Source organism: Lygodium microphyllum, chromosome 2, assembly GCF_053477565.2.
Source record: "Lygodium microphyllum isolate KBCC chromosome 2, Lygodium_microphyllum_v1.1.10, whole genome shotgun sequence".
Classification (NCBI taxonomy): domain Eukaryota; kingdom Viridiplantae; phylum Streptophyta; class Polypodiopsida; order Schizaeales; family Lygodiaceae; genus Lygodium; species Lygodium microphyllum.
In genome coordinates this window covers 172,496,201-172,568,289 of record NC_141136.1, presented here as the reverse complement: position 1 = coordinate 172,568,289, position 72,089 = coordinate 172,496,201, and the positions used below count along the sequence as shown (strand labels likewise).

General features: G+C 40.0%; 2 protein-coding genes and 1 pseudogene across 3 annotated transcripts; 2 read left to right on the top strand and 1 right to left on the bottom strand.

Annotated features, from left to right (window-relative positions):
• Positions 1-33,209: 33,209 nt before the first annotated feature.
• LOC148040621 (transcription factor ILR3-like) lies at positions 33,210-62,888 on the top strand. 2 transcript variants are annotated; one of them, XM_087701354.1, is made up of 5 exons: positions 33,211-33,708; positions 34,246-34,308; positions 60,699-60,776; positions 61,394-61,556; positions 61,640-62,885. In XM_087701354.1, exons 1-5 carry the CDS (start codon positions 33,590-33,592, stop codon positions 61,910-61,912), a joined length of 696 nt encoding a protein of 231 aa, XP_087557480.1. In that variant the 5' UTR covers positions 33,211-33,589; the 3' UTR covers positions 61,913-62,885. The 2 variants fall into 2 exon arrangements, with proteins under 2 accessions (XP_087557484.1, XP_087557480.1); XM_087701358.1 differs by lacking the exon at positions 34,246-34,308 and having other exon boundaries at positions 33,210-33,708; positions 61,640-62,888.
• Positions 44,035-45,793, bottom strand: LOC148040623 (uncharacterized; annotated as a pseudogene).
• Positions 47,755-48,494, top strand: LOC148040622 (uncharacterized). The gene is made up of 2 exons (XM_087701366.1): positions 47,755-47,865; positions 48,303-48,494. Exons 1-2 carry the CDS (start codon positions 47,755-47,757, stop codon positions 48,492-48,494), a joined length of 303 nt encoding a protein of 100 aa, XP_087557492.1.
• Positions 62,889-72,089: the final 9,201 nt, after the last annotated feature.

The window sequence follows — 72,089 nt, the reverse complement described above, 5'->3', positions numbered from 1 at the left end:
ATTTTATTGTTATATTCCATTCACGGTAGATGTACATATTCATAGGCAAAAGAAAAGTAAAAAATCATTACATAATTGCAGCCCAAAATGGAGTTGCAATTTTGCAACCAAGAACTTGCTAGTTTTTTTTATATAATAGAAAATGAAACATCAATTTGCACATCTAACATGAAATTTTGATGCACACATAGATAAGGGTCGCTAGACAGTTTAATTGGTATTAATGTTGATTATGATGATGATGAAGGTGATGATGTTGATGTAGGTGATGATGATGTAGACATGAGGGTGCAGGTCCTAGGGAGGGGTAAAAAATCACCTATCCATAGTGGTCCTAGGGGTGAGACAACAATGACTTTTTACCTTGCCCCTCAAGATATCCACCATTCCTTATTGCATCACCTTAATATTGATATATCACCCCAAACCCTTCCCCCACACAAGGGACTTCCACCCTCCCTCACTTGTATTTTCTTACTATATATCCCCCCCCCCCCCCAAGCTCAATGTATCATGAGAAATGTCATGCTCAACTGCGTCATGAGAAGAGCCAATGCTTAGTACTTCTAATGCTGACACAAGTATCTAAGATGGTTCCATCACATATTGCAAAATTCTTCAATTTATCTCTTTCTATAACTTAAAATACCTTGAATATAGATTGATGAATGGTTAGTGCTACATTGGTCAAAGCTTCAAGACTTTTGTAGTTTAAATATCACAAACTTCCCTTACACCTCAACATTTTCTTTGCATCTTCTCCAACATTATTGCATGTAGGATGCCTCATCTCCCTTGAAACCAACCATCTTTTCCACATCATGGAGATGCACAAATTCTGTAAGATCAACAAACATTTCAATGAGGTTGGAGACTCTATAGTCTACATCCACACTCTTATCCATCTTCTCATGTGAGTAGTAGACTAGATTGTTGGCACAATCTGAAGGAAGGAACCCTAGAATCTCCCTTGCCAAAATTGGTGGTTGTTAGATGAGCCCTTGGAGGTGGCGAGGGGTGGGGTTTGTCAATAACCATGGCTTACTCTCTTTAGCTGCCTCTTATTATTGTGCTATGTTGTGCTTTTGTGACTTAAGGTCTAGGACATCCTTAGGGATTCCAATAACTTGTCCTAAGGTGTCAAAAGAGGTTAGAGAGAGGCAAGAAGTGTAAGTGTGACATGTCATAATAAGAAACACGTGGACTTATATAAAGAGGGTTTGAGATAAGAGTATATTCATAGAAAACCTTTAAAATCATTATTAGGAAAAAATGTAAAAACTATAAAAACCACAAAATAATCAAAGACTAGTGTGTTAGAAAACAAGATGTATTATTCCTTGATTTCAATTGTATCATCAAATTGTGCATGAATCTCAACTGCATGCAAAGCCGCACTTACCATAAGGGTCTTCTCTATTCTTCTTCCCTTTGCGGAAATTTTTTTAAGCAAGCATAAAAATATAGTAGATCATAGAAAGATACAAACAAACACACATTTGTTGTCTCCAACTTGAAAGCTAAAGTGATCAATACCTACACTTCCCATTAAAGTTAGATGTTTGTACATATTTAATAAGCTCCACTACGTGTTCATTGCGACTTTCTCTACAAAGCCATTTAGAATACAAATCTCAAAATCAAAAGTTGGAACCCCGTCTTAATTGGACCCTAAAGGGGTCTAATTGCCTCTTTTCTTCATCTAGAAGAGCATATACCTTGAAGAACGTGCAATGAAGTAACAAAATGTAATGCTTGTGCTAGGCATCTGCTACATGAGTATCACCTTTATGCACAATGTCCACCTTATCACAATCTTATCCAAAAGTAAATGTGAATAATTCTTCACTTATACCTTTATAAATAAACATAAAAGGACCGATGTAATTTAATGGCTTTGAAAATACACATGAAAATATGAATAGGCACAAATTAGCATATCAAAATGGATGATTAAAAAATCAGCCATTTCCTTAAAGCCTTGCAAGCTTAGTACAAGAGTTCCAAAGAACTATAAGGGTAGAGCATGAGAAAGACTAGAAAATGAGGTAATTGCAAAATCCATAACTATTGTTACGATTGCCCAAAATTTTGTACAAATAATCTTAGAATTGACTCAATAGCAACATGAGGCTAAGTCTAGGCAAAATAAGGAAATGGAAAAAGTAAGAAAAGTGATTGGATTATTATGAGTTCCAACAACTCCAAAGCACACCCTACAAGATTGTTTACTTCAAGAACAAACTCCATGTTAGTGATAAAAAGGCATAAGCTTTCGAGTTTTTTTTTAAGGAAAAGGGTTGAACATGGTTATAAACTTAAGCATAGCAAAAGAGAATGACTTTGGTAAGCTCAAACATATGTACATTATTCTCTAAAGCTAGCTATGTAGTTTACATTGATAGCCAAACTAATGAATGTGAGACAAAATGAAAAGTGAGCCATTAGAGACTATGCAGTTACATTGATAGCCAAACTAATGAATGTGAGACAAAATGAAAAGTGGGCCATTAGAGACTATGTGACTAGTGTCCAAGGTCTTTGTGAGAGAATCCCGACCCATGAAAGACCTAATCTCAAGATTGCAACAATGGCCATTATGAATAAAATCGAAGACAAAAAGCTTCATAAAGCTCTCTAAGAGCTCAAACCTTGACTGAAAGGATATGAATAGAGGGTTCTAAGAAGCCATCAAAGTTAATGACCTCTAGAGAGGGATAAATAAAGGAAAACCCCAAACCACACACAACACCACTTTAAGAAATGATGAGAGAAAGGAAATGGAGTCGATCATAACTCAAGAAGTAGCAAACCTCCATTAGAAGATAATAAGAATCACACTAAGCCTTAAACCCAAATGAAATGTGAATAACAACTATTATATCCATTGTGTCGGCAATCACTTTCCATTAGAATATTAAGAACTTGGGGAAAGAGTTTGCTAAATCATGGGTGGTATGAGTATGATGAAACCATGTGAGAAGCCCCACAAAGGCTTTCATTTTCCAACCCATGTACGTGAAGGGAGTGAGCCTTGAAGTGGAAGCACGTGAGAGGAAGCAAGAGCTATGGTTGAAGAGCAAGAGCAAGAGAGAGAGAGCAATAGGATGTGAGAACTCCAACAGTCACACTGTGTGACCAAACTTTCCATATTCAAATGTCATTGAAAGAATAAAGAATGAAGTGTGTAGTGTATAGGTGTGCTAGTACTATTAGTGTAACTAGACAGCTAGGCACAAGTGCCTTTACTCCTAATAACCTCCCAATTAAAGGCAAATGTACCCCTAGTGAGGAGAGAACAAGAAAAAAGTGACAAAGTACAAATGTATATGAGTACAACACGATAAGGAAAGACCTCATCTCATCTACCATCAACTTCCTAAGAAAGGCAAAACACTATGCTAAGAGACTTTTGGTGAGTAGATCTACAGGATTTTGATTAGTTGAGATCTTGACAAGGTCAGAAGACCTATCCTCAACGACCTATCTGATGAAGTGGTAATGCATCTCAATCTGTTTCATCTTTGCATGGAAGACCAGCTAACTGGATAGCACTCATAGAATTTGAATGTAATGTAGGGACCATATTTGTTGCAAGCCTTAGTGGTGGCAGCAACATACTCAACCTCAGTTGTAGAGAGGGCCATGCATTTCTATACACTAGACATCCAAGGAACAACACCTCTAGCAAAGATGAAGGCATAGCTAGAGGTGGACTTCCTACTATCTACATGCCCTGCATAATTAGAGTTAGTGTACCCCGCAACTCTTGTATCTAAGCCGCCATAACATATGCATATAGTTATTGTGCCCTTCAGTGCCTCATGATACCCTTCACAGCATCCTAATGTCATCTACTAGATGTAGCCATATAGCGAGCCATAATTTCCACTGCAAATGCAATGTCAAGAGGAGTGGCTATCATGGCATACGTGAAATTGCCCACATTGTGGATGCATAAGGGATCTTGGCCATCTTGGTCCTCTGCTCATTAGACACTATAGTAAATTGGCTTGACTAACCTTCACATGAGAAGGTAGAGGATGACCAATAGGCATACCATCTAACATATGAAGTCGCTCAAAGACTTTCTGGATATACTCCTTTGACACATAAAGGAGCCCCTTAGAGCGATTGCACATTATGCACATCTTAAGAATATGTGAGGCATATCCCATGTCCTTCATCTAAAAGCTCTTTTTGAGTTGAGTTTTCAAGGCATCTAGCTCATCATGAGCTCTCCTAGCATTAAGCATATAATCCACATAGAGTACCAAAATCATAAAGCTACCATCACAAGCCTTCTTTTGTATAAACACAGATCCATAGCACTACGGCTATATCCTTGTGAATGCATAAAAGCATCAAACTTGCGGTACCATTCCCTAGGTGCCTGCTTAAGGACATAAATGCTCTTTCTCAGCTTGCATACTAGGTGTTTCATGTCTTTTTCCTCAAAGCACTTAGGCTAGGGTTAGGCTACTACATATAAATCTCATCATGCAAGTCCCCATATAGAAAATCTATCCTTACATCCATCTAATAAAGTTCTAGATCTAGCTAAGAAACCAATGCTAGTATCAAGCATAGGGTCATCCTTTTGACCACATGAGAAAATACTTCATCGAAGTCAACACCGTGTTCATGCTTGAAAACCATAGCCATGCACCATAACCTTAGTTGATCATAAGAGAGAGCCTCACCTGCATCTATCACCATAACATAATCCATGGAGAGCATAAAGTGCTTAGGTTGATGTTTAGCTCTAGTAGAGCATCTCAAAATAGGTTGATCATGCAGCATAACATGTAGATTTTGGGCCACTAGAGCATCAACTTCTACATGCTGTCTAGCTAGTTATACGAGAGTAGGAGGCTCCTACCCTGAAAGATCACGATGTGTACCTCAACTACTTGCTCATGCTACTTATGTATATTTTCCTCATGGAAAACTACATCATGGCTAAAGATAAACATGTGAGCCTACAAACCCCATAGGCAATAGCCCATCTCACATGTATCCCCATAACCAAGTAAGATGCATTTCATAGACTTAGAATCCAGCTTATTGTGCTTGTCCCTGGAAACATGGCAGAATGCCTCAAAACCAAAGAAGTACAAATGAGCATATGATGGAGGTTTCCCAGTCCATACCACCTCTATCACCTGGCAATCCATAGCAATGCAAGGGGACCTGTCAATTAAGTGTACGGTAGTAATGACTACCTCAGTCCAAAAGTGCTATGGTAAGCCTGATTGGCTAAGCATACTACAGACTCTCTCTTGAATTATCATGTTCATGCATTCAGTAATACCATTCTAGGGAGGGGTGTAAGGGGTGGTCAATTGACACTTAATACCTCAATCATCACAATGGAAGTGGCTAGCATGACTTCATGATGAACTTAGTATTGTGCACAGAGTAAGAGCTCTAGATCATCACATCAATGATTTACCTCAAATCCCATAGAAATTACTAAACATCCTAGCTATGTTAAGCCCAGAACCATTTTTCAACCTTGCAAATTCAATGCACTTTTAGATGGTATGTTTAGGGTGTGCAATTCTCCTATTTGTTCATCTTTTCTTGAAAAATCTTACTTTGATTAGTAGTCCATTTAGATCAAGAATGATAAGTTTCTTAATGTTGCCAAATTTCGAATTTTTATAAAACTAAGGCTTAAATCCTTAATTACTCCCTTCCTACTTAAGCAACTTCAGCCTCTTTACTCCAAGTCACCCACAAATTACTTGGATCAGCCCAAGTCACCGCCGACTTCCAGCCTCTAAGAGGTGATTCTTGTGTGGCCACTTTGGGGCTATGGAACCTCATCAAAATATCATAAAACATTTCCATCTTTCTTGCTTAGTTTGTCTTATTATTTTGCCAAGAAGCCACTCTTTATTTTGGTGCTTACGTAGCAAAGTTTTATTATTATGGGTGAAGCATCTCTTCAAGGTGTCTTTATTATTTGGATCTTTTTATTCCAATCATGAGTGTTGCCCATAGAACAATGGCTTGCAATATGACCAAAATGATTACATTTATAACAAATTACATTCTTGAAATTGGTATTTGAGACACTTGGATTAGCATTTTTAGGTTCAGATGGCTTAAACAAAGTAATATAAATATGAGAAATTTTAGGATTAGAATTTGAAGTAGGTTGGTTGATATTATTATAAAAATTTCTCATCCAACGTCGACAATTAGGATGATTCTTGCCAAATTGAAAGTTGAAAGCACGAAAAGAATTAAAATGAGAATTGTTGTTGCCCATATTATTTCTTGTGGAAGTTAGAAGCTATCACCTTTTTTCTTTTTAGTGTCATGCGCTAAAAAGAGATAGCCTTGTCCAATGTCTTGGGTTTAAACATGTTGACTTCAACTTGGAAAAATGGAAGAAGATCGGACATATACTTCCTTTTAAAAGTTGATTCAGCTACTACAAGCTTGACCATTTGAAGTTGCAACAAAGTATTCCAAAATCTTTCGGTGTACTAAACTAGATTTTTTTAAAAAAAAACTAAAGTTGAAATGTGTACCTTGATTACAAAAATAACACCAACACAATAATAAATAGATGTATATCAATAATGAACACTTGACAAAATAGGACGACATTGTCCCGTTATAATTGAAGTTGCAAATCAAAAAAGAAGTTAGAATAGAGCCATAGGCTATGGAGCAAGCAAAGTTAAGAGATTCAAAGGGGGATATATGCTACTGGAGTCTCTTCTGAGACTTTGGTTTGGGGGTTTTATTATTAAGAGCTTTGAAGGTGGTGCTTTTCTAAAAGGAGGTAAATGATTGATTGATACTTTGACCTTGGGAGTTAGGCATTGCAATCCTTGATCTTTTTCTTTAGAGTGGCATGATGCACAATGCCTTTTCTCTTCCTCTTCCTCAAAATTTCAATGCAAACTTCTAGAGTTGTTTCCACCTTATCATTAGACAGCTCCACTGTTTCTCCTCTAGTTGGCTTTTCTCACTTAGTTTGTCCTCATCTGGCATTGTCTTCTCAAGCTCCTAGAAAATAGTGCCCTCTCTACCTCCCACTAGATATGTTGATCTTGTTGCCCCTTTCTCTACCATGTATTGGGGGCTTCTCACCATCCTCTATGGTACAAGGCACTTTTTTTTGGGATTTATCTATTCCTCCACTCCATATACTATCAATGTCAATGGGCTTTCTTGAGGACCTATCCTGGGAGTGTATTGTGTAAATGATGAAGAGATAGTATTTAGCATTAAAGCTCTCCAAACACTTCAATAAAAGAACATATAATGGAATTTCAAATTATGACCAATGCCATCAAATGACAATCTAAATGTAACTTCAACTGGTCCCTTCTCCACTTTACCTACATGGAAAAAACAAGAATGTTTAAAGAGTGAAACAACAATGAGCAATCTATTATAATATGTATAAACATGTATTACCTACATTGTGGTCATTTGCATGTATATCACCAAGTTCTTTTTGATGACGATCATCACCTCAAGCTTTAAGATTTTGACCTCGTTTGGCACCCTAGCCTAGATTTGTGCATTTGAAGGGTCTACACGTCTTTTTTTAGTTGCTTGATTATCTTCACCACTCCGTGCATCAAGCCAACATGCTCATCTTTACAAGTTTTAGATGCTTCCAAAGTATTTTTTACTGCATCGAGACTAGTGCTTTGTGTTGAGCTTTGCAGTTGATGTAGCCCTTAGTAGTTGATGTAGAATGAGTGGTCAATGAGCTGTTTGAGAAATAACCAAAAGCTTGTTGGTTCAAAAACTCCTCAGCATGCCCTCTAAACATGTGTGCATCGATTTGTATAGGTTGCTCAAAGATTGTATCATCTGCATCATCATAAAGAGATGGATTTTCAACAAATGGTATATACTTTGATGCCTAGTTTGGGTCATTTGTCAACCTCCACCTCTTTGGTTTCCTATCCAGTTTGTTCTACTACCATTTCATCTTGGTTATGCCTTCTAAAAAAAATGGCTCATGCCACAAGACTAGGGCTATGATCTATCCCTTTGCATCTCTGCCATGTGAATCCATATGTGAAATGGAGGCTCACCTCATTGTTTAGAGGTGCTCCTTGATATATCATATGGTATAAAAGGATGCCCTCCTCTGAGATTTTTGACCTTAAGGTCCTCAAGTGGACCTACTCCCTATGATATTGTTTATGCAAGCAAACTTTCAACCATTCTAAGTTTGTAAAATCACTGTCACAAGTAAATTTTGGATCTTGCCCAATGTGGCTTAGCCCATATTTCGATTTGAAGTCTTTCTTTGTAAAACAAAATTTAGTTTAAATTGGTAATGCTACCCATGGTGTTGAACATCTCTTTGCAAAAAAGTACATACAAATCAAGTAAGTATGCAATTGGATACAATAAATTGAAAATCTTGGAAAATAGTGAAAACTTTCTTTTGTGTATGCAACACTTTGGTGTTCCAATTGTGAACCATTCCAAAGTGGCGTCCAACCACTTTTTAGCTTCTATGATACTTAAAAGTGATGTGCAACTTCTAAATGTGGAGTGATGGAGGAATACTTTTGAAGTGTGGTGAAGCACTTTAATGGACTTTGAAGTGCCTCACCACATTTTAAGAGTTATCGGAAATCACTTTGAAATAGTTCTTCGCTACTTTTAAGTGGTGGAGCAAAGCTACAAAGCATTCAATTGGTGTAGCACCAACACAAAGTGGTATTGCACCACTAGTAAGTGGTGCTAGAAGTATAAACTAGAATGGCACCACTTCATTACAATATTGCAAGGCCTATAGATCACTTTTAAATGGATTTACTCTAATTTTTAATAGTATATTATCATTAAAAAGTAGAATCCACCACTAGAAAGTGGTAGTGAACAACTTAAGCTTAGTAAAGCACCACTTAATCTCAAAATGTTAGTGGTTATACCCCACTTCCAAGTTGTGAATGTCCACTTTTTGTTGGTGTTTTATAAAAAATTTTGAAAATTCACCCATAATACTACGTGCCTACATTTTAGTGGTCCAATCATCATGCATTGTCACCACATAAAAGGTATGTACAATGCACAATGATACTTTATATGGTAAAATGGCCAAATTTATATTTGTATTTTACCTATTCTATAGTCTTGATACCTTAGTCAAGTCATCGTGCATTGTCACCACTTAAAAGGTATGTACAATGCATAATGATATTTAATGTTGTACCATGGCAAAATTTATATTTGTACATAGCTATTCTATAGTCTTGACACCTTCCTATATTTACCTCTTCTATAGTCTGGACACCTTATTATAGTTATTGTGCATTGTCACCACTTAAAAGGTATGTACCATGCATAATCATACTTTATGTGATAATAGGCCAAAATTTATATTTGTGACACCTTACTATATTTTTTGGGGCTTCCTATCTTGCCAAAAATATTTTAGAGCCAAAATGGCCATGATGGCCCTGTTATGTAACATTAAAACATAGAATGGTTCTAACATGTCTTCATGCATGACTCTTGCCAAATTTAAATAGACTAATTATACATGCTTCTTTTGCAAGGCAAGGATATGAATTCAAGAAATTTGCATGCATGCAACAAACCTATCTTGCTAGGCAACCCTTGTGTAGTACTCTTTCCCTTTTGAGGTATACCCTTGCTTGAGTCTAGGGAAGACCCTTTTATAGCCTAGCTCTTCATCTTGAAAACAATCACAAAATACAATATACATCTCGGCTCTTCATCCTAAAAACAATCTCAAAATAAAGTATCTACATGATGAATGATGATTCCTATAAATGATCACAAAAATATAATACCATGAGAACAACCCTTTTACAACTTGAATGATGATTCTTGTAGACATGCATGCAATCCATAAGATCTACATGATACAAAACCTTCAAACCTATATGTATCCATACATGTATTAATTGCATGCTATGCACAACCACGGGCCAAAACATTTGAGAAATAGAGCAAAGGAGACTACCTCCTACTTTAAAAACAAGTTGATTTGGCTAGTAGAGATCTCTTGATGGAGAGAGAGAGAGAGAGAGAGAGAGAGAGAGAGAGAGAGATGGAATAATTAGCAATTTTCCATTAGAGAAAACAAATAATTTTTGCTAGCGTGCTTGTGCCAAAAACATGCACATGCATGTGCGCACGCGTGTGTGTGTGTGTGTAGAGAGAGAGATGCTGAAATATCGGTTGAGAGATTAGGGAGAGAAGAGAGAGAGGGAGAGAGAGCTTGACGGGGGGGGGGGGTGTGTGTGTGTGTGTGTGCAACTAGTGAATGTGTGTGTGTGTGTGTGTGTGTGTGTGTGTGTGTGTGTGTGTGTGTGTGTGTGTGTGTGTGTGTGTGTGTGTGTGTGTGTGTGTGTGTGTGTGTGTGTGTGTGTGTGTGTGTGTGTGTGTGTGTGTGTGTGTGTGTGTGTGTGTGTGTGTGTGTGTGTGTGTGTGTGTGTGTGTGTGTGTGTGTGTGTGCAACTAGTGAATATATGCACTCATTACAACACTTGTAATTGAGGTGTACTATATATAGTGGCGTTTCTTTTCACACAACTTGACATATAAGCCTTTCACCATTCCTAGAGCTTTGTGTTCATATTGCCTAAGGAAGAACCACAACAAGGATATCTACTTCTTAAAGGAGATGCATGAAAGAAGGAAGAAAGATAAGAAAGCAAGATTCAATTTGCTAGAATCCAAAATGATAACCCAAGACATCGAACCAAAGCTTAGAGAGTTTCGACCTAAATTTGGTCCAAGGATATTTCCCTCTCAAAGCTATAGAGGAAGATAGTTAGGAGGTGGTCAGAGGTTAGAAGTAGAGTGCACTACAGATGGGGAATTAAAGGCTTAAGAATCTACATCCGATTTGGTGGAATTGGATGTTGCCACAATTATGTGTGTTAAGAAAAGAGAACCATCAATTCTTAAAGAGAACAATTCACCTACAAAGGATTGTAAAATTTTAGCTCCCAACAGAGCCACAAAGTTATACAGTATACATGACAGTGTAGTGCAAAGCATCCCAATACCATAAAAGGATACAAAGATTGTCTAGGAAGTAGGACCAAAGGTCTAGGAGATAGAAGAGGTGGATGTATCTCGAATGGTAGAGGAAGTAGGAATTCTTGATTCAAGCAACACCAATTCAATTGGCATTGCTCTATATTGCAATATGTATCCACCATGAATTGTTGAAGAAGCCTTCCACCTTGCAACAAGCATGCAATAGTGTCATCCTGAACTTGAAGATGAAATGCGTGGTACTCCATTTGTGTGATGCAATATTTGTTTTGCACATGCTATAGAGGTATATACTCATCCACAGTAGTGTAAGAGGTCTTGAAATGCCAACCATCTTCTCCATTAGGAAATTGAAAAAAATACAACAAAGGCATATAGCTTCAGTGCAAGTTAGACAAGGAAACTCAAACACCAATCCATGTATATATGCCACACAGAGTCATCATCTCCTTGGCATGACATAATGGCTGCAACCTCATTACCAACATGCATAGAGTATTGTTTGGATATCCCACAACCCTCTGCAATAGTCTTCTCAATCATTCTCTCAACGACAGTTTGGAAGGCACAAGTATACACATTGTGAGAATGCATTGTCATTTGCAAGGAGGACAAGATCTCAAAATCAAGATTTGGCATGACACACATCCTATTTTCAAGTTCATGATTAGTATCATAAACATACAGTTGTGCGAAACACGACCATGCATTACCTTGAATATCTAGAAACATGGACCCAATACGATGATATATGGAACCATGAACTTGAAAGGTGTAACCATTCCGACCAACTAGCAATGATTCATCAATCTCATCACCTAATGATACAAAAGAAAGGGCAGCATTGTATGCACGTATATTTTTCCTAAACTCTTTACTACCATGCAACTCTCCATGCAACAAGCTTTGTAAAGGTTCTGGTAGTTCTTGAAGGGGAGGCAATGAAATCTTCCCATTTCAATAACAATGCTTTCCCATAATTAGGTTGGCAACAACCCTTAGCTCATCACTCCAAATCTTTGCATGGCATTTGCTACATATCTTGTTCATTTGGGTGAAACTCTAATGTCCACGCTCATGGTGGTAAAGTAGCATTGACATAGGTAGATCAATTTCCATTTGGGGAATCTCATGGAGAAGAGAAAGGAGTCCTCCATTGATAAGATCAAATGTTAGTTGTGGTAGATGTTGTCAAACGGTCAGTCAAAACCTTGCGAGGATAGAGCTTGGACATGCAACATGGGACTTGCTTGCATAGATGCATCCAACAATGGAAGATCATTAGCTTCATGTGAAATTCCATTAGTAAGGATTGTGGGCACAACATGACCATGAGATAAGGTAGGCAAAGAATGATGCAAAGAGGAAAAATAATGAAGCTTACCATTGTGATTTCCATGCTGCAACAAAGTAAGACCTACACAGAGATTCCACATTTGGGTGTGAAGCCTTGCATTGTGTCTCTGATCAACTCTTGTTGAATTCAACTATAGTCTATGTAAATGCAGCATGGGCTCTCTTAATAGCACATGTATAGTTGGAGCCATGTGTGAAGAATAAAGGGAAAAATAAAACTGGATACAAAACCCAATACAATACCATAATGAGATAGAGAAAAATATACATGTGAAGAAGGTGGAGAGAGAGAGAGATGCATACACCTTCATGATACAAATGCATGTGTGTAAATACATGGACACATATGTAAATATCAATGTGTGAAAATTCACTGCAACTTAAAAGATTACACCTAGGAGAGGATGAAAAGAAGGCCCAAAAAGTCATGCTCTTCCTAACTCTTTATGTATTTCTCCCCTTACAAACTACAAATGTATATATACGCACAAATTTACTCTCCTATTAAAGCATCAATAAACAAACACCAAGCAAGCATGCGTGCACACGCACACACGCACACACAGAGTAGTGAAAACCAAGAACTTGAAGATAAGAGGATAATGTGCACAATAAGAGAAAGAGATAGAGACAGTATAGATAAAGGAGTGAACTGCAGTTAAGCATTTCATTGCTAGTGGTTGTATATATACAAGGTACATTAAATGAGGTAGGTGAGCTTTATCTCTAAATATCTGAGATATTTACAAGGTGGGATATCTATGAGATCCTTTTGTCCACATACTAACTTGTCCTTATCTTATCCAAACTTTTATCCTTATCCACAACTTTATCTTAACATCCCCCCTCAAAAGGATTCTATAGGTATATGTAGAGAAAATAAAAGATTACATTGAATTCATCAATTTGGCTAGATGTTTTTCCCTCCCGATCAAATCATGCAAAGGATTTGCATGGCAATTTTGTGCTTCAAGTGAGGAACTGATTTGGTGAAGAAATCAATAGCATTATCACATGATGGTACATATTGAAGGATGATATGGGAACTTTCAACTAATTCACGTACAAAATGATATCTCATATCAATATGGCGGAGTTAAATGCTTAATTTTGGTCCTTGAATAACAAAGATTAATGCTTTGTTGTCGGTGAAGATGGGAATATGCTGAGGCTGATACCCAAAACTGATGTCTTCCAAGAGTTTCTTTAGATAAATTATTTCCTGGGCGGCCATGCTACATGCCACATATTCGGCTTCAATAGTAGAAAGTGCAACGGAGTGTTGTTGTTGGGTACTCCAAGAGATGGGACCTATTGCTAGAGTAATGATAAAACCAGTGAGAGATCTTCGGGTAGCAAGATCACCACCCCAATCTGCATCGGAATAGGCTCGTAAGAGAAAATCATTGCTATCTTTTGTAAAACAAATTCCTACATTTGATGTTGTTTTTAGATATCGCAAGACCCATTTGAGCTGCTTCCAATGTTCATAAGTGGGTTGATGCATGGCCTTGGAGAGAATGTGTCCTGCATAAGATAAATCTAAACGGGTGCAAGTAATTAGATATCGAAGATATCCAAGTGCTTCCATATAAGGAATAGTCTCCATTTCACGAGCTTGATCAGTTGAAAGAGAATGGGAGGAGGATGGATTCAATTGGAGATTTCGGGCAAGTGGAGTGACCATGGGATTACATTTAAGCATGGAATAATGGGAGAGAATAGACATAATGTAGGTATGTTGATGCATTTTGATGGATGTAGGTGACTGTTCAATTTCAATGCCAAGACAGTAATGCATAGGACCATAGTCTGTTATAGCAAATTGTGAAGATATGATAGATTTGGCTTTGGACATTGCATGAGGAGTGTTGGCAAGAATAGGAATGTCATCAACATAGAGACCTAAGATAATGACAATGTTGCCTTGAAGAAGAGTATAAATGTTGTGATCTATTTCTAGCCTTTGAAAGCCATGGTGTAGTAAGTGAGAATGAATACAAGCGTACCACTACCTTGGTGCCTGTTTTAGTCCATAAAGAGCTTTATGCAGTAGGAAAGCGTGTGTAGGAAATTTGGGATCAACAAAGTTTGGTGGTTGAGACATATAGATTTTTTGTTTTAAGTGACCGTGCAAGAAGGCAGTCTTGATATCAATGTGGTGAAGAATTAATTTAAAATGAGCTGCCATGGAGAGTAATACCCGTAAAGAAGATAAGGAAAGTACAGGACAGAATGTACTTCCGTAATGGAGGCATTCAATTTCTTCGAGACCACGAGCCACAAGTCGAGCTTTGTACTTGTTGATGGAGCCATCTAGTTTGAGCTTTTTGCGAAGTACCCATTTGTAGCTTATGGAAAATTCTCTAGGAGGAAGGGGTACCAATTTCCAGGTGTTATTGTGAAGTAGAGCTTTGTATTCATCAAGCATTGCAACTTGCCATTGAGAGGCTTTAGTACTTTGAAGTGCTTTAGTAACAGTAGGGAAAATTGGAGTTTCAAGATTAGTGATTGGAGGTGAATCTCGAGCTTGGCCAAGGGCAATGTTGGATTGAAGATGAAGATCATGTAAGTTTTCGAAGTAAGGAGTTGATTGTGATTGTACCTCTTTAGTGTCCGAGTCGGATGTACTGAATAGAGTAATCGACATTGATGGAGAAGCTGGAGATGGAGGCTGTAGAGTCGTAACAATGAGAGCTGTAGGAGAAGTATTGCTTGATGTTGAAGACATTGTGGCTATGTGAGCAGACCTTCGAGGTTTTTGTTCATCAATGGATGGAGCTAAGTTGGGAGTAGAGGCATGGAGAGGATCCGAGTTTTCATGAGGAAATGAAGCTTGTGGAAGATAGGAAACCTGCTGATTATATAGATTTTCTCCTTCATATTGGGAGCTTTGAAGTTGTGGAGGTAATAGAGTATTGAGTGGAGTGTGAATCTATTTATTGCAATTGGTGGCAAGCTGATTGCTTGGATAGGCAGCAATCGAGCTGCTATGGTGTGTCAGTTGCTGTTATTTTATTGTGATTGAAGATGATTGTACCTGCTTGGCATGGACTGGTGATTTTGGACTATTCCGAAGAGTTGATATGATGTGTGTCATCTTGTGAAGATGATTCGGTACCGTTTGGATGGACAGCAGGCGTGATTTTTGTGCCGTTTGGATTGACATCAGGCGTGATTTTCGATGGTCAAGCTTTAATAGCTTCTGAGGATTTTAGCAAGGCTTGATATTCATTAAAGTTTAAAGATTTTGGAGATGAGGGTTGTTCAGATGACTCAACGGCCTTGGAACCTCTAAAACGAGATAAGGGTGATGATAAAGGTGAAGAGCTGTTGTGGCCTAAACTGGAAGAAGAGGATTCTATTGAAGATATGTTTGGATTTTTATGAGGCATGTTTAATGTCAGAGATTGGTGGACGGGAAAAAGTGTGAGAGATGGACAATGTGTTGTGTTGGATGGAAGAAGATAACTTCATGAAAGATCACACTTTGGCCATAAATAAAGACCATGTCAGTTGGATCACAGAAACGATAGGCCTTCTGACCATGTAGCTCTCCATATCCTATAAAAATTAGTTGTGTGGCTCTGGGAGAAAACTTGGATTTGTGATCTTGATTGACAAGAAATGTAGTGCATCCAAAGACTTTGAGATGCGATAAGTCATGAGGGTGACCAAACCACAATTTGTAAGGAGTATTATTTTGTAGGGAGTTGGAATACAACCTGTTTTGAAGATATGTTGCAATAGCAATTGCTTCCTCCCAGTAGTCTTTTCCCAGACGAGCTAGTGATACCATAGCTCTTGCAACATTGAGTAGTGTACGATTCTTTCTTTCGGCAACTCCATTTTGCTGTGGATGATGTGGTATGGTAAGCTCATGTTGAATGCCAAAGGCCTTGCAATAATCTTCGAATTCATTTGAAGTATATTCTCCTCCGTTGTCAATACAAAGAGCTTTGAGTGGTAACTCGTGCTTGTTTTCAACTGCTTCCTTATATTCTTGGAACTTGGAGAAAACTTACGACTTCCTCGTGAGAAAATATACAATAATATATCTTGAATAATCATCAATAAGCACCATAAAGTATTTTGCTCCAATGAGAGAAACAAAATTTATTGGACCACAAATGTCGGAGTGTACTAATTAAAGTGGTTGAGTCGTAATGGAGTAAGATTTGGGATCAGGAAGATTTGTGGCCTTACTGAGAACACAAACTTGACAAAATGGAAGTTGAGAGAGAGAAGGTGGAATGCCACGGACAAGCTTCTTGTAAATAAGTTGTTGGAGAACATTTTGAGAGGCATGACAAAGCCTAGAGTGCCATAGGAGTGCATTATGTGGTAGACTTGTGAGTGAAGTGGAGTTAGCTGAAGCATTTGAAGAAGGTTGTAGTAGTGAATACCCAAGTGTATAAATCCAACCTTCTTTGGGGCATGTAAGTTTGAGAGAAGGTGAGAGTAGCAGTAAGATGCAGTGGTCTTTATAGAAGTGAGCAGTGAGAGAGGATTGAGAAGTGAGCTCACTGATACTTAATAGATTTTTCTTGAGATTGGAAACATAATAGACTATGTGTACCTTGATTATATGATTGGATGGAAGCTCCACTTGAATTGTGCCATAGCCTTGAGCTTGTTGAATGCTATTGTCCCCCATGGCAACATGGAGTGGAGTAGAGATCTTTTTGAAGTCAAATAGCCATTCCTTATGAAAAGTCATATGATGAGTAGCTCCAGAATCTAGAAACCATGTATATTCTTCTTTGGAGTTTGATGAAGGTGCCCAAACACTTGTGGCTAGGCTGATGATTGTTTCTGGTTCCTCTTCTATGTCATAATTGCTGATGCTAACAAAGTGAGCCTGACCTTTTGATTTGATATTTGTTGAATCTATTTTTTTTATGACAATCCTTTTCAATATGACCTTGCCTTTTGCAAGCATTACATATGAGATGATAATGAGGGTTTCTTGTTAAGGATAGGGATTGAGAAGACTGGTAAGAGTTGGGCCTATGTTGAGGATTACCAAGAATCCCTTTGAAATTAGACCGAGAAGAAAACTTGGGCTTTTGATGAAAGTGTTGAGTTCTTTTGTGAAGATGTCTTGGGTTGTAAGCAGTTAAAGCTAGAGCCTTGGATTCTTGATTTGAAGAAGTAGAAAGAGTATGTCTCATGACTTGCTCTTGCTTGATTCTATTAATCAGTGGGGCTGAAGCTTGAGTTTATCAATGGAAATTTGAGTAGTAATAAAGGCTCTCCATGATAGAGGTAGGGAAGAGAGTAGAAACATGGCTTGTAATTCTTCTGAGATGACTAAACCAGATATTATGGTTTCATCTAGTAAAGATTGCCACTGTTCTAAGAACTTAGTGGCAGACTAATATTCATGCATAGTGGTAGTAGATAGTTTTCTAAACATGGTCATTTGATAAACAATATCTGTGTGTTTATATGTATTGTTGAAGAATTCCCAAATATATTTTGCAGTGGGTATTGTTCTTACTAGTTGTACTTGGCGATATCCACAATGGACAAGTATTTCCATGAAGGGGATGCAATGGCAGTGGAGAAGGAGAAGAGGAAGATGCGGGAGAGAAGAGCAGACACAATGTAGGTGTTGTCCAAAATGAATTGGTAACCTTATTGCACTATCATATTATATATGAATAAAGAATGGGTGGTCACAATGTACATGGGCAGGCCCAGAGGCCTTTTACCCCAACAACCTCCCACTAAAAGGCCAGTGTGGCTGGGGAGTGAAAACAAAAAAAAGAAAGAAAAAAAGACAAGGTGAGGAATCATGACATCTCACCCAATGCCCAATCAGAAACCGAGCTATGCAAGAAGTTTCGGGAACCTCTACACAAGAAGAGTCAAGTATCCCCAAGTCCATGACATCCAAGAGCTAAGTGATCCAGCAGCTCCATACAATGGAGCAATCCAAGAATGCTTCTCATGAAACAAGCACAACTCATCAGTGCACAGCTGTAAAGCATCAGAATTGTGCATAGCACCACCATAACGCATACAAGACAGCGAAGAGTAGTCAAAATCTCCAGAGTCAATCACTGAAAGAGAGCCAACATCCCGGACACTCGTCCAATGGGGTCTCAGGACTACATGTGGCCTCAGTAAAGCGGAAGACTGACATATGGCTAGCTGTCCAACCTGCAAAACTACAAGAATGGCTCTCATGAGCTTGCAAGGGGTCTAGCAACTGACCACCAACATCCTGACCCTGACTGCTATGTCATCTAGGCCAATGTGCCTCATTTTCAGCATAAACAACTTGTTGTAATGGCACTATAGCTGCTGTACAATTAGCCATAAAATGTACTGAACGCTCATGAAGAGGCCTGAGAGGTGTCTGCATCTCATAGAAGACAGCATGACGGCTGCATATGACCTACTAGGCATCCGAATCCCATAATATGTAGGCCTTAAAGTCACCATCTCCATAACCAGGGAGGATACATCTACGTGACATAGGCTCATGTGGCATACGTACTAATGTCTGGTAGCCAAACATCCTCAAGTAATCATAGGAGGGCTACATCCCACTCCATGCCTCATGGGGTGTAATACCATCCAAGGTCAAGCAAAGCGTCCTATTAACCAAATAGATTGTCATCATAAGGGCCTCAGTCCAAAAGGCATAAGACAACCCAGCTGTGGTAAGCATAGAAGCAACCTTTGCCTGTAAGGTCAGGAACATGCCATGAGCAATTCCATAATACCATGGGCACAAGAAATCAATGCCATACTGTTGACAAGAGGTCCGAAAGCTGGGAGAGAGAGCATGACTCTCATTATCCATATGCAAGCACCTAGGCCTGCTACCAACAGAATCCATAAACTTGTCAAGTATAACTGCAGCATCCTCAATCTGCACTAAGGGAAAAGCCCAAACATGGTGGGTAGCATGATCAACAAAGGTCACAAAGTATGACACTCCACCAAGTGACTGGGAAGGCATAGGTCCATATACTGCGCAATGGACAAGATCTAGAGGAGCATGCCTCATACAATTGACATAAGCCAAGGGGGCTCTGCAAGGACCAATAGTACAATCAAGGCAAGCATTAAGATATGTAAGTGACATAGGAGGCAACAATGAGTCCAAACGAGACAAGATCTCCATCTCTCTGTAGTGCATATGGCCTAAGTGATAATGCCATAACAATGAATGTGGTATCCAGATAACTGCAACCATAGAATCTCCCACATGAGAGACATGCACTGGGTAATGAGAACCAACTCACGAACCTCTGGCCAAAACCAAGCAACCATGACAGATCTTCCATGACCTATCCTAAAGAGAAACTGCTCAAGCCCCAAAGAAATGCATCCATCAAACTCCCTGTAAGTAGAGAACCATGCTCTATGTGGAGTAACATGACAAGATGCCATAGAATCCTATAGCCAATCTGAGGCGTAGGCCATATCACTGAGCAAGAAAGTTGTAGGGAAACTAGATGACATGAGTACATGCTCAACTGCATCATCATGGGTAACAACATGTACCTCGCCACTAGTAACAGTGGTAACACACGCTGCATCTCATGTATCTCTGACTCTCTACTCATGTCGAGTTTGTCTCTGTCTTTGCTGCTCTCTAATCCATCTGAAACATTTTCTTTTAACATGCCCAAGCTTCCCACAATGGAAGCATACATATGTAGAAGAAGAATTTGTAGAAGACGACAAGGAATCATGAATAGGGCTATCCATAGCATCCATGGAGCTCAAGTAGTCAAGGGCTATCCCAATGGAGGGAACCTACTCATAAAGACAATCATCTACAAGTACATCGGTGGTAGAGCCATGTTGCAAAGGCTCATGAAATCTCAGCTGATGGGAGGACATAAAGGCATCAACCAAGGATGCAAAAGCTCCCACATGAAGAAGAGTCGTAGCCAACTGCATGATATAACCAACCATAGTACGATAAAGAATAAGACATCTATCATAAGAGCATACGGTACTCAGCCATGAAATCATCCCATAACCATAATGGCAAACATGACTTTGCAGTACATCAGACCACATAGTAGCATCCAAGTCAATGCAATACTGGTAAGTGGCATAAGATCCTACAATGGTCAAGCTCCAAAAGAAGCCCAAGTATCTGTACAACAACATCCAAATAAGTGGCTTTGTAAAGTACATGATGGTAGACAATGTGCATAGCCGGGTAAGCATCAAGAGCAATTGCTCTCTGACCTGTGTGAAGCCAACCAAATGCAAACTACTCCACAAAATTCTCAAATGCAAGTCGATTCAAGCCCAAACATCTGCCATACTGCAGCCGAACCCAAAAGCATCCACATCAAACATCAGCCCCATAATGGGTAGCACGGGGCATAAACCTTGTCAAGTGAAATGCCAGCTGCAAAGAAAATGACAGTAAACCAAGAATTGATCTCTACTCTTTGATCAAGAAGCACCTGGGAGCATAAACATCAAAGTGGCATCACCCAAATACATCAACATATCATCCTGAGTAGTCGGGAGCACCCGTAGTATATAGGCATAACCAAACTGGAGGTAATAACCTGTCAACCAAGGTAGCATAAATCCCAACCAACAACGAGTGTCCACATCCAAATCAAGGCTCAATATCTCTCAAATAGCATATTTGAGCATAAACCATAATGACCAAGCATCAATATATCCAACACGACACCCGAATGTCAACAAAGAGCATTATGCATAAGCCGTCTTTGATAAAACCTTGCTGCCCAAACAATGTACAACAGTAAATCACTACATAAATCGAGCTATGGAAGCTCAAACCAAGTCCCAAAGCATCTCAAAACATTGGGCAAACATCCCCAAAGTATATGGGCATCAAATACCAAGCCTCGGGAGCATCACATAAGCTAATAGCATGACATTTTCTTGTTGTAAATCAACTCAGATCTATTGCAGAAAATTCTATGATGAGAATTTGGCAGATTTGACATCGCCATTGCATTTGAAGCATGCCAAAACCCTAAGTTAGACTCTTACCTTGCCTAAATCGGGTTTCGAACGCCCGAGATATGAGTAAAAATGGGATTTTTGAGCCAAATTTTGAAACATGCGCAAAAAAATGTGAGTTGCTAGTGTGGGGCCTGCTGGTTATGCTGAGGATAAGGGGAAAAATGGGAGCATACAAGGTGCCCAATGAAGCCAAGGAACACCTGCAAAGAGCCTATGAGAGTCGGGGAGAGATGGGAGATGAAAGCTTATCTCGGGGGGAAGAAGCCATGGATGGCATTGAAGCTCCAGGCTGTAGGTCTTCAATCCAGGTTGAAGTAATACCAAGCCAAGCTCCACAATCAAGCTCTAATCCAAAGCTCTGATACCAATTGAAGGGGATGCAATGGCAGTGGAGAAGGAGAAGAGGAAGATGCGGGAGAGAAGAGTACACACAATGTAAGTGATGTCCAAAATGAATTGGCAGCCTTATTGCACTATCATATTATATATGAATAAAGAATGAGCGGTCACAGTGTACATGGGTAGGCCCAAAGGCCTTTTACCCCAACATTCCATTCTCGTAGCTGCATCTCTTTGCATCCAATCTTCCTTATCTACTCCTTCTTGTTTAGGGCAGTCTTCCTTGCCATTGATAATATTCCATATGTTTGCTTGAGATAGGTAAATTTCCATCCTTAGCTTCCACACTGGATAGTTGCTGCCATTGAGTTTGTCGATCTTGATGTGTCAGTTGTAGGAGGTAGTGGCATTGACAAGAGCCATTGGAAGAATGAGAGTAAAGGAGGATAAGTAGTTTGTGAATTTGAGGAGAGTATGATGAGCTAGAAAGATAGGACCTGGTGCTCTGATACCATGTAGTGAAAACCAGGAACTTGAAGATAAGAGGATAATGTGCACAATAAGAGAAAGAGATAGAGACAATATAGATAAAGGAGTGAATTGCAGTTAAGCATTTCATTGCTAGTGGTTGTATATATACAAGGTACATTTAATGAGGTAGGTGAGCTTTATCTCTAAATATCTGAGATATTTACAAGGTGGATATCTATGAGATCCTTTTGTCCACATACTAACTTGTCCTTATCTTATCCAAACTTTTATCCTTATCCACAACTTTATCTTAACACACACACACACACACACACACACACACACACACACACACACACACACACACAAACTGAATCACACAAACAATGAATACACTCAACATCCACAAGTTATGTATAAGAAATCCATAAGAATCACAACTTACAATCTAAAAAGGACAAACATCCATATGAGAAACAGAGATAACTTGAGCAAAGGTTTATTTATATTAATAAGGAATACCTATGTAAAAGCCCTATATATGTTCACAAAGCATACTAATATATAAATGTAATAATTCCACATATAACATATACACTTGGAAAGAGAGAGAAACGAGGGAGAGAAATTAACTACATGGACATTTAGCATTCTTTCCATAGAAAATATTTAAGTATACTTCACATCAAGAAGTATTACACATGTAAGTTGGTCTATATACTTGAATAATTAAAAGGAGCAAGAATGCTATCCATAGAAAATACTTAAAACATAATTCATATCAATAAGGAACATACATGTAAACCGATGTATGTATGCTCACCAAACATACTAATATATCAATGTGAACATATTAAATAAATATAACCACACATATCATGTATATGAGAGAGAGAGAGAGAGAGAGAGAGAGAGAGAGAGAGCGTTGAATCATGTAAACAATAAATGCGCTCAATATCCATAATCCAAAAGATATGCATATATTTTCATAGTAACAATTTCCCATAAGATATGAGCATTTGTATACTAGAACATGGACATATGAAGGCAATAATGTAATGCAGCTAGCATGTTTTTCATTGAAAATACTAAAACACACACACACACACACACACACACACACACACACACACACACACACACACACACATTAATGAATGCACAAAATATCGGAAAGATATGTATACATTTTCATAGTAACATTTATGCATAAGACATAAACATCAATATAGTAATATATCAACATATCAAGGCAACAATTTAATGCAGCAATCAAGCTTTTCATTGAAAAAAAAAAAAAAACACACACACACACACACACACACACACACACACACACATCAAATAATTAGAGTAAGAAACTACAATACTTGAAAGGATAGACACCCACCCTGAGACCATGTAAGAAATAGAGACATGATGAGAGCAAAGTTTTTATGTATAGAAGGAATACACACACAAAAAAAAAGGGGAGAGAGAGAGAGAGATCAAATAATTAGAGTAAGAAACTACAATACTTGAAAGGATAGACACCCACCCAGAGACCATGTAAGAAATAGAGACATGATGAGAGCAAAGTTTTTATGTATAGAAGGAATACACACACAAAAAAAAGGGAGAGAGAGAGAGAGAGAGAGAGAGAGAGAGAGAGAGAGAGAGAGAGAGAGAGAGAGAGAGAGAGAGAGAGAGAGAGAGAGAGAGAGATCAAATAATTAGAGTAAGAAACTACAATACTTGAAAGGATAGACACCCACCCAGAGACCATGTAAGAAATAGAGACATGATGAGAGCAAAGTTTTTATGTATAGAAGGAATACACACACAAAAAAAAGGGGAGAGAGAGAGAGAGAGAGAGAGAGAGAGAGAGAGAGTTGAACATACACGAAGTATACACAAGGAGGACTTGTTTCTTTGTGCAAGAGCAAAATGATGCCAGGAGGCATATTCCACGGTGGATTCTGTGCCACGGTGGATTCCGTGAGGTTTTACGATGGATTCCATAAGATTTTATTACCGGGGCTCATACACAAAGTGGATTCTTTGTGCGAGAAGTCGATGGGGACGCCTATCCTTTTCGGGCATTTTGTTAATTTTATGTGTACATGGGTGATTCCATAGTGGGTGATTCCACAAAATACATATTTAATTAATAAACATTTATGAGTTTAGAGTGTGCACTCGTGATAAATTAAGGTTAGGATTGATTTCTAACCAATCTAACCAATTTATTTATGTAGCTGAAGACTACTATGTATTCACTTTTGTTGGTTTAATTGTATTATTTTACTAACAATTGTGAATGCTTCAGTTGATGTGTAGAGATAGCAGCGGTGGCAGTGGGAAGCATTGGAGGATAGCATGTATTCAAATTATCGTCAATATTTTGATGGGCACGTACTTTAGGCATGGCGCCTATATTTTGTTGCGCTTATTTATCAAGGCACTTGATATTTATTTATTATTTTTGTATGCGCATGGGTGCACGATTTAGATATTTGTATTGGACATTGTATGGTACACCTGACTTCTTGGGCGCCCATTAGATTAATATATGAAATACATGCTTTGTGGAGTGCTCACACAAGGCGTGGGGGGAGATTGCACCCAATTGGTCTCTTGTTCATGTCGTGCAAGCTTTCTACATTGATTTGTGTACAAAAAGTAGAGTTCTTTTGTTCTTGGGGACCTTCTGATGCTCACTACGCGCGCATACAGCAACGGATCTACGCACCAGTGGTATCAGAGCGAAGCTGAGATCGAGAGCTTCCAATCGCTTACCATCTTGCGCGAAGGCGGAGCTCCTGGAACGATCGAGCTCTACAGTCAGTTTCGTCGCGAATTGTCAATACCAGCGTGTTCTTGGTGGTCAAGAACCCCCTTCTGCACCCTCTGATCGGTGAAGGATTGGCCTGTGGAGGCGGAGGACCACGTGGATAACTCCTACATCAAGTCGTCTCTATACAGTAAGCTCCATAGCCAAAAAGCTTAAAAGCTTTATCTCAAAGGTTAAAAAGCTTATAATAAGCTTAATAAGAAGCTTTAAAAAGCTTCAATCCACAGAACCTAACGAACGGCGACAACGGCATCATCTAGGCGGCGTCAAAACGACCGAGGACATATTCATGTCCTAAAAATCCACGTTGGATCAAGAAGCCTAAAGCTCCTAAATCCTCTAAGTTCTACAAGTCTACTAAATTCTGCAAGTCACAGAAGTCATAAAAGACTTACTCAACAACTATCAAAGGGGCAGTTCACACGCAGAAGCTTACGAACTAGTCTATTGCTCTCTGGTAGACTTTGTTCACACCTGCAGACTTGCTGAACCAGTTTCAGCAAACACAAAAGGTCATACGTAGTTTCTACAAAGACAACAAATACCGCAATCGCAAAGAATAAAGATCATAAAAGCCAAACAAATTTTACAACCCTTGTATACCCGCCTTTGAGCTACGTTCATCCCGCTAATAAAATTTCAAGAGTGTGAGGTCTTTTGGATTTTGCAGGATGGTTGAACAACACATGGACGATTTTATGGCTGAAGGTGATTTACTCAAACCAACAATGGAGCAAAAGTTGGATTTGGTTATGATGCAGCTCGAAGAAGAACGAAGAGCCCGACAAGCTTTGCAAGTTCAATTGGCCAATTTGCAACGATCTACCACCGACCAAGATGGACCGCAACCCGAAGATCTTATACGATGTACCATCGATGCGACGCTTGAAGCCCAATCCATCTGCAAAGAAACAAAGATAAGTAAAAGAAACTTTAAATTTCGTACTTTCAATGGATCACGAGATGGAAAGACTGCACTTGCATTTATCAATCAATTTTATGATTACTTCCATGAAGAAACATATGTTGAGAAAGACAAAATTAAATGTGTCACTAACCATTTAGTCGATCGAGCATCTTTATGTGGACTGTGGTCCGTAAGAGCATTGATTGTCCCACTACCTGGGAGACTTTCCAAAAGAAGTTTTTGCAAAATTTCCTTCCTCCTCAGTTCCATGAAAAAGCCATCAAGCAATGGGATCTTCTACAGCAAAGAGATCGCGAACCTATTTCCCAATACACTGAACGTTTTTGGAATGCCCTACTGCAACTACGCATGCTCGAAGATGTACCTGAAGCGACTCATAAACACAAGTTTATGTCTGGCCTACTTGGACATTTCTATGCTGAAGTCAATATGTTCAAGCCAACAACCCTTGAAGATGCAATTTCCTTGGCTCATGACACTGAAGACAAGATTCGCGGAAGAGACAAGCGACCACAACAATTTCAAACTAATGGTAACTATGGTTCCAAACAATTCAATTCAAATTTTTGAAGGTTCAATCAAAGTCGTTTTCTTCCATCTTCATTTGGTAAGTCTTGGACACGACCACCTGCTTTGCCATCAAACACCAATCCAAACCCTAAGCCATCCTCACAGTCAAATCCCAACATCCCTAAACTTCCTGCCATTACCAACAATATATCTAAAGCCAAACCTATAGTTTGTTACAAATGCCATCAACCTAGACATCTAGCAGCCAATTGCCAAACCAAAAAGCCACCTGTCCATATCAATTATCTTGGAGCAATGGAAGAAGAAGAACGTGAGGAAATGCCTAACTTTATGGAAGATGATGACGACATTGGTACTACTTCGGATACTTTGCCAGGTATGCCAACTCCCCATTCTTTGTTAACAATGAAATGTTTTGTGCATGATAAAGAAAATATTATTTTACATGATGATGGGAGCACACATGACTTTATTTTTCCAAATTTAGTGAAAGAATTGAATTTACAAATTGTTTCTACACATTATCTCATTAAAGCTGCATTCCTAGGAACAAGATATAATGGAACACAAGAGGTGCATAACTTAGAAATTAAAATTGGTGAATATACTGAACGAAGAAATTTCCTAGTTGTACCTTTGTAGTCTAGTGACATTATCTTAGGAATGCCTTGGTGTCATCAATATAATCCTGACATAGATTATTCTACGCATTCAATTAAAATTTATTTTCAAGGAAAACAATTTACATTGCATGATATGCACGCTTCCAATAATTTTCCACTGCTTACTCATACTCAAGCTAAACGTGCGTTACGTAAAAGTAGCAAATCTTATTTAATATGGGTGAATGAACTTCAAACTGAAGAAAAACAAATGCATCCTAGGCATACACAATTTCTTGCCTTTCAAGATTGTTTTGCTGATGATTTACCACCTGGACTACCACCTTCATGTCCTGAAGATTACAAAATAGATTTAATTCCTGGTACACGACCACCATGTAAAGCACTATATAGACATAACCAAATTGAACAGAAAGAAATTCAAAATCAAATAGAGGAATTGCTTAACCGAGGATTAATTAGACCTAGTAGTTCTCCATTTGGTGCACCTGTTTTATTAGTGAAGAAGAATAATAATACTTATCGCATGTGCATTGATTATCGTGCCCTAAATAAAATTAGTATTAAGAATAGATATCCAATTCCTAGGGTAGATGATCTTATGGATAAACTACAAGGTTCTGCCATATTCAGTAAGATAGATCTTAAATCTGGTTATCATCAAGTAAGATTGGATAAATCTGATATATTCAAAACTGCATTTAGAACACAATTTGGACACTATGAATTTCTAGTGATGCCTTTTGGTTTAACTAATGCACTAGCTACATTTAGTCGTATGATGAATCACATATTTTTGAAACATCAGCATTGTGTCATAGTATTCTTTGATGATATATTAGTATTCAGTAAAAATGAGAATGAGCATTATAAACATTTGTCTTTAGTTTTCAAGTTGTTAAAAGACAATCAACTGTATGCTAATCTAGAAAAGAGTGAATTCTTCCAAACAGAAATTGAATATCTAGGACATATTGTTTCATCAGAAGGTATTAAGATTGACCCTAAAAAGATAGAAGCAATTTTAAATTGGCCCATACCCAAAAATGTGCATGAGTTATGTTCTTTTCTAGGTCTTGCTAGTTTTTATAGAAAGTTTGTGTGAAATTTTTCATTACTTGCCTTACCTTTGACTAAACTTTTAAAGAAAGGGATTGTTTATAACTGGTCTGATAATCAACAAAAATCTTTTGATTTATTGAAACATGCTTTAACCCATGCTCCTGTATTACAATTACCTGATTTCAATAGACCATTCTTCTTAGTAGTTACTGATGCTAGAGGATCTGGAATATGAGCCGTCCTTATGCAAGATAATCATCCAATAGCCTACTCTAGCTGTAAATTGAAACCATCCGAGCTTAAATACTCTACCTACGATAAAGAATTGCTAGCTGTAGTACAAGCCTTACGTCAATGGAAACATTACTTAATGGGATCTGAATTTATGATCAAAACTGACCAACAAAGCATTAGACATCTCCTTAGTCAACCCCAAATATCTGACCGACACATTAAATGGGCAGCTTTCGTTCAAAGTTTTCATCCCCTTATACAATATCAGCCAGGAAAAGAGAATGTTGTAGCTGACGCTTTGAGTAGAAGACCGACAATTCATAATATTTCTGTGATATCATTTGATTCCCTTATCCCTATAAAAGATACTTATCATCAGGATATTACTTTTCAAGCTGATTAGAATAAATTAGTTGCAAATAATTGGATTCCTATTGATTCACTGTCTTACAATAATGGATTCATGTTCTATGAAAAAAGATTATGTGTAACAGTTCCATTTCGATCATTTGTTTTGAATGAGATTCATTGTCCTCCATATCAAGGTCATAGAGGAATTATATCTACTTTGCGTACATTGACTGAAGATTTTTATTGGCCACATATGGACACTGATGTATCTAACTTTGTATCTGAATGTCTAGTTTGTCAATGAGTTAAAAGACACCATGGTAAACAATATAGTTTACTAATGCCATTATCTATTCCATCACGACCATGAGAACATATTTCAATGGATTTTATCACTAGTTTACCTAACACTAAAGCTAACCATGATATGATTTGGACTATTGTAGACAGGTTTAGCAAACAAGCATATTTTATTCCATGCAATAAAACTTTAACTGCATCTCAAGCTGCTCAATTGTTTTTGAAAACTGTGTTTACTAATCATGGCTTACCAAAAGTTATTATTTCTGATCGTGATTCTAGATTCTGTAATAAATTTTGGATTACTTTGTTTGCTAACTTAGGAACAAAGATTGATTTTTCATCTGCATTTCATCCTGAAACAAACGGTCAAACAGAAGCTACTAACAGTACTATTTTAGATCTTTTACGTGCTTACACTATTTCAAAACCACACACATGGGATACACATCTACATTTACTTCAGTTTGCATATAACAATACACCACATACAGCTACAAAGAAAGCACCATTTGAAGTTATTTATGGATATAGATTGCCTACACCTGTTGGATCATTATCAAGCAAAATTCAAACTGCTGATGATATTGCTAACATGCATGCTACTATTTTTTATAAAGCTAAAGATATAATTGCCAAAGCCCAGCAATCATATACAAAACAAGCAAATAAGAAAAGACAGGCTATGAATTTTAAAGTTGATGATTATGTTTGGTTACGCATAGAAAAATGTAGATTACAAAGTGTAGATAAACACCTAGTTGTGAAATTAGCACCTAGATTCTATGGACCATTCAAGATCATACACAAAATCAATGACAATGTATTTAAACTAGAACTATCACAACACTGGAAAATCCACAACACCTTTCATATCAGTTTATTACGACCTTTTAGAGGCCAATTACCTATACACCCTGTCTATGAAAACCCACCTTTGCTAGATGATGAGACTGAAATCCTTGAGCCTGAAACTATTATAGATACTGACTTTATGACCACTAGAACTGGCCGTAGATATTCTAGATATTTGGTCAAGTTTAAAAACCATCCTGTTGAAGAGGCCCAATGGATGCACGCTAGAGACTTAAATGCTTTCCCCACTCTGTTAGCTCCACATTGAGCTAATAGCAATTGAGGACAATTGCTATCCCACCCCGGGGGTATGATGCCAGGAGGCATATTCCATGGTAGATTCTATGCCACGGTGGATTCTGTGAGGTTTAACGGTGGATTTCGTAAGATTTTATTACTGGGGCTCCTACACAAAGTGGATTCTTTATGCGAGAAGTCGATGGGGACGCCTATCCTTTTCGGACGTTTTGTTAATTTTATGTGTACATGGGTGATTCCGCAAAATACATATTTAATTAATAAACGTTTATGAGTTTAGGGTGGGTTCACACTTGCACGGTGGACAAAAGGGTGAAGAAGCATTGGAGGATAGCGTGTATTCAAATTATCGTCAATATTTTGATGGGCGTGTACTTTAGGCATGGCGCCTATATTTTGTCGCGCTTATTTATCAAGGCACTTGATATTTATTTATTATTTTTGTATGCGCATGGGCGCACGATTTAGATATTTGTATTGGACATTGTATGGTACACCTGACTTCTTGGGCGCCCATTAGCTTTAATTCTATTTGGCACAAAAGCAAACTCAAAAGCTAAAGCGTGCTATTTTGTAATTTGGGCTATTATTTGAGCTTGAAGATGATTAATATATGAAATACATGCTTTGTGGAGCGCTCACACAAGGCATGGGGGGAGATTGCACCCAATTGGTCTCTTGTTCATGTCGTGCAAGCTTTCTACATTGATTTGTGTGCAAAAAGTAGAGTTCTTTTGTTCTTGGGGACCTTCTGACGCTCACTACACATGCATACGACGATCGATCTGCGCACCACAAAAAAGAGAGAGAGAAAGAAAGCTCAAATAATTAGAGTAACAAACTACAATTCTTGAAAGGATAGACACCCACTTTAAGACCATATAAGAGATACATGATGAGAGCAAAGTTTTAATGCGAAGAAGGAACACACACACACACACACACACACACACACACACACACACACAGAGTGGGGGGGAGAGGGGGGAATGACACAAATAATCTATCTATTCGGTAGATGATGAAAAATATAAAAATCTCAATGAAGAAAATCACATTATCAACCAAAAAAGAGCTCTCAACTTAACTTGACAATCCAACATGAATAACATAAGACTAAGAAAAGATAGCAATGGCCAATCCAATACAAATGACATTAAAAAATACCACCACAAGGTCAACATCTAGTGCCTAATTCTTATGGGCATAAAACCCACATTGTTGCTGCCAAATATAGGTTGTATACCTCTATCAACCCTAGGTGCAACAATGCATGCCTACCTGACAATGACATTATTCAGACACCCAAGTTGCATGCTCAAGTTTATGGGGAGATGTTAATGCTATTGACGGTGCCATCCCTGACATGCAGTTGTTGTACTAAAAAAGCAAAGATTTGTGATGGATTTATGGTTTTTATGCCTACACGGAACCTATTTTTCTGTTTGATATTTATGGTTCAATGTATTTGTTTTGTATTGATCTATGTGTTTGTTTCCATAAATAAGCACTTGTACTCAGTTGCGAGCAGTCCTCTTTTTTCTATGTGCTTCCTCTCCAAGAACTGTTGCTTTACTAAGGTTTGGGAGTAGTTGTCTATTTGTCACATTGGCTCACGTTAGGGTATGTGAATTTGTGCATTATAATATAGTATATATAGTATATATTTTGTAGGGGAGAGAGCAAGAGGGGGAAATTCAATACTTGAAATGGAGCTTCAACTCAAGACTCAAGTACAATAGACCAACAATTTGCCTTGGCCATAAATATGGATATGTTGCACATGTTTATATTGTGAAATTAGGCTTTAATACATGCCACGTATTCATAAGCAATATCACTGACTAAAAAATATTGTGAACTACTTTACTTCATCTCACCTATTATGTCTATTCAACACGCTTTATCCAATCAACACAAATAGAAGATTAGTCCTAAAGCTACAAAAGGAATAGAGTATAGATCTCACCTAGCCATGTACGCAAGTAGGATTTTTGCACAAGTGTAGACTTGACTTTTTAGAAAAGGGCATGGGCCTAAGAGAATATCTATAAGTAGAACACACATGCTAATAAAATTCTTGCCACAAACTATATTTAAACGAGAGAGAGAGAGAGAGAGAGAGAGAGAGAGAGAGAGAGAGAGAGAGAGAGAGAGAGAGAGAGAGAGAGAGAGAGAGAGAGAGAGAGAGAGAGAGAGAGAGAGAGGTCTTTTACATGTGAATGATTTGTTATAGTGTATAAATTCTTTTCTCTTGAGATTGATGGGTGTTTGCACATCATTGGGCATGCAAAATGAGCCATTTATAGTTGCATGAAGTGTGTTGTCATGTCAAGCAAATTGCTTCCCCTTCATGTTTTTAGAGCAAATAACACAATTGCTTCCTTGGGCTCTCAAAAAACACGAAGTGAGTGATGTGTAACCTCACGAACTTTGCAACGATGCAAGCTACAGAAAGCATGACTAGAGGTAGCTTTTAGTTCCAATAAGCGTAAGTGCAAATAGAAAGACAGTCCATTGCAGAAGTACAACTTATTAGCTCTTCAGATTGGCGGGATTTTATACAACACTACGCATGAAGCGCATTGTTCATTGTGTGCAAAGTGTGTTATTAGTCCTTTTTTGGGGAGCAAAGGAAAGCAGCTGTGTGCACGTCTGCTTCCCTTAGCTCAAAAAAGGTGAAGTGAGTGAGGCATAGCTTTAAAAGCATGCAAGCAACATGTGGTTAGTGGGCCTAGCTCATAATGCAATATTTAGAAACTCATAATTTAGAAATTAGAAGCGAGGATTTGTTGAGCTCAAGTTTATGAGGAGCTTAGAAAAAGGGAGTCAAACTTCCACTTTCTTTAGTTGTACTTCCTTAGGCATGAGTGGATTATGGATGGTAGAAAAAGGGGATAAGAACAAAGGAGTTGGGACAGAACCCCACACATATATATAATTGTTGCTTGTGTTGCCATACGACCTTATCTTGCATATTATTTTTCTAGTGCCCTCGAGCACCCTTCAAAGGCTTCAAGAGCCTTTGTCCAAAACATGGCGTTTGAACTTTGAAGATAAACGACTCGCATAATTTTGACTAGCATAAAGAAGAGCATGCCTGGATGATAGGCAAGGGGAAATCTATTGTGGGGATTTGCGTATTTAAGGTGGGGGGGGCTTCATGAATCATGATAGGGGCCCGGAGCATGTTAAGGAGCCTATGACTCAGGACCCAGGAGAGAGAGAGAGAGAGAGAGAGCTGTATGATTAGCAGCTCTTGAGAGAGAGAGCCATTACTCACACACGCGATTATGGAGCTAGTCAAACCCTAAGTATAGATCCAGAGGGACTCTGAGTGTGGCTTTCACTGCATTTATTAAAGGGAATTTAATTGGATGTGGGAAGTTACATTGAAGCCATAAAGGCACGCTCTCGAGAAGCAGGAGGTAAAATATGATGACATCTCCTCAAAGCAAGTGGGTGACCTCCTTCTTGGAAGATCCTCTGCTGGATGATCCACCCCAGCCCAATGCCTTCTTCTGGTGCGGCCTAAACGAGCAAGCCGATCTTAGGTGTGCTCTGTTTCTGTGGTTCTTTTATATGGCCTCCCTCACCAAAATGAGGCATTTATCCTTTGTCAGTAAGCATTAGGATGCCAAATCCGGCAGCAATCTTTGAGATTGGTTTCAGATAGCAGACTGATGTTCCTCGCGAGATTGGGCCTTTCAGTTGCAATCTTCTTTCTCTCTTTGAGACTTTTTCTCTCAGGATTCAGAATCACTCTGCTTCTGCAGGCGTCATTGTTTGGGTGCTGATTATTTGTATTGGCTAGGCAATACCATTCTCAAATCTTGTCACATTACTTGCAAAAACATTGTAATCGTTCGGGATGGCGAATTCTTCACAGGAATTTTGTTTAACAAGCAAAGGCTAGGAGCAGAACAAAGAAGCGACTCTTTTTACCTACTTGTGTGTTTCCGAATATAGCAAGATACTAGATGTAGTCTGTCAGGAGTTTCAATGCTGTGTCATTGATGTCTTATGTGCCTTCTTTTACTGTTAAAAAAAAAAAAAACCCTCTGAGAATGATGACGTTATTGCACCTGCAGTGTAGATAATAGCTTCTGTAGAAAGGATCCAGACCACAAACAAAAGGCTTGCTCAAAGAAGAGGTATGGGTAAATTTACTTCGGATGAACAGTTTTTTGTGTGAGTTTTATTTTTCTAGAAGGGTTGTATATTGTGTGATGGATTATTTGTTTCTATTGCTTATTTCGGCAATATTGCTAGAAGAACACCTAGAACGGGAAGTCTTTGGAGTTTGAGACTTGGAGCAAAGTCTATAGTAGGGAAATTTAGTGGCTATAGCTGAGAAAAATCTGGCTGCTGTGTATGATTTCGATATGCTGTAAAGGGACTTTTATCTGAAGCTTGAAGTTTGGGAAAATGCTAGCAAAAGAGAAGAGCTCCCTTGCATAGCAGGAAAAACAGGGTTTTATACCCATCATTGCTGAGAGGCTTAGTACAGGTTTTATCTGCTGAAGAAGGCTAGGGACCACCTAGAAGCCAATCCACAACTAGTGGGAAGACAAGAACACTACTTTACGAATCTTCATCTGTTTGACTAGCTCTCCAGATCTCCATTAGCATGCCTATAAAAAGAGCAAATTTTGTTGAAAAGCTTGTTGGCAGGTGTATTGATTTATTGGGTCTGCAATGGTGGGACCTTTTAGCAGACCTTGTGGTCCTACTGAGCAAACCTTATCTGAACCACTCCCATAAGATCCTGAAGAATATGTTTTAATGCCTCTGGGGAGACCTTGGCACTCTTGAATAGAGGTGAAGCACTGCTGCAGGAACATGAGTTGCCATTCAAGTGCCTGAGTTTTACCTGAATGGGGCAAGGATATCCCTCTGGTGACCGGAATAACATTTTGGGCAAGAGGTCCTTGCTGCCTGGTTTTTGGAAGGTTGTTATCATAGGTTGTGCATTCTTGATGAGATTGAGCCTATGGCTTTTGCAAAGCCAACTAAGGTGGAAAGGCTCATTGGCCTTTGGAGGCTGGGTGGATGGAATCTAAAGCATTGTGCTTTTCACATTTAAATGCCACTTATGTGCTACAGGGGAAGGCCTATTTTCTTTATGTGAATAGAGATGAGAAATATGTATACAGAAGCCACTAGTTGGTGATGAGCTGAAGGAAGTGTTGAAAACGGAAGTGTGCTGTGCTTAAGATGGATAAAAAATGTAGCAGCAACCTGCCTATCTAAGCCTGAATGGTGATATGGCAGCTTGTGAAGGCTTTCATTGGCCTTAGTCCTTCACATTAAATGTTTATTTTTTCTTGCCTTAGTGACACTAGAAGTGATTTCCTAGGGCACATTTAATGTCTAGAGTCCAGACTTGTCACTAGGCACCCATTAACACTTCTCCACCACGGCTTATCACAACTTTTGCCAATGTCTCCACATTGCGCAAGGTAGGGTTTGATGCATTATGTGAAAGATGAGAGAGAAAAATCAACTTGAGTTGCCAAAAATGAGTGGATATACTTTTTTTTAACTCAATAAAACAATCTAAACTAGGTTGTGGCTGCCAAAAGGAGAGGTTGGGAGAGTCTTAAACTAGTCAAAAGCGAAATGCAGCTAGTGGAATTATACATTATAATGAGGGTGAAAAGTGTTGAACAAGAGTCTATAACAACCATGAGGCTTAAGTGAAACCAATCTTTCTTTTGAGGAAAGGGTAGTAATGGCTTGATGTTTTTTTATGCCTTCAGGATGTGAACATAAGTACCATATTCAAAAGCTTTGAAATAAGAAACATTAGGTTGAGACCCAAAATACGCCTCATAGGGTGTCATACAAACCATGACTGAAGTAGGGGATTGATTTAGGATATGGATAGCAATAGTTGTCACGGGGACATGAAAATTTGAGATGCTCTAATCTTGCCGATAACATTTGATTAAGGTATTTTGGGTGGTAATGGCTTGATGTTTTTTTATGCCTTTAGGATGTGAACATAAGTACCATATCCAAAAGCTTTGAAATAAGAAACATTAGGATGAGACCCAAAATATGCCTGATAGGGTGTCATACAAACCATGACTGAAGTAGGGGATTGATTAAGGATATGGATAACAGTAGTTGTCATGGGGACATGAAATTTTGAGATGCTTTAATCTTGTCGATAACATTTGATTAAGATATTAATCAAATGTGCCAGGTTGTTTAGCACATGTGATGCACATGGCAGTTATTTCATGGTAACAGGCCAAGGCCTCCGAGAATGTAGTGGGTGTCAAAGGCAAAAGTTATAATAAGTTATGCTGGATAGATACTAGGTGGTCCTCGGTGTCAGATTTGGGTCTAGACCAATTCATTGGCCACTTATGACGGTGTTAACATTAGAGACTAGACATTAGTTAATTAATTAATTAATGCCAGGCTAAGGGTCAATAATTGCTTATGGATACTTGGAAGATAAATTAGCTTAGTTAATTTAATTATTGGTTGGTAGGATTAATTTTTTGGAGTACTAGAATAATTTTTAAATTAATTTTTAAAATTAATATGTAAAAATCAATTTAAAAAGTTGGACAATGGTAGAAAATAAAATTAGAAGGCTATCACTTGGTAAAACTTGTCCATGCAAATGAAAAAAACGTTTTTAGGGGTTGGTGGAAGTCTAATCTAGCCATTGTGAAAGAGGAGGTCGTAAAGAGCAAGCAGAGGCTATTGATGTAATTTGCAGCTAGCAAGAATTATTTCTACAACATGTGACAGTAATTTGGAGCCCTCTAAGAGCAAGTGACAGTAGTCCAAGGTATAGTGCAAAAGGCAACATATGGGAGGGGATAATAGTCTTTTTGGTGGTCCTAAGCTGTAGGTGATAGCTTCCATGGCTGTTTGAGCAGGGTAATGGTAGCCTTTTAGTATTTCTTATGATCAAACTTGGAAATTTCTCTCTCCACAACATTTTGTCTCATTTTCCAAGCATCTCTCGAGTCATCTCAACATTTTCTAGCAATTTGAGCCATTAGAGAAATAGATTTCAGTCAATCTTTACTGTAAATCCTAATTTATAGTAAAAATCAGGGTTTTGACAGTTGTCTTGGGATGCATGCTTAAAATTGAGGACCTAGGACTTGAATTCTACTATCTGAAAGTGAGGAATTTCAAGGAGATTTAAGAGGCCAGCCAACCAATATTAGATTTAGGGTTGAATTTGTTTGAATTTGTATTTCAAGGAGTAAGGTGAAGACCAATCCCTAAGTAAACCAAGGGGCAAATTGGTTTGGAGGCTTATTGATCAATGTTGATAGCAGGAGGTACTTGGATTAGCAGAGGAGATCAAAGAATCTCAATTGTACTCCTTCCATTTGCAATATAAGATTAAAATTTTTTTTGCAAGGGGCACTAATTTTGGGGCTAACTAGGTGTCTATTGTCCAAGATTAAAGTGGTAAAGTGTGCATTTTCAGTTTATGTGAATTTTATGCTTGTTGTAATTAATGCTTAATCAGGTTATTTACTACCCTATCCGAGGAGGAAGGTTGGTTACAGTAGCCATAGCCTCAGCCCATGGAAATTGAGGTGTCTCTCAATGCGCTATCATGGTGCGGGCCATCTTGATCACACTTTGATTCTTCTGCTCCAATATGCCATTCTCTTGAGGGGTATTGGTGTTTGCAAACTCTTGGTGGATATCGCAATCTACACAAAATATGGCAAGTTCGTTGGAGAGAAATTCTTTTCCCTTGTCTGATCACAATGTCTTCAGCTTTTTGCTTGATCGGTTCTCCTCTAATAAGAGCAACCAATCCTTAAAGTGGGAGAGGGCCTCCAACTTCAACTCCAAGAAATAGGCCTATGTCATTTTGCTAAAATTGTTAACCATAAGTATGAAATACAAGCTTTCCTTAAGGGGCTCCATGTTAGAGAGTCATTTCCTGGACAATAGAGTGCCACGCCAGCAGTATGGATAGTGCAGAGGAGACACATCAGTAGGCAGCATAGTCGAAGAGGTGCCACTTCAGCACAATTGGACATGGACAGGAGCATTTAGATTGTTTTATGCAGCCGATCTGTTTTTTATCATTTTCGTGGCATTTTTGCACTGCTGTTTATAGTAGATTGGTCCAGCACTTGATTATATTCTGATCTTGAGATCTGACAGAGATAGCCTATTGTAACTGATGGCACGTGGGCTGGCGGAGATCAAGGTCCTCAAGGCGGAGACACATGCAGATATTTTCTCTGCACCCTTGTATATTTATGCACTTCTATACAGCATACTACACTGCAGATTTTTTGCGTTTCACTGTCTCCTTTTCTCTCCCTCTCTCTTCTGTCTGTGTTCACTCTCTCTCAGTCTTTGTCCTACGCTTCCGGATCGCTGCACTCTTACATGGTATTAGAGCGGTGAAATCAGACTGATTGATTGAAGAACCTACTTGAAGAGGAGATTTCAACGCGACACAAGGTTGTGTTTTCAGCATTCGAGGGCTAGTTGGAGAGTTGTGCATTGGAACAAGGCTGAAGCGAGTGTGGGCGTGCGGGATAAAAGTCCAGTTGGTGAATTTGGTGTAGGTTATTGCTGTTTGAGGGGAGGAAGGCTATGTTTTAGCCCTTCCATTGTAGATTTTACCTATTCATCGCCTCTGGCGGCTGAAGAAGGTTCGGAAAGCAGAGGAAACAACCCTAACAGGCTGCGTTTACACAGTCAAAGGGGGACTGATTTTGCGTTTGTGCAAGCATTGCAGGTGAACATGTCTACAGAGACTGATTTGGAGTTCCAGGCGAACATGGACATGAAGGTGCTTGTCTTACCGGCTCTTCTATCGGATCAAAAGCTTGATGGTGACAATTACCGCATTTTGGGGGTGATGATGTTGGCCATTGTGGAGTCTTATGATTTGGCGGAGCTTGTGATGGAGGAGATTAACAGGTCCTCTCAGTGAGAGACGAGCCCAAACTCTCTTCCAATGCTTGTGCAGAGTTGACTAAGGTTCAGTCTCATTGGGACATTCTGAATGCCAGAATTCGTTCTTTTCTTTTTCTGTCTTGCACTACAACCATGATAGCTCACATTGAGTTCTTGATGGTGGCTTGAGAGATATGGCTGGAGCTTGACCAGATGTATAACCGGATGACCTTGATGAAGAGGGTTTCTTTGGAGGTGCAGATGCGGACTTTGTCCGTGAATAGGTCTTTTTCGCTTTGGGAACACATCAATAAGCTTGGGTAGTTTCAAATGCAGGTTCAAAATGCGGGGAAGCCTATTTTCTCCGAAGACATGGCGATCACTTTGTTGTCCCAGTTACCGCCATGATTCGGTACCTTTTATTTTGCTCTTATTGCATCAGGGCGGGAGTCGACTCTTCGGTGGGAAGAGTTGGTTCCTATGGTCTTGGACCAAGAGGAACAATTGAAGGGATAGAATGCTTCCAAATTGGAGGCTTTGGTTGGTCAAGCCTCTCAGAAGAAGGGGAAGGACCAAACAAAGGAGGAGGACAACAAATCCAAGAAGGACAAGGAGAAGGAATCGACTTGCCATATTTTTGGTAAGACCGGTCATTGGAAGAAGGATTGCCCTGACAAAGACAAGAAGGACACTAAGAAGAAGGACATGAAGGATTCTGGAGTGGTGGTTGCACCCTCATCAGCTACTTTTCTACACTTAGCAGTCATTGAGGACTCTACACCGAAGACTTCTGATGCTGCGATGACAACTCCCCAGGCTTGAGAGTGGATCGTGGACAGTGGTGCCTCACGGTACATGACTCCTTCTCCCATTGGTGTTGCCCATTGGCGACCTTCGTGTGGGTAGATTCTCATTGAAGACAACTCTTCTGTGTCTATTGCTGCGCGGGGTGAAATGCAGCTGATTCTTGATGGATGTGGTGGTACCCATACTTCCGAGGTGTTGCATGTGCCAGGCTTGGGGTATCATTTGCTTTCGGTCCATAAGATTTGTTCTCTTGGCCTCTTGGTGGTGTTTGACAGTGATACTGTTCGAGTCCTTGATTGTGGATTGAGGAAGGTTCTCTCTGCAGGGTATGAGGAGAATGTCATCTACAAATTGAAGTTTTCTACAGCTCTTATCTCTCTTCTTTTTACCTCTCAGGTGGCCAAACCGAGCGTACCTTCGGACGGCATCGCAAGGATTGTTTGTCCAAGGTTTGCCGGACATAGTGGTGAGCCATTAGCCATATGTCTCTTGCTGTAACCAGCCTTCCTTGTTAGATAGGGTAGTAAATCCCTGATTACAGCTTAATTACAGCAGCAAACAATAAATGCAAATCTGAAAATACAAATTTACCTATCGATGTTGGACAATGCACACCCAATTGGCCCCAAAATTGGCGCCCCTTTCGGTATTTCTTTAGCTTTATTGAAGAAAAAGTTGACTTACAATGGGGTTCTCCCAATCTCTTTCGGTATTTCAACTCCCTTGCTGTCCAAAGTGACCAACAAGTCTTCAATCTATTTTGCCCCTTGATTTGGGCACTCAATTGGCCTTCACCCACTTCATAAAGGATGGAAATGCCCCAAATTCAATGGCTGGCTAGTCCTCTTGAATTCAGCTGAAATTCACCTTCAGCCTTGTTGAATCCAAGTTTGGGAGCTTCCGAAATCTGTTGGGTTTACGGCAGAGAAATTTGCAATTTCTCAGCCTTCAAGGGTCCAAATGCTGAGATCTTCGGAGCAAGGCTGTGAAATGGTTGGGACATGAGAGAGAAAGCTGTAGAGAGAGAAAATTCAGAGTTTTGTTGCGAAGAATGACTGAAAATCAGTCAAAATCTGCCCTGCCACAACAGCTTGTAGATGCAAAGAATTGAAGAAAATCAGTCATTTACAGTTGCTACCTTGTCTCAACAGCCTGTAGATGCTGCCTCCTGCTGTTGATTGGTCTTCTCTTGCCCTTGGCAGCCTTAGAAGATCCTCCAATGGTTGCAATTCAGACCAGCAGCCTCCCCTCCCTCTCTCTTGGAGGCTGAATTTATAGAAATGCCTCTCTCCAGTCTCTAAAGACGTTTTTCAGTTTTGCATGGGCATTTTTCACAAGTGACAGTCTTCCCAAATGGTTTTTTCAGCATTTTTCAAAATTAAATATTAATTTTCAGCCTTAAAATACTGAAAATCAATCTAATAATTATTTTGGTGCCTTGAAAAATAATCTGACTAGCCAATAATTATATTGACTAGGCAACTTTCATTTCCGAGTGTCTCTGCACGATCTTTGACTATTAGATTGACGTTAGGTACCATTAAACGCCACTTCTCTAGTGTCACCAACTGACACTTATGGCCAAATGGATGACCTAGGCCAACAACTGGCACTAGATACCACCAAGTACATGTGTGGCATAACTTATAGCAACTTTTGCCTTTGACATCTCGTGATTTCTTCGGGTCCCGGGCTCATAAATTTATTTTAACCCCAGTTGCACCTCATATATGCATCATTTACTTAATCACATGATTAAAAATTAATTTATATGTTAAGTGAGGTTTCAAAAATACATGTCCTTATGACAGCCCTCTCCCTTGAAATCCTTGCAATCGTCCTCGATTGCTCTGCCAAATGCATCAAAAGCAAAGTACTACATTGGAATTTTCCATAGGACATCATAGTCAACACAACATTGCGCACTGCTGTTCAACCATTCCATATGCCCAACATATGTTGAAAATTACCAGCCAACATAACATAGCATAAGACTCGCAAAGAATCTCAAAAACATTGCCAGTTTATCATGTGACATGTCCATTTCTCATGAGCTGAACTCATTTGGCAAAACCAAACCATAGCATAGCATAAGCAAGCATAAACCATGGCTAAAACATCAATGGCATCATAATATATACTGTTGTCCATGGACCTAGATGTAAACCATTGAAAACTGAGTATAATCTGATCATAAACTAATCACTTGCTGATCTGAGAACTGATCACAAACTGTTGCAAATGTGACCCCAAACTGGTCACAAACTCATTGTAAAAATTGACCAGCAATCAATGCAAAAATTGATGCACAATTGATCCAAAAAGTGACCATAAAGAGCCCTTAAGTTGATCAAAAACTGAGCTGAATACCATTGAATATTAATGATCATACACTGAAAACTAGCATTCGATAATCAGCCCCTGACGATCATTAATTGATGCTACACCAAGCATAACCAATGCCATACCAAGCATAACTGATTACACCCTAGCATAACGGATGCAAATATACAGTTTCAGAGCTGCAGTGAAAACCATACCGATCTGCATACCAAACATAGTGACTAGTACACTGAATTGTGATCTCCTGGCAAACATACTGTTCAGCTACAATACCTTGAATGTATGCTGAATACATCCGAGATCCACTACATATAAGAGCTGTTCATAATCGGAGGAGTGGAAGTGCTACCTCCCCTTGAGTATCAGGCAATACTCCGGACCCTTGCTCTGCTGAACTTGACGGAGCCCGAACTAAAGTTGGCTCTAACTGAAAGGCATCTAGGTAAAGCTGCAAGAACTGAGGATGGTCTGCTAAGTCATCCTCTTCCATCCATTCGGCATCCATTGGTGAATAATTCTAAAACTTCACCAAGTACCTCTTGGAAACTTTACCTTTGACCTTTCTTTCCTTGTGTGCCAAAGTCTGCTCAGGTACCAAAATCTCATCTAGCTCCTCAACCTTAGGATGAATTTTAGCAGACATATCCTTTGGCACATCACCATGAAAAGGCCTCAATAGACTGACATGAAAGGCATTGTGTATCCGCCAATGTGGAGGTAATTTCAGCCGATATGCCACATCGTTGATCTTCTCCGACACCTGGAAGGGCCCATAGTATCTCATACTCAACTTCGGATACAATCTTTCTCTTCCTTTTATCTTTTTCAGCCTTGCCTTTTCAAAACGCAGCAATACATAATCACCCTCTGCAAACTGCAAAGCACCTCTATGTGGATTAGCCGCCCTCTTTTGCTTTATTTGTGATCTTTGAAGTGCATATTTTATCTTTGCATAGGCTACATCCAAGTTTTCCACATAACGATCAGCCTCAAAGATCTCATCCTTAGTTTGCAGAATAGGTGATACCTTTTGGAACCATGAAACCAGCCTTATTTTCAGATTTACCCTTTTTCTCAACCTTTGCCTCTTTGACATGTGACTCGGCATCATCATCGTGGAATCCTGCATCCTTCCATGCAGCGATGTGTCAACTGTAGTAGCATTTTCTATAAGCTGAGACATGTTGGAAATAATGGACTTATGCAAAAATCCTTGATTCCTTTGGCAAACCACAAATATGCTTCTCCTCCTGCTCATGGAGGGGTACTGTGCGATAAGAAGTAACTCGCAACAATGCATTCCAAAACTTTTTCTTATATTGATCCAAGTTCTTGTAGTCTTTGGAATTCAAGTGATTCGAAGCCATAGTTTTTCCATACATGAATCAAACGTCAAACGCAAACACGTATGAAAGTATGAAACGAGTATAATTCAGACCCTAGACCTGAATCATACGTGACCCTAATTTTTTAACATATTCTTAATAAAATATGAGAAAAATACACAACTTTAAGATATGATAAAACATGATAAACATGTGCTAATTTCAAAATAAAAGAACAATGCACAACTCTTAAACTTTGAAGACTGAGACTCCAGAGCTTGAGTCAATATAGAAGGATTCATGATTCATCATTCAACTTTCAGGGAATTGACATGATACATGATACATCTGTCATCAAGATTCAAGCCAAGTTGCCCAATGCCAAGTGCATAGTAGACTAAAAACTGAAAGGGAACAACCAAAAGCAAAACTGAAAACTGCGTAATAGAGTCACATCATATATCATGATTCATGATTCATCTGTCATTGACTAATCTACTCATCATCTTCATCATCCTCAAGAGTGCAGTCCTCCTCCTCCTCCTGCTCATCATCATCATCATCATCATCGTCGTCATCATCATCCTCCTCCCTCTGATGTGGACCAAGAGAACTCGAGCCAGGAGCATCACTAGTGCTTGCCTCCCTGTGTGGCACTGGCAATGAGGCTACGATGTCCTCTTCCTCTCGTATCTACTGCAATGCAAGCAATCTATCATCATCCTTCTCCTTGTTAAGCATGTCCAATGTAACCTCAATCTTTTCATAGCCTGATTCCTTAATTTTATTGATAAGACGAAGGTTTGTATGAATATATACAAGCTGCTCAGTACATTTTGGAAGCAATTTATTCCTTCTCTTTGTTTGAATCAGTGAAAATGTTCTCCAATTTCTCTCACAAGGAGAGGCACAAGATCCTTGTGAGAGTATTCTTAAAGCCAATTGCTGCAATCTAGGTACGCATGGGCCAAATGTCTCCCACCATTTCACACCCTGATGCATTCTTTTCTCATCTCTTGCAAGTGGCCGAGAAAATGCACCTGATTCCGACTTGTACATGTCAAGCTCATCACATAGAACACCCTGCATATCCACATCATATTTTGTGTACCAAGGAGAGCTTACTTTATATCCACATCATATTCAGCCTTGGTCCAGAGTTCAAACTTCAGAGTCCAGAGTCCAGACTTCAGGCTTCAGCTTTCAAATTTCAGAACTTAATTTTCAGCCACTGTGCAGTGACTAGTCACTGCAGTGTGCATTGTAGTCCTAGGCTCCAGCCTCCAGGTTTGTAACCTCGAATCTCAATATTCAGCCTTTAGGTCTGTAGACTGTAAAGTTGTGAACAATGAAGAGTCTGGACTCTGAAGACTCACTGCAGTCTGCACTGCTCAGTGCTCACAGGCTGAAGCTTGAGAGAGAGAGAGAGAGAGAGAGAGAGAGAGAGAGAGAGATCTTACCTGATGATCAAAAAGTTTGGGGCAGCAGTATTTCCAAGTAGAGAGCTGTGTTTCCCACAGTTTGTGGAGTTCCTCAGGCTGAGTTCAGTCGTTTTCAGTCACGATTCCTTAGGAGTGTGTGTTTCAGATTGCCTGAATCCAGGGAAAGAGTCGGCAGATAAAGGCGACCACATTCTGTATGCTTTTGTGTAAAGTCGTCAACATTTTTTAATTTAAAAAAACGTCAAGTTTGATATGGGGTTTTCAGACGTCTGTTTTTCAGACGTTTACAGATGTCTGAAATTCATTTCAGATGCGTTTGAAAACAACTATGTTCCAAGCCATCATAATGTCTACTTCAAAGGTACTTGTTAACCAATTTGAAGCAAACATTTGCTTGAACTGGACCCACGTGGTAGGTGACTTCCCTTGAATAAGGAGTGTAGACCACACTGCAATGCATTTCCCGTAAAAAATGTGGCTGCCTTGCGTATCTTAGATGCCTTTGTGAAGTTGCCTCCAGAATAGGATGCATAAAACTGCTGAATAAAAACAAGTGCTTTCAGCCTATCTTGTGCACCACTGAAAGGCTCAAACTTCACACTTTTGCCACCTTCATCATAGTCCTTCAACGGACCTATGGGAGTCAAGTTATCATAAATGGGGTGCTGCAAAAAGGGTGCATCGGCTATATTTGCATGAAAACCAGCACTATCTGAAGCACCTACATGACCAGCACCAAATCCTTGTGCTCCAATAGTCCTTGGGGGTGCCGATACATATCCATATGGCCCGCTTTGTGCCCCAAGCGTCATACTTACGTTGCCATACATGGGATTAGGCATTCCACTTGCATTACCCGGATACATTGGGTGTTGTGAGCCATGCATTGGCTGTTGCATACCATAGGGATTTGTGCCATACATTCCCGTATGTGGTGCTTGTCCAACCATAGCATGAAAAATGGTACCACCACCAAAGTATCCTTGCTGTCCCATGCTTGCATGTGCATAATTGCCTTGCTGCCCATGTTCCCATGTATTGGCACTACCAAGTTGGCCATACATTTGCACTTGCTACCCCACGGATACCAACTGTTTGAGCTCATCAGGCATTTTGGGCTCTTCTAAAGAAGGGTTAGGCATTTCCTTTGGTTCTTGTTGCTGTCTCGAAGCTATAGAAGGTGTCTTCTTCTCTTTGCCTTTGCTGTCCTTCTTTGGGGCATTCAAGAATCGAGTAAACTGGGGATCCTTTGCCAATTCAGCAAAAAGATTTGTTGTTGTACGCATTTGATCCTTGAAGCTATCATCAAATTCTTCAGCCCCTTGCTAGTCATCAGCCTCTTAATGCATTGAAGTGCCAATATTTGGGTCATTTCCCACATTTTCAGCATGCTGTCCATGTTGAGAACCATACCCAACATCAGTCATTGCATTTCCCCCTTCGCCATGTGATTGACCAAGGAGTGATGCATTCTCTTCACTTGATCCCGTATCACCATGTGAAGACATGCTTGCTGTAATTCAGTGCTGAGAACAATTTCAGCAATAATGCAATAGTCCCAAATTTCAATCAAGTACCACGGGCCCACCAATTGAAAGGATTTGATGGTATCCCGGCAATGGAAATACGTAACTAGCCTTCCTCCTCCGATAGGGTGGTAAATCCTTGATTACAACTTAATTACAGTAGCAAACAATAAATGCAAATCTGAAAATGCAAATTTACCTACTGATCTTGGACAATGCACACTCGATCGGCTCCAAAATTGGCGCCCCTTTCGGTATTTCTTTAGCTCTATTGAAGAAAAAGTTAATTTACAATGGGGTTCTCCCAATCCCTTTTGGTATTTCAACTCCCCTTGCTATCCAGTGACCAGTAAGTCTTCAATCTATTTTGCCCCTTGATTCGGGCACTCAATTGGCCTTCACCCACTTCATAAAGGATGGAAATGTCCCAAATTTAATGGTTGGCTAGTCCTCCACCTGAATTCAGCTGAAATTCACCTTCAGCCTTGTAGAATCCAAGTCTTGGAGTTTCCAATTTTTGGCACGCTTTCGAAATATGCTGCTAAACCCTAATTTCTGCTATAAATTAGGGTTTACAGCAAAGGAATTTGCAATTTCTCAGCCTCCAAGGGTCCAAATGCTAAGATCTTCGGAGCAAGGCTGTGAAATGGTTGGGACATGAGAGAGAAAGTTATAGAGAGAGAAAATTCAGAGTTTTGTCACGAAGAATGACTGAAAATTAGTCAAATGCAGTTTCTGCCCTGCCATAACAGCTTGTAGATGCAAAGAACTGAAGAAAATCAGTCATTTACAGTTGCTGCCTTGTCTCAACAGCTTGTAGATGCTGCCTCCTGCTGTTGATTGGTCTTCTCTTGTCCTTGGCAGCCTCAGAAGGTCCTCCAATGGCTGCAAATCAGACCAGCAGCCTCCTCTTCCTCTCTCTTGGAGGCTGAATTTATAGAAATGCCTCTCTCCAGCCTCTAAAGACGTTTTTTAATCTTGCATGGGCATTTTTTACAAGTGGCAGTCTTTCCAAATGGGTTTTCCAGTATTTTTCAAAAATAAATATCAATTTTCAGTCTTAAAATACTAAAAATTAATCTAATAATTATTTCGGTGCCTTGAAAAATAATTTGATTAGTCAATAATTAAATTGGCTAGGCAATTTCCATTTCCGAGTGTCTTTGTGTCATCTTTGACCATCAGATTGGCGTTAGGTACCATTAAACGCTACTTCTCTAGTGTCACTAACTGACACTTATGGCCAAATGGATGACACAGGCCAACAACTGGTACCAGATACCACCAAGTACCTGTGCGGCATAACTTATAGCAACTTTTGCCTTCGATATCCCGTGATTTCTTCGGGTCCCGGGCTGGTAAATTTATTTTAACCCCAGTTGCACCTCACATGTGCATCATTTACTTAATCATGTGATTAAAATTAATCCACATGGTAAGTGAGTTTTTAAAAATACATGTCCTCATGACACTTGCATTTGTGGGAAACTGCATGGGGATGAGATTCCCAACAAAGCTTTGAGGCGGTCTACTTCACCTATGGAGCTTGTATCTACGGATCTTTGTGGCCCGATGAGGACCGAGTCCTTGAAGCGGAGCTTGTACTTCGTGTTGATTGTAGATGACTACAGCAGGATGACTTAGGCTTATTTCTTGACATTGAAGTCGGAGGCTTTCTCCCACTTGAAGGATTGGCTTTGTTTTGAGGAGAACTGATTTGGCCGGTGATTGCAGACCTTGCATTCAGACAAGGGCGATGAATTTATGTCTTATGAGTTTGCTCGTTTTTGTGCAGATAGGGGTATTCACCAAGAGTTTGCTCACACCAACACTCCTCAGAGAATGGCATTTTGGAGCGGAAGAACAGGAGTGTGATTGGGATGGTGCGCATCATGATGGAGCACCGACAGACACCTCAGTTTCTGTGGGCCAAGGCCGTGGCTACTGCAGTTCACATCCTCAATCGATCTCCGACTTCAGCCGTTGACAGGATGACATCTTTTGAGGCTTACTTTGTGCCTACGCCGGATGTCTCTTATTTCCTGATCTTTGGGTGTGACGCCTATGTGCACATCCCTAAGATGCAACATAACAAGTTCGAGGTGGCTTCTCGCCGATAGGTTTTTGTTGGCTATAGCTTCGAGTCCCAAGGTTATCGTCTGTTTGATCCCGTTAAGCGGAATGTCTACATGAGCCGAGATGTACAGTTCGTGGAAGTTCCGGCCATAGAGGGGGGTGAGGAGCATCCCGTCCTTGGAGATCCAAGGGAGAGTTGGACTCTCGAGTTCCTTTGGAGCTAGAGTTTCTTGATGGAGATAGTTTTTCTGATTCAAAGTTTTCCCTTCCCTCAACCACCCCAGTGGAGCTTCTGTCGGTGGATGTTTTCGAGTCTTTAGCAGATGGAGAGCGATGGGGCGAGGTCTGGCCTCCTCCTCGTTGGGCCCGTGACACACTTTGAGCTTTATGGATCGAGGGGGTCCTTGAGGAGTGGGAACCGCATGATGGACCGTGGAGGTCACGGAGGAACCAGACACATTCTACGGAGCTTGTTTGCTCTAACTATTGTTTGATGACTTGTGTTATGCAGGATCGAGAGCCCACTCTAGTGAAGGAGACTATGTAGTCTGACCATTGGCGGAAAGCTATGGAAGCCGAGTTGGAGGCTATTGAGAGGAATGACACTTGGTCCCTTGTGTCTCGTCCCTCTCACAAGAAGGTGATTGGTGTTAAGTGGGTCTTTAAGACCAAGCACCTTAGCGATGGTTCTTTGGATAAGCACAAGGCTCACCTTGTTGCTAAAGGTTTTGCTCAGCGCCCAGGCATTGACTTCCATGATACTTTTGCCCCCACTGCTCGTATGGTGACTATTCGAGATGTTTTTGCCTTGGCTGTCCATAGGAGCTGGCCTGTCTATCAGTTGGATGTGAAGTTGGCCTTTCTCAATGGTGACTTGCAGAAGGAGATCTATGTTGAGCAGCCTCTTGGCTTTGGATCCTTGGATGGGAAAGTTTACAGGTTGAAGAAGGCCTTGTATGGCCTCAAGTAGGCACTACGTGCATGGAACAAGAAGATTAACTCGTTTCTTTAGTCCAAGTTGGGCTATCGGCACTCCAAGGCCGATCCGCAGCTTTATGTGCACACTTCGAGGCTGATCATGTGTTGTTTGTGTTGTATGTTGATGATTTGATTCTAACATGGGATTATGCATAGAAGGTCCAAGAGACCAAGATAGCCTTACATCAGACGTTCGAGATGATGGATTTAGGGCTTCTTCATTTCTTCTTGGGTCACGAGATTTATTAGTCTTAGAGGGGGATTTTTATCTCTCAGCAGAGATACATTCAGGAGCTCTTGGTGACTTTTGAGATGGAGACCTGTCGGACCATTTCTACTTCTATGGATTCGAATTGGAAGGCCACTTCACACTCAGATTCTCCCTTGACGGATGCTTCTCGCTACCATCAGTTGATTGGATCCTTGATTTGGCTACTCAATACTTGTGTTGATCTTTGTTTTGCTGTGGGTCTTTTGGCGGGGTTCATGAGTGAACCCAAACAGGTGCATTGGCAAGCTGCCTTGAGGATTCTTCGGTATTTGAGGGGGACCTTTGCCTTAGGGATTTCGTATCCCGCAGGTACAAATGCTTCAGATCTTGTTTTTGCAGATTGGAGTGACTCAAATTGGGCTGGCGATGTGGACCACCGGCGATCTACTACAGGCTATTGTTTTACCTTGGGTACAGGTGTTATCTCTTGTAGTAGCAAGAAGCAGCCCACGGTAGCCCTTTCTTCTACTGAGGTGGAGTATTGGGCCACGTCTTCCACCACATGTGAGGTTATGTGGCTTCGGAGATTGTTAGAGGAGCTTGGCTACCCCCGGACTCGTCCTACTCTTCTGCGGTGCAACAATGAGAGTTGCATTGCCTTGGTATGAAATTCTGTATTCCATGTCCGGACAAAGCACATTGAGATCCAATATCACTTCATTTTGGGAGAAGCTTCTGGATGGGACCATTGATGTGGTGTACTGCAAGATGGAGGATAATCTTGCAGATTTGTTCACGAAGGAGCTTCCCTAGGCTCTTCTTCGAAGACATGCCAGATCCCCCAATCTTTTGACTTGTCCAGGATTTGAGAGGGGATGTTAGAGAGTCATTTCTTGGACAGCAGTGCCACGTCAGCAGTATGGACAGCGCAAAGGAGCCACGTCAGCATGCAGTACAGTCGGACAGGTGCCACATCAGCACAGTCCGGAATAGGGACTGGAGCAGTCAGACTGTTTTATGCAGCTGACCTGTTTTTAATCATTTTCGTGGCATTTTTCCATTGCTATTTATAGCAGACTGGTCCAACACTTGATCATTTTCTGATCTTGAGATCTGGACAGAGATAGCCTGCTGTGACTGACAACACGTGGGCTGATGGAGATCGAGGTCCTCAAGGCGGAGACACACGTAGATATTTTCTCTACACCCGTGTATATTTCTGCACTCCTAGACAGCATACTACACTGCAGATTTTCTGCGTTTCAGTGTCTCCTTTTCTCTCTCTCTCCTCTCTCTGTGTTCACTCTCTCTTAGTCTTTGTCCTACGCTTCCGCATTGTTGCACTTTGACACTCCATCCACATAGGTCCACAAAGATCGGTAGAAACAAACTCCAAGCGTGTTGAAGATCTCCTTGAAGCCATGTTGGGAATGACATCACAATGCTATTTTCCACAAATGCAGGATACACAAGGCTATTGGCTTACGACTATGTCCGCAAACCTTGAACAAATCGTCCCCTAGACACCTTTTGTAGGTAATCATAATTCAAGTAGCCAAACTGAGCATGCCAAAGCTTAGACTGTGTTTGTGAAGTATGAAGAAAAGAGGCCAAGGTAGAAGGAGACCTCCACTTGTAGACTCCATTCTCCTCATAACTTGTAGAAAGCACCTTTCTCGATGCATGATTGAGAATCCGGAATGAATCTGCATTAAACTCAATCAACAAACCAAGAGCGCAAATCTTGTGCATTGCAAGCAAATGGTAAACCAAGGTTGGTACATAAAGCACCTCTGAAGTATGAGTACCACCTTGTCCATATAAAATAAGCTCCATGTTGTCCCTAACCTTGTATGAAAATAGAAGAGCTATCTCCAATGCGAATCAGCCCATGCAAAGGCCACAAATAGGCAACACCTGCAGAAGGAGTTATGTGCCGAGAGACACCAATGTCAACAATCCGTTTGCGAGGATGTGGGGCCATCAACACATCATTAGAAGCCTTTGGGACAGATGCCTTAACCACTTCCAAGTGAAGGAAAGCAGTTGATGAGGGAGCAACCATTGCTCTGTAATCCTTTGAAGCCTTCTCCTTCTTGGTATCCTTATTATTCTTGTCGGGGTAGGTAATCCTTCTTCCAATGACTTGTCTTGCCAGAGATGTGACAAGTAGATTCCTTCTCTTTGTCCTCCTTGTTGTGCTTTTCCTTCTTCTTAGAGGATTGACCTGTCAGTGACTTCGAGTTGGAAGTATTCTTTCTTTTAAATTGTTTCTTTTGGTCCAAGACCATAAGAACCAACTCCTTCCACCAAAGAGTCGATTCAGTGTGCTTCGATCTAGCATGTAACACAAGGTTCTGTGCCAAAACAATATAACTCACATTGTCGTAGTGAAGTATTGTATGACCTGCTTGCAGGTAGCCAAGATCTCTTAGTAACCTTTGAAGCCACATTGTCTCACATGTGGTAGAAGATGTTGCTCTGTACTTTGCCTCTGTAGAAAATTGTGGACTGCTTCTTGCTACTCCACGAGATAACACCTGCACCTAAAGCAAAGCAATATCTTGTCATTTACTTGTTGATCAATATCTTCAGCCCAATTTGAATCTGTTCAGTTTGTAAGAACCAAAGCTGAATTGCTAGGACTTGTCGGATAATAAATACCAAGATTAGGAGTTTTCCTTAGGAATTGCAAAATCCTTGTAGTAGCTTGCTCAATGAACCACCTTGGATTCACTCATGAACTTGACAAGAAAACCTGCGAGAAAGCACAAATCAATTCGAATGTTAAGGAGCCATATCAATGATTCAATTAGTTGTCTGTAGTAGATAGCATTCGCCGTTGGTGAATTTGTATAGGCCAGAGCCTTCCAGTTTGGATCCATGGGAGTAGAAAGAGCCTTGTATCCCTCCATCTCAAACACAGTCAAAAGCTCATGCACATGTGAAGAAAATTGCTAGGGTTTGTACTGAGGACACACAAAGTGTACGACCACCACAGAAACACAAAGAGACAAACATAGACACAGAGGGCAAAACTCAAACCCTAAACGCAAAACTCAAAACTCAAACCTTAAATCTTAAACGCAAAACTCAAAAACTCAAATCCTAAACGCAAAACTCAAAACCCAAACACAAACAGAAGAAGGGAGAGAGAGAACACAACTATGAAGTGAATGAATGCTGCAAGTGAATATAAGAGTGCACAGCGTGCTCAAGGGCAGAGCAATGTCAGAGTGTGGTGGTGGAGAAAGAAAAGGTGCTAGGAGCAGAGATGAAAGGTCCAACCCCTAGGGTATGTGATGCAAATGTGGAGTGTAATCCAAGGTTTTGGAAAGATGATGAGAGGTGATCAAGGTGTGATATTGAAGAGGGTGGGATGGGAGGGAAGTGAGAAGCGTGTGTGACATGCTCAAATGAAACAGAAGCTGTAGATGTACCTGAATTTCGTCTGCTTCATGAGTCCCCTCTATTGAAGTTGATCTTGTACCTCAAAAAAAGAAACATGCGAGGGTTTTGATTCATGCAACACAAAAGAATTGTACAAACTTGACATCAGACCTGGCTGAGATGATGAAGATGGATCGCCAGACGTTCCGAATGCCGTATGTCCTCCATGATCAGAGAGGTGGCCAGCCTCACCAACCGGTCCGAATGTGGTAGCAAAACTGGTAGGAGGGGTGTAAACATCACCATACTTGTTGCGATAGTACTCCTCAAAGTCCTTCTCTATCATGTTCGTGAAATTGGAGTGTCATCCTTCTCACTGAGTCCATAATGCCGTCTTAGGGCCTCCAATGATGGAGAAGCTTGATAAGACATCATAGGAACTGGAGAAGAAGGTGTTTGGGACATTGTGATTCGGTTACAAGTCGTATTGTGTGCCTCGCACAAAGACTAGATCTCCACAATATCCCCAGGATACTCTTTACAAGAGTAGCGGCTTTGATACCATGTGAAGAAAACTGCTAGGGTTTGCATTGAGGACACACAGAGTATACGGCCACGACAGAAACACAGAGATAGACATAGACACAGAGTGCAAAACTCAAACCCTAAACGCAAAACTCATAACTCAAAACCTAAACGCAAAACTCAAAAACTCAAACCCCAAACGCAAAACTCAAAACTCAAACACAAAGACAAACAGAAGAAGGGAGAGAGACAACAAAACTCTGAAGTGAATGAATGCTGTAAATGAATGTAAGAATGTACAGTGTACTCAAGGGTAGAGCAATGTCGGAGTGTGACGTCCATCGGAGACGGATCCCAAGTCTTTGACCACTAGTCGGAGTGTAGGAGTGCTGAATAGTGAATGGCAGCAGGCTGGTCACCAAAACACAGCAGTTTGGAGGCTGGAAACTAGTAAATGCAGCAGTGTACCACCGATCGGAGGCTGGAAATTGTGCACAGTCTGCTGTAAACAGCAAGCTGAAACAGTGTCTGATGTGGTTGGTGATGACTGGATGATCAAATCGCAGCAGATGATGATGTCGCCAGCGGTTGACGTCAGCATGGATGAAGGTGCCAGCAGCAGGAGCAAACACAGATGGAGTGGCAATAGTCTCAAGGACTGGATAGCCACGTGGGAGGAGGTTGATGCCTGAAATCTGCATGTGGAGTGAGAAACCTGCACAGACGGAATGAGGCTGAATGGGGGCAGCCCGTGTCTATTTATAGATGTGAAAGGGCATCCCAAAAATTAGGGTTTTCATTGAACTCTCTTGAACCGCTCCCCGTTTTAGGGTTTTACTCTAAAAGAGCATTTTTTAGTGTGTTTTGGGGCTGTTTAAGAGGCTAATCAGCAAGTGTTGCATATTTAGCTCAACAGCACATATTGTTATTGGGAGATGAAAATCCCCCTCTGAGTTTGCCAAATCTCATAACCTAAAAAGAAATGAAGAAGGTCCATATCTATAATCTCAAACATATTGTGTAATGCCTCCTTGGTCTGTGTGACCTTTTGGCCATGGCCACTTATCAAGATGAGATTATCTACATAAAGCATGAACAATACGTACCCTCCAAGTGAGGTGTGGACATATATTTGGGGATTAGAAGAGGAACATCAATATCCTAACTTTGCTTGGAGGAACGAGTCTATCTTCTCATTCCAAGCACGTGGAGCTTGATTGAAGCCATAAAGGGTTGGCCTTCTTCAACTTGTATACTTGCCCATTGGATGAGGAAAAGCTAGGAGGTTGCTCAACATAGATGTCCTCCTTCAAATTACCATTAAGGAAGGCAAACTTCACATCAAACCGATAAATCGGCTCTCTCCTATGGTTGGTCAAGGCAAGAATGGCCCTAATGGTAGCCATCCAGGCTATAGGCACAAAGGTGTCATGGAAATCCACCCTTAGCCATTGTGCGAAGCCCTTTGTAACGAGCCGTGCCTTATGCTTATCCAAAGTGCCATCACTATGGTATTTGGTCTTAAAGATTCATTTGACTTCAATTACCTTTCTATAAATGGGTCGAGACACAAGATTCCAAGTGCCATTCTTCTCAATTGCTTCCAACTCTTGCTACATAGTCTTCTTCCAATGTTGTGGCTGCAAAGTATCCTTTATAGATGTAGGCTCTCTATCCTTCATGGCACAAGTCATCAAATAGTAGTTAGTACAAATAAGCTCGGTGGAATGTGCCTAGTTCCTTCGAGAGTGCTATAGGTTATTCTGCGGTTGCTACTCCTCTGGGACTTCCTCAATCCTTGAATCATGGAGGGTATTCCAAGCTCAACGAGGAGGAGGCCAATGCTCTCCTTGTCACTTTGAAGTCTTTGGAATATCCATTGGGGCCGACTCAATTGGTGAATCCGATGGTGGAGCAATCTCTTCCTCTACTAAGGGTGGAACCTTAATAGGCAGAGGCTCTGAAGGCATAGAAGTAGGTGCCCAATTGTCATGTGGATCTCCAAGAATGGGATACTCAACAATCCACTTAGTTGATGAAAAATCCACAAATTGAATATCTTGACTTGTGTATACCTCTTGGGAAGCAAGATCATAAAGCTTGTATCCTTGGGATTGCGAGCTATAACCCATGAATACTTGTTTCTTGGAAGCTGGCTCACACTTGCTCCTCTTTTTCTTTGGGATGTGAACATATGTATCACACTTGAATGCCTTGAAATAAGAGATATTCCACTATTGACCAAAGTAAGCCTGAAAAAGTTTCATACCAACCATGGTCGATGTAGGGAATTGATTAAGAATGTGAAAAGCGGTGGCCACTACTTTGGTCCATAGACATTGAGATGTCTGATGATGATCCATCATAGTGTGCACCATTTCGAATGACATTGTGATTCTTTGGCTTCCATATGGCATTATCTTGAGGGATATTCATATTGGCAAACTTCTAATGTATGCCATGATTTGGACAAAACGAGTTAGCTCATGGGAGACAAAGTTCCATTCCTTGTCAGAACGCAGGGTCTTGAGTTTTCTTCTAGACTTGTTTTTCTCAAAGATGAACTAATCCTTAAAGTGTAAGAATGCTTTGGACTTTAGCTCCAAGAAGTACGCCGACGTCATTTTGCTAAAATCATCAACAATTAGCTTAAAATACAAAACCCTTTAAGGGACTTTGTTCTCATTGGTTCACATAAGTTCGTTGAAACAAGCTTCAAGGGTTCCTTAGCTTGTCATGAAGCCTTGCTAGGAATAGCATCTCTATGCTACTTGCCATGAATGCAATATACACATGGTAGGTTGCTCACTCCGACCTCTTGCAATCCTCGCATGAGCTGTTGCTAGAATGAGAAATGAACTTTGATTTAAATAAAGTTTAGTTTTGGTATCCCTAGCTCTTGGCATGGTGACTATTGCATCCGCACTGAAGGATTTGATATTGGGGCATGTGGTGGACAAGTGTGTGGGCTATGTGCTACATGGCCAAGGCTAAAGGAATAAGGTGCAATGTGAAACTTTCATTAAATTGAAAGTTTTCATCTTAGAATTGAGTTACATTGAAAGTTTCGTTCAATATGGAGCTCACTTTCGGCACTTAAGCTATTAAGTAGGCTCTGAGCTAATGTTTCACCCAATGAATAGCTCACTTATGATTAATGACTAAGTCATTAATTAGCTTTTAGTAAAACGTGATATGATTAACGAGTAGTTAGTTATTTATTTGGAAAGCTTATCTTGGCTATTTGGAGTTGCTTCTCTCTTATTTGGGGCATCCCAAGTTTAGAGGTAATCACTCTTCTTTTTCTTGTTGCAAGAAATTGCAGATTTCAGCCATGGAATAAGCTTACAGCATAGATGGAGTGTAGATAGCAACCAAATTTTCTCGTCTTGGTATGGGGATTTCATTGGGTTGCCTTGTAACTCCATATATAACAAGATACGCTACTGTTTTTGAGCTAAATATCAAAAAAATAGGTTATGACAGCACTATGGGTTGAGATTCTCTCATTTTCTTTGAGATCTCAAGCTTAGTGAACTTTTTGGGCAATTTTCTTGCGAAGAAAGCAACATTCTCACAGTTTCATTGCAAGAAATCTTGGTTGTGAGAGGAATAGTGTGGGATTGTATGGGGATTATGCAAGAGAGTTATCTCAACAAATACTCTGTGAAAGTGGGTTCAAATATTTGCTGTCATTTTTAGGGTTTGGTAGGATGAAGTCGCCATTCATAGTTTTGAACACTCTACAACCGGTTCGAGGCCAGTAGTGAAGGTGTCAAGGCCATTGTGCACCTGTGGATCATATATGTCGCAAGAAATTACTGAAATATAGCCATTTGTAACCAATTTCAAGTATATCTCATCAAAAGGGGCGTTAAGCCTTGGGGCCAACAAGTGTCAATGTGTGGTGTAGGAGCATTCTAGCTCTAGTTGTGTATGGAGTCTTGATGAATTTATTGTTAAGTTGAATTAAGTGTTTGCTAAAGTGTGGTTTACTGTCCTTTGGGCTTCCAAAGGTAGTTCCATGAGTTGACCATGAGCTGCCTTCGGAAGGTACTTGTAGTTGAGGTGGTCAAATCGAGCATGCCATAGCTCAGTATGTGTATGTGAAGAAAGAAGTAAGAAAAGGCTGAAGTAGACCCCATCTTGTAGACTCCATTCTCCTCATGTCTTGCACAAAGAACTTGCCAAGACACTCCATCCAGAACTTGGAAGGAGTCCTTATCAACGTTGATTGACAAAGGTTTTCTTCGCTTGTCCTCAAGGAGTTTCACTTGCTGAGGTAATAAAAACTTAAAATCTGCTCCAAAAGGCTGAAAACATAGCTTTTTCTCCTTCACCAACAGCAAAAACCTGCAAAAGACAGTAACTTTGCTCCTTTTTTGCGCTTTACTTGTTCACCTCAGCCTTTGAATGCTGAAAATACAAAGCTTTGTCGTGAAGAATCCTCCTGATTAGGTCTACCCACGAATCAATCAGCCCTTCTACAATGCTTTGATACCATGTCAGAGTGCAACGAATGCGGAAGCATATCGATAAGACTGAAAGACAATGAACACGAGAGAAAAGGGAGAGAAGAATGCAGAAATCTATAGTGAACGAATGCTGAAATGAAGGTGGATATACAAACGGGCTATTGAAGTATCTCCTTGAGCCAATCTTTCTCTCTACCACCTGAAGACACAAGTGATGAGGGCAGGCAGCCAAGTGGTAATTAATAGGAGGAAATAGGCCAATAAAATAATGAGGGCGGCTTGCAAATTGGCTCCTGCCAGCATATAAGGCTTCGGACTACTGCAGAAAAGGATAAAATAATCAGCATCTGGCCTCTTGCTTGCTTGAATCACGTTTGACCTGCCAGTAAATGGTGATTACATTTGGTGACTGTTGAATATGCCTAAAAGTGGTAGGAAAAATGCGTAAGTGTGCCCGAGAGAAGTGAGTGTATCAATTGTAGCCTAAGAATGCAAGTCTAGAGGATGACTAATCTATAATACATCAGGCCCTTAATACCAATTTTCCCCTTGGTTTGCTTCGGGAATTTGGCTTCACTAGGCTTGAGGGAAGATGAGAAATAGCTGGAGAATCGAGAGAGAATCTAAGGAGAGACAAATTTCAGAGCTTCATTGTGAGAAGAGATTGAAATTTGCTGCTGCCTTGTTCAGACAAACCCCTTAGGAGCCATCAGCCAACGGCTAGGGGGACTCGAGAGATCCAATTGCCCCCCTCTTGAATGCTGTTGCTTGCTCCCTGGAGGCCTTGGGCTGTTGTCACCTAATCTTGGGGCTGGTCTTGGTGGTTAGAATGGGCTTGTTCAACTGGTGCCTGCTCCCAACAGCCTCTCCCTCAGGTCCTCTACTCTAGAATGATATCTTCCCTTTGCCCTAGCATCCAACCAACCTCTATTCACATGGGCAAGTTTTGCAAAGTGGCAGTCTTCAAAGAGGTTAGAATCTAAGATTGAGGCTGGGCAGCTTTTAGTGTTATTTTAATGAGGGTGGGGCCAAAGAGTTAGGCAGCTCATTTTTTGCATGTGGAGGCCCTAGTGAAAATGGAAATTTGCCGATTGTCAAGTTCAGATCAGTTGTGGGCTGCATGCATGTGTATCTTCGAGGTCTTTTTTTCTCCCATTTTGGGTTGGGTGCCCAATTTTGGGGCCAATTGGCTGTCATATGTCCAAGATTTTTGTGATAAAGTTTTATTTCAAATTTGTGAATTTATTTGCTTGTTGTAACAAGTGTTAAATCAGGTTATCTACCCCCCTATCTGAGAAGGCAGGCTGGTTACAAGAAGTCTTGTAGATTTCGTTATGCAGCTGTGTGGAATGTAGTAGTCTGACACTTGAACTCATAGAAGATTGGCAAAGTCAGCAACAGGATGATATGCTGCATTAATTGAAGTCATTGGAGACATTTTGTTTAGAAATAATGTGACTTGATTGTTGTTTGGCTTGGGTAAGCCGGTGTCGTGACTCCGCGAGTTTATATTCAACCATCTCAACTTTTAGATCATCCTCTTCCTTGATTGATCGTAGTACATTAGGTTCAGTCTTTGGTCATAGTGGTCGAGGAGATGTCTCCAACGATAGATGCAAGGGAAATTCTGTAATTGAAAATGGAATTTGACCCATTGAAGCAAGTCTTTTTATACAGGGCATTCTTGGGCACAGCAATAGGAATTTGAGTTTTGAATGCAAGATAGGGTGGGTAGAGAAGGGGTATGGAGTACATTTGGGGATTTGCACTGAAGTGTCCACCATGCAAAGGTGAAATGTACACAATGGATCAGATGGTCGCGAGAAGATGCTGACTAGACAAGGGTATGTGAGCCATTTGAGTAGCATGAGGAGAAGATAGTGGCACACCATAGGCGCAAGATGTGGATATCCTTGCATTTATGTGGTGGAAGATTGAGGTTGTGAAGTGGGGATGTTGTAACAAGCAGGCGATGTAATGGATGGTGGAGACTTGGAGTTGATCGTTCTTACTCTCTTTGAACCATCAGGATTAGAATTGCAACAGCTACCGCTCTTTCAACAACATGTTTAAGTCTTTTAGCTCCATTTTATGCAATCGTACTGTATTCTAAATGTAATATACTCATACTTTAGTTAGACATGTTCAATTGTTATTGTGCTACAAATTTCCCCATATCACTCTGTTTTAAAGAAATCTTCATCTCTATTTGATTATTCCCATCTTGTATGCCATTGGAAAAGCTGGATATAAGGGAGAACTCAGTTTGTTGCATGGTCAGGTTTGGCTACATGTGTCTGATATTACTAGAAATCTGGAGGTGAAAGCAGGGTGTATCTGGAAGGACAATGATGCAGGGGTGCATGTAAGTGTGTGCTCATGTGGGCATCGATGTAGGGCATGCCATTGTTTGAGCACATGTACACACATGTAGGGAATTTCATTGTTTGATTGAAGCATTGTTTATTAAGCACTTTTCTTATAAAAGGTTCAATCTCTTTCTTCTAGCTAATTGCAAAAATTCTCTGTATGATAGAGGGCGGGATGAACCTTCTGGAGGGACATCCAGTAAAGCGTGTCGAGAGAAGATGCGCAGAGATCGTCTCAATGACAGGTATCTAAACAATATATCTGAACACGTACTGTTTGTTCTTGTTGCAGTAGTTCTTATAATACTCAGCAGTTTGGGAATTGCATCATCCAGTGGCTGGTTATTTCCACTTCAGGGGTCCTGCTGTTTTTGTGTTTTTTTTTTTTGGGGGGGGGGGGGTGTTTTGCAAGCATAACAGGGTCATGTGCATGTGAACTGTCAATAGAGTGAGAGAGTTGTATTCACTGGCCACTAGAGAATCAGGCTATCTCTTCTGCAATGATGAATATAAGATGGACTTGAAGAAGTGCACTCTCATTGTCAGAGTTGATTCGTGACAGTGAAGATGCTGCCTGTAGCCTGAAGAGATCTGTGCATACATGCTCAATGGAAATGCTCACGGCTGTATGGAGAGAGTGCTGGTCGTGAGGAGGCATGTTTGTAGTTTTCTGCATAACGAGCAGGACTGTAAAATGGTTATTTGTTGTATTGCATGCATTTGTGTATCATGTTTCATATGAAGCTGGCAGATCTGCATCCGCAAGCCTGACTGGACATATGCAGAAATGACTTTCAAATGCCTCGATCATGGGCCATTCAAGGTTCTAAATCCCAAAGGCTGCATGGAATGTTTGAACCAGGTTCTTGGAGCTAAGCACTGTTTTGGATCCAGACAGACCACCGAAAACAGACAAGGCCATTGTGTTGTCAGATGCACTTCGGGCCCTGAATCAACTGAAAGTAGAAGCACAGCAGCTGAAGGACTCCAATGAGAAGCTTCGAGAGGCCATCAAAGAGTTAAAGGTTCGGGTGTCTGCAATTGCACGTTCTGTTGGAAAAGAATATTTGCGTAGGCATTCACAGTTAATTGTATGATTTACTTTCAGACCGAGAAAAATGAACTACGGGATGAGAAACAGAGGCTAAAAACACTGAAGGAGCAGCTGGAACAACAAGTGAAAACAATGACAATTCCTCCTGGATATCTGCCCCATCCTGCTGCTGTTCATGCTGCACTAGCATTTGCAGCACAGAGTCAAGCTGCTGGCAACAAGGGGACTTCCCTACCTGGATACCCGGGAATGGGAATGTGGCAATGGATGCCACCTGCCGCGCTTGATACATCTAAGGACCACATCCTGCGTCCACCTGTTGCATAAATTACAGCACAGATTATTTGTTGCTAAATGATGAGAGCCTTTATGAGGGGAGAGGTAATTTCTTTTTGGTTTCCCAACAAAGAGAGGCTTGTGGTATGTTGCTGGTGATGATACCTTTCACCTCTCTTTGACTAACTGTACATGAGCTGAATTGTAATCTGTAGCTGTGGGATATCATCAGAGTACATTCCTTTTCGCCTATTTTGCTAGGGGCACCATGTTGATAGAGCATACTGTTACTTCCCTTCTGTTACTATTGCAATAGTAGAAGGGATTTGAATCACCTCCAGACTGGACTTTCACATTTAACAGCTGTCTTTCATTTCTGATTGACATTTGAAACCCAGGTATTCTCCTGATTTAAGATATTGTCTGGGTGCTGATTTGAAAAATACCAGAAGCAATCCTCAGTGTGGCTCTAAAAAGAATGCATGAGTAGCTTATATTATGTGTATGTAAAGTTGACGGTTTTGTTTCTTGGAGGGAGGTAGGGAGGCAATTTCGGGTTTATGTGATTTCTCATAATGGAGAATAAAGGAATAACAAGTAGTTGCAAGTAATAAACTGCAGGGCTATGTTACCTATCCTTTAGCATGCCCAGGATTTGCTTTGTGTATGTTGACTGTGGGCAGGGTCTTCCAGGGAGGTGGAGTTTATGACAATGTACAGGTGTACTTGTGATCCCAGCGGCGAATCTCTGACCTTGTAAGTGTGCCCTGTGGAAGACACTGTGAAGATCCCTCTAACCCAGAGAGGCTGCAGTCGATGAGTTTGGTGGTCCTCTCTTATTAGCATCTCTGTTTTCTGCAACTTGAAAAGGCAAAGCCATCACTGGTCTCTGTAATGGACAACAACTAGGTGAGTGGCAAAGTCCTCTCCTATTAGCATCTCTGTTTTCTGCATCTTGAGAAGGCAAAGCCATCACTGGTCTCTGTAATGGACAACGTGGGTGAGTGGGAAAGTCCCTAGCTAAATCTCCTTTGGTCATAGAGGTATCATGCTAGTGAGCACCTTGGTTTGTGCTCTCTTAATCTTCTGCAATTATGGTTTTTGACATTTGAGGTCCTTGGATAGTTATACACAGCTTGTCAAAACATCTATCCTTTTGGTGTGAAATGTGATGTAATGGGCTCACTTAGTGTGTGTGCAGTATTAAAGCTTTGTTGTCTAAGGTGGTCCCTAGTTTATTTAACTGAAACTGGGTAAGGGGGGAAGACTTTTCTAGATTTAAATTACCTATAAGGTTTTGTGTGTATTTGAACTTAGTTGGATTTAATATTTGATTTGCATATAAGTAAAATGGCATCAAGCTTGGATCATGTCTTTGCAGGGGGGCCCTATTGGAAGATCAATGTAGAGGATAAATAATGGGCGCCCTAGTATGTTGGGGATTTAAGGCTCTAGGCAAGGGCCTCTAAGCGACTATGAAATGATAAATGAATTTGAAATGGTAAATGAATTTCAGGAGGATAAAAATGTATTTTGCTATCAATCAGATTAGTTTTGGGTGGAATAAGAATTTTAGGGGGAGACAGAGTGGTGGGGCCCTATTGGAAGATCAATGTAGAGGATAAATAATGGACCCCCTAGTATGTTGGGGATTTAAGGCTCTAGGGAAGGGCCTCTAAGCGACTATGAAATGATAAATGAATTTGAAATGGTAAATGAATTTCAGGAGGATAAAAATGTATTTTGCTATCAATCAGATTAGTTTTGGGTGGAATAAGAATTTTAGGGGGAGACAGAGTGGGGAATGTGGTGGCCTTCATTGAAACCGTGGTGGAATTGTGCTAGGTGGCCTTCAATTCGTAAAGGGTAGTTAAAGCCCATTATCTCTTCCTAAGACGTGGTGGCACGTCAATGCTTTCTATGCTTGCAAGCCTTTGTGGTTGATGAGGGCCCTTGCTTTTGAGGAGAACAATGCAGAATAGAGCGGGAAGAAGTAGATGATGGATGGGGCTGCCATGGATTTGGACTTTGTTATTGTGGCTCATGGTGCTGGTGTTGACATGGTTGAGGTGGAGCAGGCTATCAAGGAGCAAGGGCTTATCAACAAGCATCATATAGTTGAAGCTAATGTTGTAGGGAAGTGATGCCATAGAGAATTGTTGAGCTATCATTTTCTTGAATCAGCGAGCAATACATCGAATTCACAACCATAAGAGTGCTATTTTATGGGCCTCCCTCCATCGGAGGATGAATATCTTAGATGGTTCTTTGGAATGTACTAGGGGAAAAGGCTATCCTCCAACAATTTTGATTCAGTGACAAATGGTATTTTATGGTTCTTAGTTTTGCAACAAAGATGGGTGTTGGTGTGTGTTGTGGGGGACAATAAATCTCATCTTTCCTTGGAGTCCTTAGGATCAATATTGTAAGTTAAGTGTTTGGTTTGGGTCACTCTCCTAGACTATGAGTGTGGTTTGATGAAGAAGTGGCGGTTCCTAATACATTGAGTGTTCCCCATGTGTTGGTCATGACGACATTGCTCCATGCATTTATGCTTGAAAAAGAAGTTTGCATATTGTATAATCACTACTTGGCTACCTTGAGATTCTTGATCAAAATGAATTTGAAGTGGTGTTATAGGTTTGTTTTAAGTCCTTGTTGAACTCATGCTACCTATGCAAGTAAGCAATCACTTTGCACTATTCAAAGAAAGATGAGTCAATGATGGAAGAGGGAAAGGTTATGAAGAAGAAAGGAGCCTTGTCATAGTGGTGGGGCAAAGAGGCAAAGATGGAGGAATTAGAGATGAAGAAAGATGTCCTTGAAGCATTGAGCAAGCAACAATCCAAGGATACTAAGAAGGATGGAGTAGTGAAAGACACTAACGGACATGTCAAGAAAAACCTTGACCTTAGAGATGGCAACAAAAAACTAAATCCTCTATACCCAAGACTTCTTTGATGATCTCCACTATCAGGACGAATTGGGCTTCCATGGAATGTGAGAGGCCTTTGCTTGCAAAAGAGGTAGTGTATTGAGCATGCATTGGTTTGGAAGTGTAAACTTGACATTTTGGCTTTGCAAGAGATCAAACTAGGTTAATATGAAGTGGAGAGCATAGTGATCTTGGGTTATTGCCATGGCAAAAGGTTGTAGTATGGAAAAGAGAGGAATGATACTTTGAACTTGGACACTTCTTTGCCTACATTGTTGTGGGAGAATACTTAAGGTGCAAGAGTAGCTATCAATATTTTTGTTGTATGGGCGAGGATTATTTGGGGGTCCATCTATGCAGTGAATGCCTTAGTGATGAGTTGATTAGTGGTTCTCTTTTGTAGAGAAGCTAAGACCAGTTTGCTTAATCAAAGATTGAAATATGACTTTGGAAGGTCAAGATTGTTCTTATGGATATGGTGGCATGATTAGTATGGAAAGAGAGGATTGGGAGCAATTGTACACCATGCATGGGCTTCAAGATGTGGCTTGGATTTTTGGGAAGGGGAATCATGTAGGCTACACTTGGCATAATCATCAACAAGTAGAAACTTAGAGAGTTGCTAGTTTAGATAGGACATATGCTAACGATAATGCTTGGTGGTTGGCAATGGATTGCAAATTTGTAGTCCTTGTTGATATGGCAATATTTTTTACCATGGATTCAACTTACTTTCATACCTTTCACGAGTGGAAAGGTGCATGTAGTTCCCCCCACTTTTCAAACGTGAAGAGCTGTTAATCTTGATAGGACATATACTAATGATAATGCTTGGTGGTTAGCAACAAATTGCAAATTTGTTGACCTTGTCGATATTGTAGAATCTTTGACCATACTCAGATTCAACTTACCTTTAGACTTCTCACGAGTGGAAAGGTGCATGTAGTTCCCCCCACTTTTCAAACTTAATACTTCATTTTTGGAGGACCTTCTATTTGTTATGAAGATGAAGCACATGTGGCAAGCTATGAAAGAGCAAACAAATGACCCATGTTGACTTGGATGAGGTGTAATAAGGAAGCCATTGAAGAGGTAATGCAAAGCTCTTGTATGTAAGAGGCAATTATTTATGGATAACATTGCTCAAGCTAGAAGAATTGTTTTGTTTGCTCTTAGTCTTTCTCTTATGAAATGATGTTGTTCTCTCTATACTCTTGTAGGAATGTGAAGGTTACATTAAGAGTAAAGTCACTTATTGAGCTCAAGTTGGTAAAATCCAATCAAAGCTAAAGTGGAAAGCCAAAAGTAATGCCCCATTAATCTTTTCTTTAATGCACTCCATAGCAAATAGAAGAGGGACACTATTTCATGTATAGAAGATCCAAATGGGGTTAAACTCTCAATTATTTACTGAACATAATTTAGAGGCCTTCCAATCACACTTGCTAAGAGTGTTGGCTCAGCTCACAAGAAGGTGGCAAGTTATGAAGCTAAGGTTGAGTTCTTCAATGGGTACAAAGTGGAGTTAGCAATGTTTCAACCTCAAGCAATTAACAAGAGCCTTCTTTGAAGATGAGGTAAAGTACACAAGAACAACTTGATCCTTTATTCTAACAAGATAGATTACAACAATATATTTCTCCATATAAGATTTGATATAAGATTCAATACGATGACCTTTACAACAAGACTTGTTTCAACCTCAAACAATTAACAAGAGCCTTCTTTGAAGTTAAAGACGAGGTAGAGGACACAAGAACAACTTGATCCTTTATTCTAACAAGATAGATTACAATAATATATTTCTCCTTACAAGATTTGATATAAGATTCAATGTGATGATGTTTACAACAAGACTAGGTTCATGATACAAGTCAAGGTGAGATCATGGTACAAGACTAGATTGAATACAAGACATGACAAGAATTGGAGATATAAGGCTTAAACTAGAAGTGGAGAGGATATAGGAGCCTCAAAGCTAGTGTTGGCAAAATTGAAGCGGCTTGTAGCCTAAGACCCTTATTTATAGTAGAGTTAAGAAGGTTAAAGGAAAGCTTCTAGAGATGACATCATTGATGATATAAGTATTGTTAATATAAGTCATGACATAAGCAATATTAATGTATGCATTGATGGAAGTGCTCTTCTAAAGTCTTCGAAGAAGTCTTTAAAATCTTCTTAGAATACTCTAAAGCTTTCTTGAATCCTTCCACGAGAGATTCTGGAATCAAGGATAGTCTTGACTTCATATTGTGGATATCCTCCAATTGCAATAGGTGGTAGTGGTTGTACGTTCCTACCTCGTATTGAGGATATATGGCAAGGCTCTAAGATTGAGGCATAGAATATTGCATGAAGGGCTACAATAAGTGACTGGATTCACTTGACCAATGATCTTGAATGGCTTTGATAATCCAACTTTGGGAAGGGCAAGAAGTTCTTAGAAGTCTTCAATATATGTGCTCTGTTCTTGAAATTTTTGCTTAATATTCAGAGCAAAGCAATCCTTGGATAGTTCAAAGCGATCCTTGGAGGGTTCTTTCTTGATTTGTAGGAAGGTTGGATCTTCTAGAGCTTTGTTTGTCATTGCACAAAGTTGGCGCTATTCTAGTTCAAAGAGAATAAAATCCTATTGATCATGAACTATAGCTCCTTTCTTAGGCACAAGATAGGAGCGTCGAGACTATGCATCCAATTTTCCTAGTTAGTTATCATATTGATTGATATGACAAAATCAAATTTAAAAGGAAGATACTCTATCTTGCTTGTCATCAATTCAAGAGCTGAGAACCCATAAAATACTCTAGATTTTTATGGTTCGCAAATGCTATGATTTTTTGGGGTGCTCCTTCTAGAAGGCAGCTCCATGTTTCAAGAGTCAACAATGGCCAAAAGTTCTTTATTATAAATTTCGTACTTTTTCTAAGAAATTGAGAATTTTCTATAATAAGAGCCACATGATGTACTTAATCATCATTGCCAACTTAAGAAAGAATAGTATAATAGAGGAAAATCCACAATGGATCATTCTCCAAGAAAAAGGGCTTGGATGGATATACATGTACCAATTTGGGGGTTTTAGTGAAGGCTTGTTTAAGTGTTTTAAAGCCTTAGCTACAATAGAGTGTTCTAGTTAATCATGATCTTGGAATAGTCTATAATAAGGATTCCATAAAAGTTTGCAAATCCAAAGAAGCATTATACATCTTGAATTGATATTGGTGTCTCCCATTCAAGAATAGTCTTCACTTTCTTCCCATCCATTGAAATTCCAATTTGAGAGTGAACATATCCAAGAAATTCCAGCTGGTGGTTGATGAAAGGGATGATTTTTTAATTGAACATACAAGCCCTTTTCACGTAGCTTATTAAGAACTATTTGCATATGATACTTGTACTCTTTGATTCTTGAAAAATGTTAGAATGTCATCTAAGTATATTATCACAAAGTCATCTAGATACTCACAAAATATGTCATTCATTAGAGATGTTAGAAGATTGGTGAAGCATTTGTGAGACTAAATGGTATGACAACATACTCTTGAGAGTGGCCATACCTTGTGCGAAAAGCAGTTTTCACTTATCTTCTCTTATTTTGACAAGATTACAAGTGCCATATCTTCGTAAAAATAACTTTGCTCTTCCAAGTCACTCCAAGAGTTCTCGGATCAAGAAAGTGGATAATGATTCTTAATGGTTATCTTGTTGAGTCCTTTCTAATCTACACAAATATGGAGAGAACCATCCTTCTTCTTGAAAAATAATATCAAAGCTCCTACCAAAGACTTTGAATGCTATATGAAACCCTTGACTAGATTCTCATCAGTATATTTTTGTAACTCCATTAATTCATCTTGAGATAGCTTATAGATTGGGCGGAAAGATAGTTTAGTTCCCTCTTGCAACTCAATGGCACAATCATAAGGTCAATACTTAGGAATCACATATGTATTTTTATTTTTGAAAATATCTTAATAATCATGATATTGGAGTGGAGAGCTTGAATGCCTTTGTCAATCTCATGATGACTTGGCTGACAAAGCATACATGAGGAAACTAGGAGTTTTCTTGGTTGCTCTCATGAATAGTTTTGCTCCAATGTAAGTTGATTTTGCATTCTCTTTTTTACTAAATTGGGCTTTTATTGGTTTAACTTTTTAAGTTTTCTAATTGATATGGCTCTATGACTTCCCTAGTCTACATGTCTCCAATTTTAGCTCCTATCTCTACTAGGTAGAGAAAACGAGTTTGTCTTGTCTAATAGTTCTTTGATCAGTGCAGGCTGTGATGTGATTGAAAGAAATGATACTTTTGTGGATGCCATATGAAATCAAACAGAAATTTTTCATGAGCTTATTTTTAATAAAAGATTTAAAATATGCAACTTTATCTAACGTCAACTAGCCCAAGGTTGATCATGGAAATTTGCAACACGACTAGTCACAATCTGATAAAATCAACAAATTTTTTGATAGAGAGATGCAAGTAGAAATAGAGAAAGAGAAATTTGTATTACATTTTGAAGGAAATAGAGAAGCAATAGATAGCACAACTAGAAATTGCACTCCAATGTGGAGCTTAAACCTCCAGATCACCCCTGAGCTTATTTCATGTATATGAAAAGAATCACAATCTCAATCACATTCCTAGTCTCAATCACAATCTCAATCACAATCACATTCCTAGTCTCAATCTTAGATTCTGGTAGAAGATGATTGTTCATTTAAATTTTTTTCCAAAACGCCTTTAGGCGTCTAGAATAGGTTTTTCCAAAAATAGTACGTTTCCCAAGAAAAGCATGTGCGAAAATTGATGCAATCCTCCCAAATCATCACTCGCATGAAAACCTACCAAAAATGAAAAGAAAGCACAAAAAGCACAACACTTTTTTTTTCCTTTTTTGAAGTGTTGGAAATTTTTTATTTTTCATTTTAAAAGGCTCATATCTCCAAAATAGTGAAGAATTGGACCAAGCTTATGAGGTGACAAAAAATTCTCCTTGATCTCCTTTTCAAACTCCATGAGAGCAACTAAAAAAAGTCTTATGCCTAAAAGTTAGTCAAAAATTTTCTTTGTGTAAGACCTATTTTAGAAGCTTATCAAATAGAGCAATACAAGATCCCTCTTGTCAAAAGATTGTTGCTTGACATGCTTGTTAAACCAAGACTTTGGTTAAACTTTCTCAACAAACAAGGCATGAGTGGCTAGTAGGCTTGTTTCAATGAGCTTTTCAAGGTGATGTTGCTAAGCTCTAGTGCCTTCCTAGCCTTCTTGGTTGACAATGCATAGGCTATGAACTAAAAGCTCTATGGGCATGATGGCATAATATGTAAGCCAAAATGGGGTTTGTCATGTGGTGGCGGTCTTGCAAGTTGTTTGATTAGGTACACAATGCTACCATGAGCTTATGATCGTACTCTAAATGTAATATTGAGATAGTTTTTGTCAATAAACTACTAAGGGCTTTGTTCGTGGATCTTCTACTTGGTCATTCACTTGGGGATAATAAGGGCTAGACTTCTTATGGATGACTAGGAATGTAGATAATAGGTGCTCAATTACTTCATTGAGGAAGTGTGTCTCTTGATCACTAATGACTTGAATCACACGACCAAAGCATGAGATGCTCCTATAGAAAGCACACAATGCTTTGTGCATCATTCTTATGGGTGCCCTAGCCCTCAGCCATTTAGTCATGTAATCAATGGCTACGATGATGTATCGACTAGGCTGATGGATCCCATGAAGTCTATATCCATTTCTCAAAAGGTTGGTGGAAAATTATAAGTGTGAGTTCCATTGTATCCTTTCAAATAGGTAGCTTTGTGTCTTGATTTATAGGCATGCCCTGCTAGCCTTGTCCTAGCATCATAATGGGTACATGACAATAGTCCATGAGAATCGGATGTCCTTCATGGTCATACCAGACAAGAGGATTTGTGCATTCCTCCTGTTCTGTTGGTTCTTCAATGAAATGGATAGGAGCATCAATGGGGGTGTGTAACAATTGGTGGGGAGGTCTAGGAGCATGGATAGTGCACTTATGTGCCCTAAGGTGTTCATGGGTTTACTAGAATGAGCTAGGAGTGCATGGGTTTGTGATATGATGTATTATTAGTGGCTTAAAGGGATTGGGGTTTGAAGGGATTATTTGTGTGGTTGTGCCAAGATGGGTACCCTAGGATGGGGTGTGTGCTAAGGTGCAATGGTGTGTACTATGAGCAAGGGACTATGTGTATTGCAATCACGATGCACACTAGTATGCTAGGTGAGTGCACTAGGCTTTTGCATGAGAGTATGTGCAATGGGATGGGAGTAGTGCACAAGGTTTGGAGCAAATGTGTGCACCATAGTATTGTGAATGCCATTATCCTAAGAGATGGTGTAGATTGGGTGCTCCCTAGTGCGCACAGTGCATGGGGGCAAGTTAGTGTATGTGAGCACTAACAAGTGTCCAAGTGCACTTATGTGCACTATGATTAGGCTCTCATGTCCTACTACGTAGTGGTGTCTAAGTGCAAAAGTATATACATGTGTTTTGTTACTGTGTATAGTATGGATGTACACAAGGATAAGAGTGCTAGAATGTTTTGGGTGGATTTACTAGTGCACATGTGCACTAGCCATAGTTTCCAACAAGCGCAATGTGTGTGCAATGAAATAAATGTAGGTAGATTAGTGCACGTGCACACTAGGACGTGTGCAAGAGGATTACACTAGTGTGTGTGTGCATTGGTGGCATACTAGTGCTTGTATGTGCATTAAGTTGGGTATCATGCATGAGGGTGGACTAATGTAGCCTAAGCATCATGTTATAGGTAAGTATGGGTGCAACTAGAAAGGTTTAGAGTGCAAGGCTCAAGTGCACATGTGTGAGTTTGTGTGTACTAATGCACATGTGGAGTTCACTATGTGTGTGCCTAAGTACAAGAGTGCTATGCACGTGGCTAGTGCATAAGAGTAGGTATGCATGTGCAAGGCTATTGCATTAGTGCATGGTGAGTGCACTAGGGTGGACTAGTCAAGTGCATTGTGCATGTGCATTTTTGTATGTGCTCTCGTGCGTGTGTAATGTGAATGGGTGCAGCAAGCTAGTGCACTTATGTGGTGTACTTAGGGTGGAAGGTGAGGCCTTAATGCATCGCTAACTCTAAGGATAGTGCATTAAGGTGGGACGATGTGTGAGTGAAGGTACATGTGTACTCAAGTGTGCACAGGAGCGCACAAGTGCACATGCATGTACCTAGGCACATTGGTATGTACTAGTGCACTACAAGAGGCCACTCTCTTCTC

Bases quoted from the DNA above. Each gene is read 5' to 3' on its own strand.
- LOC148040621 (XM_087701354.1), top strand. From the start codon at position 33,590: ATGATGACATCTCCTCAAAGCAAGTGGGTGACCTCCTTCTTGGAAGAT. The intron at 60,777-61,393 runs GTATCTAAACAA...TGTTTGAACCAG, and splicing joins AGAGATCGTCTCAATGACAG to GTTCTTGGAGCTAAGCACTG. The intron at 61,557-61,639 runs GTTCGGGTGTCT...ATTTACTTTCAG, and splicing joins AGGCCATCAAAGAGTTAAAG to ACCGAGAAAAATGAACTACG.
- LOC148040622 (XM_087701366.1), top strand. From the start codon at position 47,755: ATGGATGACACAGGCCAACAACTGGTACCAGATACCACCAAGTACCTG. The intron at 47,866-48,302 runs GTAAATTTATTT...GTTTTTGTGCAG, and splicing joins TTTCTTCGGGTCCCGGGCTG to ATAGGGGTATTCACCAAGAG.